We start from the raw sequence: 72,089 nt of genomic DNA on the forward strand, positions 1-72,089 counted from the left end.
AATTGTCAAAAGCTAATATAAAAAATATATATATAGTAGAATAGATTTTTAAATCAATTTTAAATTTTATGTAAATAGACACATATATGCATGAAAGCTCATAGATGTTAATTGTAATATTTTGTTGGTGTCTCTCCTGTTAACTCAAAGCGAATTGTCAGACATAATTTATACATACTTATGTTGTGTAAAATACTTTTGCAATATGTCTAACATTAGTTATATACTTTTATAGCAACTTTGATGCTACACCTAAAAGATGGTTGCGGGTTTTTTATGTTGTTTAACAAATACAATTCCAGACAACTTTCATTAGAAAATTCATAATATACTATCTAAAAATATCCTAACGAAATATTAATGTGCATAAACATCTCTAGTATATGATAAATGAATAACTTACTATTATTTGAAAAATGATATTCGTGATGCTGCTTGTTGATTTTACAGTACTGTTAAAGAGAAAAAACAAAGTAAAAAAAAAAAAAAAAAAAAATTAAACCTCTTGCACTCCTAGTCATAACTCTAACAAATCTATACTATATATAAAAACAAAATCCTAGACTTTAACTTCCCACCCAATTCCTAATAAATCTCTCTTCCTAATAAAATATATTGTTTTCTACTTTCTCGTTCGCACTATAATTTTGGATTAAAATTTTATTCTAATATTATAAAATTGTGTAATACAGTCTAGACTATATATAAAAACAAAATCCTGAACTTTAACTTCCCGCTCAATTCCTAATAAATCTCTCTTCCTAATAAAATATATTGTTTTCTACTTTCTCATTCGCACTATAATTCTGTGTTAAAATTCTATTCTAATATTATAAAATTGTATAATACAATCTATACTATATATAAAAACAAAATCCTGAACTTTACCTTCACGCCCAATTCCTAAAAAATCTCTCTTCTTAATAAAATATATTGTTTTCTACTTTCTCATTCGTACTATAATTCTGAGCTAAAATTCTATTCTAATATTATAAAATTGTGTAATACAATCTATATCTATACTGGGTGTGTTTGGTTGGTGGGTTTTGCCCATGGGAATGGGTATGAAAGTGATTGTTGTTGTTTGGTTGATAGGTTTTTAGAACACTACTATAGGTTTCGAATACCCTATCAATTGAAAAATCCATACCCAAATAATATAGGGGTTTCATTCCCTTATTCATTCTCAAGCACTACTATTAGTAACCATTCCCATTCCACCCTACTACCAAACATGTTAAATACTTTCACCACAACCCATTACCATTACCAAGTATTTGATACCCATTCCGATTCTGATTCCTATGTGCGAACCAAACACAGCCACTATATCTATACTATATATAAAAATAAAATCCTGAAATTTTAATTTCCCGCCCAATTCCTAAAAAATCTTTTTCCCTATAAAATATATTGATTTCTACTTTCCCATTCGTACAATAATTCTGCGTTAAAATTCTATTCTAATATTATAAAATAGTGTAATACAATCTATAGTATATATAAAAACAAAATCCTGAAATTTTAACTTCCCGCCCAATTCATAAAAAATCTCTCTTCCTAATAAAATATATTGATTTCTACTTTCACATTCGTACAGTAATCTATACTATATATAAACACAAAATCCTGAAATTTTAACTTCCGCCCAAATCCTAAAAAATCTCTCTTCCTATAAAATATATTGATTTCTACTTTCCCATTCGTACAATAATTCTGCGTTAAAATTTTATTCTAATATTATAAAATAGTGTAATACAATCTTACTATATATAAAAATAAAATCTTGAAATTTTAACTTCCCGCCCAATTCCTAAAAAATCTCTTTTCCTAATAAAATATATTGATTTCTACTTTCACATTCGTACAGTAATCTATACTATATATAAAAAAAAAAATCCTGAAATTTTAACTTCCCGCCCAATTCCTAAAATATCTCTCTTCCTAATAAAATATATTGATTTCTACTTTCACATTCGTACAATAATTATGCGTTAAAATTCTATTCTAATATTACAAAATAGTGTAATACAATCTATACTATATATAAAAACAAAATCCTGAAATTTTAACTTCCCGCCCAATTCCTAAAAAATCTCTCTTCCTAATAAAATATATTGATTTCTACTTTCACATTCGTACAGTAATCTAAACTATATATAAAAACAAAATCCGGAAATTTTAACTTCCGCCCAAATCCTAAAAAATCTCTCTTCCTATAACATATACTGATTTCTACTTTCCCATTCGTACAATAATTCTGCGTTAAAATTTTATTCTAATATTATAAAATAGTGTAATACAATCTTACTATATATAAAAATAAAATCTTGAAATTTTAACTTCCCACCCAATTCCTAAAAAATCTCTTTTCCTAATAAAATATATTAATTTCTACTTTCACATTCGTACAGTAATCTATACTATATATAAAAACAAAATCCTGAAATTTTAACTTCCGCCCAATTCCTAAAATATCTCACTTCCTAATAAAATATATTGATTTCTACTTTCACATTCGTACAATAATTCTACGTTAAAATTCTATTCGAATATTACAAAATAGTGTAATACAATCTATACTATATATAAAAACAAAATCCTGAAATTTTAACTTCCCGCCCAATTCCTAAAAAATCTCTCTTCCTAATAAAATATATTGATTTCTACTTTCACATTCGTACAGTAATCTATACTATATATAAAAACAAAATCCTGAAATTTTAACTTCCGCCCAAATCCTAAAAAATCTCTCTTCCTATAAAATATATTGATTTCTACTTTCCCATTCGTACAATAATTCTGCGTTAAAATTTTATTCTAATATTATAAAATAGTGTAATACAATCTTACTATATATAAAAATAAAATCTTGAAATTTTAAATTCCCGCCCAATTCTAAAAAATCTCTTTTCCTAATAAAATATATTGATTTCTACTTTCACATTCGTACAGTAATCTATACTATATATAAAAAAACAAAATCCTGAAATTTTAACTTCCCGCCCAATTCAAAAATATCTCTCTTCCTAATAAATATATTGATTTCTACTTTCACATTCGTACAATAATTCTGCGTTAAAATTCTATTCTAATATTACAAAATAGTGTAATACAATCTATACTATATATAAAAACAAAATCCTGAAATTTTAACTTCCGCCCAATTCCAAAAAAATCTCTCTTCCTAATAAAATATATTGATTTCTACTTTCACATTCGTACAATAATTCTGCGTTAAAATTCTATTCTAATATTACAAAATAGTGTAATACAATCTATACTTCTATACTATATATAAAAACAAAATCCTGAAATTTTAACTTCCCGCCCAATTCCTACAAAATCTCTCTTCCTATAAAATATATTGATTTCTACTTTCCGATTCGTAAAATAATTCTGCGTTAAAATTCTATTCAAATATTATAAAATAGTGTAATACAATCAATACAATATATAAAAAAAAAATCCTGAAATTTTAACTTTCCACCCAATTCTTAAAATATCTCTCTTGCTACTAAAATATATTGATTTCTACTTTCACATTCGTAAAATAATTCTGCGTTAAATTCTATTCTAATATTACAAAATAGTGTAATACAATCTATACTATATATAAAAACAAAATCCTGAAATTTTAACATCCCGCCCAATTCCTAAAACATCTCTTCCTAATAAAATATATTGATTTCTACTTTACCATTTGTATAGTAATTCTGCGTTAAAATTCTATTCTAATATTATAAAATAGTGTAATACAATCTATACTATATATAAAAACATAATCCTGAAATTTTAACTTCCCGCCCAATTCCTAAAAAATCTCTCTTCCTATAAAATATATTGATTTCTACTTTCCCATTCGTACAATAATTCTGCGTTAAAATTCTATTCTAATATTATAAAATAGTGTAATACAATCTATAGTATATATAAAAACAAAATCCTGAAATTTTAACTTTCCACCCAATTCCTAAAAAATCTCCTTTTCTAATAAAATATATTTATTTCTACTTTCACATTCGTACAATAATTCTGCTTTAAAATTCGATTCTAATATTACAAAATAGTGTAATACAATCAATACTATCAATACTATATATAAAAACAAAATCCTGAAATTTTAACATCCCGCCCAATTCCTAAAAAATCTCTCTTCCTAATAAAATATATTGATTTCTATTTTCACATTCGTACAATAATTCTACGTTAAAATTCTATTCTAATATTATAAAATAGTTTAATACAATCTATACTATATATAAAAACAAAATCATGAAATTTTAACTTCCCGCCCAATTCCTAAAAAATCTGTCTTACTAATAAAATATATTGATTTCTATTTTCACATCCGTACAATAATTCTGCGTTAAAATTCTATTCTAATATTATAAAATAGTGTAATACAATCTATACTATATATAAAAACAAGATCCTGAAATTTTAACTTCCCGCCCAATTCCTAAAAAATCTCTCTTCCTATAAATATATAAAAACAAAATCCTGAAATTTTAACTTCCCGCCCAATTCCTAAAAAATCTCTCTTCCTATAAAATATATTGATTTCAACTTTCCCATTCGTACAATAATTCTGCGTTAAAATTCTATTCTAATATTATAAAATAGTGTAGTACAATTTATACTATATATAAAAATAAATTCTGAAATTTTAACTTCCCGCCCAATTCCTAAAATATCTCTCTTCCTAATAAAATATATTGATTTCTACTTTCACATTCGTACAATAATTCTGCGTTAAAATTCTATTCTAATATTACAAAATAGTGTAATACAATCTATACTATATATAAAAACAAAATCCTGAAATTTTAACTTCCGCCCAATTCCAAAAAAATCTCTCTTCCTAATAAAATATATTGATTTCTACTTTCACATTCGTACAATAATTCTGCGTTAAAATTCTATTCTAATATTACAAAATAGTGTAATACAATCTATACTTCTATACTATATATAAAAACAAAATCCTGAAATTTTTACTTCCCGCCCAATTCCTACAAAATCTCTCTTCCTATAAAATATATTGATTTCTACTTTCCGATTCGTAAAATAATTCTGCGTTAAAATTCTATTCAAATATTATAAAATAGTGTAATACAATCAATACAATATATAAAAAAAAAATCCTGAAATTTTAACTTTCCACCCAATTCTTAAAATATCTCTCTTGCTACTAAAATATATTGATTTCTACTTTCACATTCGTAAAATAATTCTGCGTTAAATTCTATTCTAATATTACAAAATAGTGTAATACAATCTATACTATATATAAAAAACAAAATCCTGAAATTTTAACATCCCGCCCAATTCCTAAAACATCTCTTCCTAATAAAATATATTGATTTCTACTTTACCATTTGTATAGTAATTCTGCGTTAAAATTCTATTCTAATATTATAAAATAGTGTAATACAATCTATACTATATATAAAAACATAATCCTGAAATTTTAACTTCGCCGCCCAATTCCTAAAAAATCTCTCTTCCTATAAAATATATTGATTTCTACTTTCCCATTCGTACAATAATTCTGCGTTAAAATTATATTCTAATATTATAAAAATAGTGTAATACAATCTATAGTATATATAAAAACAAAATCCTGAAATTTTAACTTTCCACCCAATTCCTAAAAAATCTCCTTTCCTAATAAAATATATTTATTTCTACTTTCACATTCGTACAATAATTCTGCTTTAAAATTCGATTCTAATATTACAAAATAGTGTAATACAATCAATACTATCAATACTATATATAAAAACAAAATCCTGAAATTTTAACATCCCGCCCAATTCCTAAAAAATCTCTCTTCCTAATAAAATATATTGATTTCTATTTTCACATTCGTACAATAATTCTACGTTAAAATTCTATTCTAATATTATAAAATAGTTTAATACAATCTATACTATATATAAAAACAAAATCATGAAATTTTAACTTCCCGCCCAATTCCTAAAAAATCTGTCTTACTAATAAAATATATTGATTTCTATTTTTCACATCCGTACAATAATTCTGCGTTAAAATTCTATTCTAATATTATAAAATAGTGTAATACAATCTATACTATATATAAAACAAGATCCTGAAATTTTAACTTCCCGCCCATATTCCTAAAAAATCTCTCTTTCCATATAATATATAAAACAAAATCCTGAAATTTTAACTTCCCGCCAATTCTAAAAATCTCTCTTCCTATAAATATATTGATTTCAACTTTCCCATTCGTACAATAATTCTGTTATAAATTCTATTCTAATATTATTAAAATATGTGTAGTACAATTTATACTATATATATATAAAATAAATTCTGAAATTTTAACTTCCCGCCCAATTCCTAAAATATCTCTCTTCCTAATAAAATATATTGATTTCTACTTTCACATTCGTATAAAATTCTGCTTAAAATTCATTCTAATATTATAAAATAGTGTAATACAATCTATACTATATATAAAAACAAAATCCTGAAATTTTAACTTCCCGCCCAATTCCTAAAAAATCTCTCTTCCATATAAATATATAAAAACAAAATCCTGAAATTTTAACTTCCCCCCAATTCCTAAAAATCTCTCTTCCTATAAAATATAGAATTTCTATTTCTCATTCGTACAATAATTCTGCGTTAAAATTCTATTCTAATATTATAAATAGTGTAATACAATCTATAGTATATATAAAAACAAAATCCTGAAATTTTAACTTCCCGCCCAATTCCTAAAAAATCTCTCTTCCTAATAAAATATATTGATTTCTACTTTCACATTCGCTACAGTAATCTAAACTATATATAAAAACAAAATCCGGAAATTTTAACTTCCGCCAAATCCTAAAAAATCTCTCTTCCTATAAACACAATATCTATTTCTACTTTCCCATTCGTACAATAATTCTGCGTTAAAATTTTATTCTAAATATATAAAATAGTGTAATACAATCTTACTATATATAAAAATAAAATCTGAAATTTTAACTTCCCACCCAATTCCTAAAAAATTCTCTTTCCTAATAAAATATATTAATTTCTACTTTCACATTCGTACAGTAATATATACTATATATAAAAACAAAATCCTGAAATTTTAACTTCCGCCCAATACCTAAAATATCTCACTTCCTAATAAAATATATTGATTTCTACTTTCACATTCGTACAATAATTCTGCGTTAAAAATTCTATTCTAATATTACAAAATAGTGTAATACAATCTATACTATATATAAAAACAAAATCCTGAATTTTAACTTCCCGCCCAATTCTTAAAAAATCTCTCTTCCTAATAAAATATATTGATTTCTACTTTCACATTCGTACAGTAATCTATACTATATATAAAAACAAAATCCTGAAATTTTAACTTCCGCCCAAATCCTAAAAAATCTCTCTTCCTATAAAATATATTGATTTCTACTTTCACATTCGTACAATAATTCTGCGTTAAAATTCTATTCTAATATTACAAAATAGTGTAATACAATCTATACTATATATAAAAACAAAATCCTGAAATTTTAACTTCCGCCCAATTCCTAAAAAATCTCTCTTCCTAATAAAATATATTGATTTCTACTTTCACATTCGTACAATAATTCTGCGTTAAAATTCTATTCTAATATTACAAAATAGTGTAATACAATCTATACTTCTATACTATATATAAAAACAAAATCCTGAAATTTTAACTTCCCGCCCAATTCCTAAAAAATCTCTCTTCCTATAAAATATATTGATTTCTACTTTCCGATTCGTAAAATAATTCTGCGTTGAAATTCTATTCTAATATTATAAAATAGTGTAATACAATCAATACAATATATAAAAAAAAAATCCTGAAATTTTAACTTCCCGCCCAATTCCTAAAATATCTCTCTTGTTACTAAAATATATTGATTTCTACTTTCACATTCGTACAATAATTTTGCGTTAAATTCTATTCTAATATTACAAAATAGTGTAATACAATCAATACTATATATAAAAACAAAATCCTGAAATTTTAACATCCCGCCCAATTCCTAAAACATCTCTTCCTAATAAAATATATTGATTTCTACTTTACCATTTGTATAGTAATTCTGCGTTAAAATTCTATTCTAATATTATAAAATAGTGTAATACAATCTATACTATATATAAAAACATAATCCTGAAATTTTAACTTCCGCCCAAATCCTAAAAAATCTCTCTTCCTATAAAATATATTGATTTCTACTTTCCCATTCGTACAATAATTCTGCGTTAAAATTTTATTCTAATATTATAAAATAGTGTAATACAATCTTACTATATATAAAAATAAAATCTTGAAATTTTAACTTCCCGCCCAATTCCTAAAAAATCTCTTTTCCTAATAAAATATATTGATTTCTACTTTCACATTCGTACAGTAATCTATACTATATATAAAAACAAAATCCTGAAATTTTAACTTCCCGCCCAATTCCTAAAATATCTCTCTTCCTAATAAAATATATTGATTTCTACTTTCACATTCGTACAATAATTATGCGTTAAAATTCTATTCTAATATTACAAAATAGTGTAATACAATCTATACTATATATAAAACAAAATCCTGAAATTTTAACTTCCCGCCCAATTCCTAAAAAATCTCTCTTCCTAATAAAATATATTGATTTCTACTTTCACTTTCGTACAGTAATCTAAACTATATATAAAAACAAAATCCGGAAATTTTAACTTCCGCCCAAATCCTAAAAAATCTCTCTTCCTATAACATATACTGATTTCTACTTTCCCATTCGTACAATAATTCTGCGTTAAAATTTTATTCTAATATTATAAAATAGTGTAATACAATCTTACTATATATAAAAATAAAATCTTGAAATTTTAACTTCCCGCCCAATTCCTAAAAAATCTCTTTTCCTAATAAAATATATTAATTTCTACTTTCACATTCGTACAGTAATCTATACTATATATAAAAAACAAAATCCTGAAATTTTAACTTACGCCCAATTCCTAAAATATCTCACTTCCTAATAAAATATATTGATTTCTACTTTCACATTCGTACAATAATTCTACGTTAAAATTCTATTCGAATATTACAAAATAGTGTAATACAATCTATACTATATATAAAAACAAAATCCTGAAATTTTAACTTCCCGCCCAATTCCTAAAAAATCTCTCTTCCTAATAAAATATATTGATTTCTACTTTCACATTCGTACAGTAATCTATACTATATATAAAAACAAAATCCTGAAATTTTAACTTCCGCCCAAATCCTAAAAAATCTCTCTTCCTATAAAATATATTGATTTCTACTTTCCCATTCGTACAATAATTCTGCGTTAAAATTTTATTCTAATATTATAAAATAGTGTAATACAATCTTACTATATATAAAAATAAAATCTTGAAATTTTAAATTCCCGCCCAATTCTAAAAAATCTCTTTTCCTAATAAAATATATTGATTTCTACTTTCACATTCGTACAGTAATCTATACTATATATAAAAAAACAAAATCCTGAAATTTTAACTTCCCGCCCAATTCCAAAAATATCTCTCTTCCTAATAAATATATTGATTTCTACTTTCACATTCGTACAATAATTCTGTGTTAAAATTCTATTCTAATATTACAAAATAGTGTAATACAATCTATACTATATATAAAAACAAAATCCTGAAATTTTAACTTCCGCTCAATTCCAAAAAAATCTCTCTTCCTAATAAAATATATTGATTTCTACTTTCACATTCGTACAATAATTCTGCGTTAAAATTCTATTCTAATATTACAAAATAGTGTAATACAATCTATACTTCTATACTATATATAAAAACAAAATCCTGAAATTTTAACTTCCCGCCCAATTCCTAAAAAATCTCTCTTCCTATAATATATAATGATTTCTACTTTTCGATTCGTAAAATAATTCTGCGTTAAAATTCTATTCTAATATTATAAAATAGTGTAATACAATCAATACAATATATAAAAAAAAATCCTGAAATTTTAACTTTCCGCCCAATTCCTAAAATATCTCTCTTGCTACTAAAATATATTGATTTCTACTTTCACATTCGTACAATAATTCTGCGTTAAATTCTATTCTAATATTACAAAATAGTGTAATACAATCTATACTATATATAAAAACAAAATCCTGAAATTTTAACATCCCGCCCAATTCCTAAAACATCTCTTCCTAATAAAATATATTGATTTCTACTTTACCATTTGTATAGTAATTCTGCGTTAAAATTCTATTCTAATATTATAAAATAGTGTAATACAATCTATACTATATATAAAAACATAATCCTGAAATTTTAACTTCCCGCCCAATTCCTAAAAAATCTCTCTTCCTATAAAATATATTGATTTCTACTTTCCCATTCGTACAATAATTCTGCGTTAAAATTCTATTCTAATATTATAAAATAGTGTAATACAATCTATAGTATATATAAAAACAAAATCCTGAAATTTTAACTTTCCACCCAATTCCTAAAAAATCTCCTTTCCTAATAAAATATATTTATTTCTACTTTCACATTCGTACAATAATTCTGCTTTAAAATTCGATTCTAATATTACAAAATAGTGTAATACAATCAATACTATCAATACTATATATAAAAACAAAATCCTGAAATTTTAACATCCCGCCCAATTCCTAAAAAATCTCTCTTCCTAATAAAATATATTGATTTCTATTTTCACATTCGTACAATAATTCTGCGTTAAAATTCTATTCTAATATTATAAAATAGTTTAATACAATCTATACTATATATAAAAACAAAATCATGAAATTTTAACTTCCCGCCCAATTCCTAAAAAATCTGTCTTACTAATAAAATATATTGATTTCTATTTTCACATCCGTACAATAATTCTGCGTTAAAATTCTATTCTAATATTATAAAATAGTGTAATACAATCTATACTATATATAAAAACAAGATCCTGAAATTTTAACTTCCCGCCCAATTCCTAAAAAATCTCTCTTCCTATAAATATATAAAAACAAAATCCTGAAATTTTAACTTCCCGCCCAATTCCTAAAAAATCTCTTTTCCTATAAAATATATTGATTTCAACTTTCCCATTCGTACAATAATTCTGCGTTAAAATTCTATTCTAATATTATAAAATAGTGTAGTACAATTTATACTATATATAAAAATAAATTCTGAAATTTTAACTTCCCGCCCAATTCCTAAAATATCTCTCTTCCTAATAAAATATATTGATTTCTACTTTCACATTCGTATAATAATTCTGCGTTAAAATTCTATTCTAATATTATAAAATAGTGTAATACAATCTATACTATATATAAAAACAAAATCCTGAAATTTTAACTTCCCGCCCAATTCCTAAAAAATCTCTCTTCCTATAAATATATAAAAACAAAATCCTGAAATTTTAACTTCCCGCCCAATTCCTAAAAAATCTCTCTTCCTATAAAATATATTGATTTCAACTTTCCCATTCGTACAATAATTCTGCGTTAAAATTCTATTCTAATATTATAAAATAGTGTAGTACAATTTATACTATATATAAAAATAAAATCCTGAAATTTTAACTTCCCGCCCAATTCCTAAAATATCTCTTTTCCTAATAAAATATATTGATTTCTACTTTCACATTCGTACAACAATTCTGCGTTAAAATTCTATTCTAATATTACAAAATAATGTAATACAATCTATACTATATATAAAAACAAAATCCTGAAATTTTAACTTTCCGCCCAATTCCTAAAACATCTCTCTTCCTAATAAAATATATTGATTTCTACTTTCCCATTCTTACAGTAATTCTGCGTTAAAATTCTATTCTAATATTATAAAATAGTGTAATACAATCTATATCTATACTATATATAAAAACAAAATCCTGAAATTTTAACTTCCCGCCCAATTCCTAAAAAATCTCTCTTCCTATAAAATATATTGATTTCTATTTTCTCATTCGTACAATAATTCTGCGTTAAAATTCTATTCTAATATTATAAAATAGTGTAATACAATCTATAGTATATATAAAAACAAAATCCTAAAATTTTAACTTCCCGCCCAATTCCTAAAAAATCTCTCTTCCTAATAAAATATATTGATTTCTACTTTCACATTCGTACAGTAATTCTGTGTTAAAATTCTATTATAATATTATAAAATAGTGTAATACAATCTATACTATATATAAAAACAAAAATCGTGTCGCTGGCCGCGGCGAGGAAGGCCGGAATCGGCCTCCTCAGCTGCCGCCTCGCCGGCTGAACCGGCCTTTAATTTTTTATTTTTTTTTTAATTTGTAAAGTGTCAAAAGTTCGGCACGGCATAACTTTTGACTCCGTTGTCCGTTTTGGACAAATGTTTTTTTGAAATCGTGTATTTTTTCGAGATCTATCCACCGCAAACAGCCGTAGGCGGTTTGGCCCACCAATTTCTAAAAAAAATACTTTATTTAAGAGTTTCTAAGAAAAAACTATGAGAATATTATGTTTTATTAATGAATTTTTAAAATTTTTAATTAAACAATTGTCTCGTGCATTATTTAATAATCTTTCTTTATAATTGGTCAAATTATTTAATTATGGTAAATTTGGGAATAATTAATGATGGTAATAGAAATCTTAGAAGAATATAGAATTGAACAATATTTAATTATTGTTATATTATTATTGTGACTCACGGAATACAAGAGTTAATGCCATTTTTGGTCCTAGACTTATTGGGCCATTGACACTTTTCATCCTCCATAATAAAAATTGTCACTTAGTAGCCACTGTTATTGATCGTTGGACAGTTTTGATCCTCCGTCAATGACGCCTTTTGTTGACCGTGAATTAGAAGGGTTTTTCTGTCTTTTTATGTTCTAATCCTTGTATTTCTCCATCCATTGGTCACTGCTACATCCATTTCTTCAAACTGAGGTTATCCGCTTTAGTCCTTTCTAACATTAAGAAACCATCTTCACCCAACTAACAATCACGAATTTTACATTTGACATCAATCTCAAGATAATGGAAAAAAGTGCAGTTGGAATAGAAAGGGAGTTAGTCCATGCCTGTGAAAATTTTGTCGAGCATACAACATAACTAGTAAAGTCAGGAATATCACCCAACCCCTCCCTTAACCTTTCTGCATCAACTATAATAGGTATGCCCCTACTCTTTGCCTCCTGCACTACAATCAAAGCAGTCTCATGCAGCCTTCCATCTAAGTAGACAATATTTACTCCAAGCGTTGAAGACAATTTTGATTTGGGTATGTAGACCCTCAGGTATCATGGGTGGATATCCTGGAGTGAAAATGCACGTGCGAGTTTTTTTTTTTTTTTTGGTTGTCAACAATGACATGTGAATGGTGAGTTTCCTTCTTTGGACACCACCATAAAAGATGTATCAACACCATCCCTTTCAAGCTCATCAAGTATTCTTTCGTCATGCGAGTCATCAGCAACCTTAGATATGATCCTTGGATTAAGACCAAGACAAATTTTATCATCCGGGTTTTATCAAAGCATTGCCAGTGTTACCACCTCCTTGAACCTCAAAGCTGGTGCTCCGAATTTTATCATCCGGGTTGGGGAATGAAGCTACAGCAGCCAGGAAGTCAACACCGGCCATTCCAACACCTCAGACAATGCGATTTTTGGGGAGCGGCAGATTCCATATTTTCAGCTTGAAACTTCAATGAATTTCAGGTAGAATAACAGAGTTTTTGAGGTTGTGCACCAAGTAGTTGTGGTCAGAGAGAGAGAGAGAGAGATGGGAATGATATTTGTGGTCAATATGGAAGGGAGGACTTACAGGTGCAAATTCTACATCACGCCATCTACAACTACAACTGCTATTTACCATAGGAGGGTTCGCCGACCTGCTGCCCTCTCTGCTTCACCAAAACCAAAAACCACCGGTGAAGGCCCCAACCTCGCCGGATCTGTTGCTGCACCGCCAGATCTGCCTTATTGGTCCGTCGCCGGAAGGAGTTACTGCCTCGTATGCTCGCCGCCGTACCCACAACTCGCCGGAGAAGAACCTCGCTGCTACTCACTACCGACGGTTACTACTTAGCCGCCAAGTCTCGCCATCTCGCCATCTCGCCTCACAGGAGTCACAGCAGCGCTGGTCTAAACAAGATTAGAAGAATAAGACATAAAAAGACAGAAAAGCACTTCTAATTCACGGTCAACAAACGACTTCATTGACGGAGGATCAAAACTGTCCAACGACCAATAACAGTGTCTACTAAGTGGCAATTTTTATTATGGAGGATGAAAAGTGCCAATGCCTCAATAAGTCTAGGATCAAAAATGGCATTAACTCCGGAATACAATACAAGAATATTTAATTATGGTTATATTATTATTGTGCCTCACGACCATTATATACTAACAGTACTTGAAAAGAAACTAATAATAATAATAATAATAATAATAATAATAATAATAATAATAATAATAATAATAATAATAATAATAATAATAATAATAATAATAATAATAATAATAATAATAATAATAATAATATAATAATAATAATAATAATAATAATAATAATAATAATATAAGTGGTAATAATAAATCTAAAAGTAATTAAGTGTTAATAATAATAGTAAGAATATTAACGTAAGAGTTGTAACATAAAATAAATTGTAATAATTAATAACTATAGTCTAGAATTAAATTTAGAATTGTCAGGAACGATAAACGACCTCTGGTGAAATCAACTCTTAAATAATTATATATAGATTTAAATATTCTTAATATATTACAACAATTCCATTCCGTGCATCGCACGGGTGAAAATACTAGTATATATAAAAGCAAAATCCTGGACTTTAATGTCGCGCCCAATTCCTAATAAATCTCTCTTCCTAATAAAATATATTGTTTTCTACTTTCTCATTCCCATTATAATTCCGGGTTAAAATCAATTCTAATATTATAAAATTGTGTAATGCAATCTATACTATCTATACTATATATAAAAACAAAATCCTAGACTTTAACTTCCCTCCCAATTCCTAATAAATCTCTCTTCCTAATAAAATATATTGTTTTCTACTTTCTCAATCGCATTATAATTCTGGGTTAAAATCTATTCTAATATTATAAAATTGTGTAATACAATCTATACTATATATAAAAACAAAATCATTGACTTTAACTTCCCGCCCAATTCCTAATAAATCTCTCTTCCTAATAAAATATATTGTTTTCTACTTTCTCATTCGCACTATAATTCTGGGTTAAAATTCAATTCTAATATTATAAAATTGTGTAATACAATCTAGACTATATATAAAAAAAAAATCCTGACTTTAACTTCCCACCCAATTCCTAATAAATCTCTCTTCCTAATAAAATATATTATTTTCTACTTTCTCATTGTGTAATACAATCTATACTATATATAAAAATAAAATCCTGGACATTAACTTCCCGCCCAATTCCTAATAAATCTCTCTTCCTAATAAAATATATTATTTTCTACTTTCTCATTCGCACTATACTTCTGGGTTAAAATTCTATTCTAATATTATAAAATTGTGTAATACAATCTATATCTACTATATATAAAATGATATGAACCTAGTCCAAGGTTCAAATAAAATGGAATATTGTCCCAAGATTACTCTCAATGTAAAGATAGAGATGGATCAAAATACCTTAAACCTCACGAGAAACCCTTTGTCTCGAATCCTCAAAGACTTGGAAGAATCCCATTGTAGCTTCAAGTACCTCGATGATGCAATCTTCAATCAACTAGAGTCGGATCTAGTTTCCTTCGATTCAAGAACGAGATAAACCTAGGGAACCAAAGAAATCAAATTTCTAATGATAATGAGATAAACCTAGGCTCTGATACCAAATTGATATGAATCTAATCCAAGATTCAAATAAGATGAGTATTGTCCAAAGAATTACTCTCAATGTAAAGATAGAGATGGATCGAAATACCTTAAACCTCACGAGAAACCCTTTGTCTCGAATCCTCAAAGACTTGGAAGAATCCCATTGTAGCTTTAAGTACCACGATGATGCAATCTTCAATCAACTAGAGTCGGATCTAGTTTCCTTCGATTCAAGAACGAGTCCACGAACCTAAATCTAAGGTTGAAGAAAGTAAGATTGATTCGAGTCCACGAATCAATTTGCTAGTCGAGTCCACGACTAGCCACTAATTGAGTCCACAATTAGCTATAAGGTTTCTTATACAAGTGTAAAGAAAAATTTAAGAATTTTATTGAATTAAAGTCTGTCTAAAACTGATATGGATGTGCCCTATTTATAGGTATAGGGCAGCATTGTAATCTAAATACAATGGGAAAAAGAGTCCTAAACCTAATCTAGAAAACAAGTAAATAGAGTTTTATTTAGAAAAGGATTTAAGGAATCCTTTCTAAATACAACTAGTGTTTTCTCTTTTATGCTAAACAATTTAAATTAATGATGACCAAAAATAATAGGGCTGATTTGGGCCTACTTTAATCACCAAAATCAGCACTTAAACAATTATAAAAAAGCCTTGAGTTATTCTTCATATTTTACAAATGGGCTTGACTTGGATTTCCACCATCTTTGAACATCACCAATGAAGAGTTGCCTTAATTGTTTGGACTTGGGCCTTGTGATTGGCCCAATTAGTACTCTTAATGGATCTTCATATGTTGGGCCGCATCATCAAAACAAAATCCTGGACTTTAACTTCCCGCACAATTCCTAATAAATCTCTCTTCCTAATAAAATATATTGTTTTCTACTTTCTCATTCGCATTATAATTCTGGGTTAAAATCAATTCTAATATTATATAATTGTGTAATACAATCTATACTATATATAAAAACAAAATCCTGGACTTTAACTTCCTGCCCAATTCCTAATAAATCTATCTTTCTAATAAAATATATTGTTTTCTACTTTCTCATTCGTACTATAATTCTGGGTTAAAATTCTATTCTAATATTATAAAATTGTGTAATACAATCTATCTATCTATCTATACTATATATAAAAATAAAATCCTGGACTTTAACTTTCCGCCCAATTCCTAATAAATCTCTCTTCCTAATAAAATATATTGTTTTCTACTTTCTCATTCGCACTATAATTTTGGGTTAAAATTCTATTCTAATATTATAAAATTGTGTAATACAATCTATATCTACTATATATAAAAACAAAATCCTGGACTTTAACTTCTCGCCCAATTCCTAATAAATCTCTCTTCCTAATAAAATATATTGTTTTCTACTTTCTCATTCGCATTATAATTCTGGGTTAAAATCAATTCTAATATTATATAATTGTGTAATACAATCTATACTATATATAAAAACAAAATCTTGGACTTTAACTTCCCGCCCAATTCCTAATAAATCTCTCTTTCTAATAAAATATATTGTTTTCTACTTTCTCATTCATACTATAATTCTGGGTTAAAATTTTATTCTAATATTATAAAAAAGTGTAATACAATCTATCTATACTATATATAAAAACAAAATCCTGAACTTTAACTTCCCGCCCAATTCCTAATAAATCTCTCTTCCTAATAAAATATATTGTTTTCTACTTTCTCATTCACACTATAATTCTGGGTTAAAATTCAATTCTAATATTATAAAATTGTGTAATACAATCTATACTATATATAAAAATAAAATCCTGGACTTTAACTTCCCGCCCAATTCCTAATAAATCTCTCTTCCTAATAAAATATATTGTTTTCTACTTTCTCATTCGCACTATAATTCTGGGTTAAAATTCTATTCTAATATTATAAAATTGTATAATGCAATCTATACTATATATAGAAACAAAATCCTGTACTTTAACTTCCCGCCCAATTCCTAATAAATCTTTCTTCCTAATAAAATATATTATTTTCTACTTTCTCATTCGCATTATAATTCTGGGTTAAAAATTCTATTCTAATATTATAAAATTTTGTAATACAATCTATCTATACTATATATAAAAACAAAATCCTGAACTTAACTTCCCGACCAATTCCTAAAAAATCTCTCTTCCTAATAAAATATATTATTTTCTACGTTCTCATTCGTACTATAATTCTGGGTTAAAATTCTATTCTAATATTATAGAATTGTGTAATACTATTCCTATTCTAATCTATATCTATACTATATATCAGTGTTGCAAAAATCGTGTCGCTGGCCGCTTCGAGGAAGGCCGAAATCGGCCTCCTCTGAGGCCGCCTAGCCGGCTGAACCGGCGATTAATTTTTTATTTTTATTTTTAGTTGTAAAGTGTCAAAAGTTCAATAAGGCATAACTTTTGACTCAGTTGTCCGTTTTGGATAATTTTTTTTTAAATCGCATATTTTTTCGAGATCTATCCACCGCAAAAAGCCATAGGCGTTTGGCCCACCAATTTCCCCAAAAACAATGCTTCATTAAATAGTTTCTAAGTAAACACTATGAGAACCTTATGTTTTATTAATGAATTTTTAAATTTTTTAATTAAAAAATTGTCTCCTGCATTATTTAATAATTTCTCTTTCTAATTGGTCAAATTATTTAATTATGATAAATTAGGGAATTGTACTATATAATATTTGATGTTATAATTTAAATAATTGTATAACGACCCAAATATTCTTAATATATTATAACAAATTTATTCCATGCAACGCACGGGTGAAAATACTAGTTTTAAAAATAAAAAAAATAATGAGTTAATTTCATTTTTTTGTCTTAGATTTATAGGTTGCAATCCACTTTCAGTCATTTTTTTTTTTCATAACATCCCCCTTTAGTCTAAGTATTATTGTGACATAACCATTTTTTGTCTTCCATCAACAAAATTATTGTTTACATTTTGTAAAATAGAAGGACATTTAGGTTTTCAATTATGTTTTTTTTTTTTCAAAAAAGAAATAATAAAATAAAAATAGCGTGAGTCAACCCGCTTTATATATTTTAAAAAATCAAAATGTCCTTGTATTTAACGACATTTCAACGATTTTGTTGACGAAGTCCAAAAATGGTCATGCCACAATAATAGTAGGACCAAAGGGGGATGTTTAATTTTGAAAAAAAAAAAAACAAAAAAACAAAAGTGGACTATCACCTATAAATTTATAAAAGAAAATAAAATTAACTCATAAAAATTATATCTAAAGGAAATACTCATTTTTAGGTGCATGATATTAGTTGGTTTTATGACTTTTGGGTTGTCAACAGCTGGCCAACATAACCGTCAAAATAACGAGAATATAGGAGAACGCAAAGTATGGAGAGAATATAGGTGTTGTATTACTTAGAATTGTTTGTTCATGTCCTACAAAGGAGGGTCTATTTATACATATTTTGAGCCCAGAACCCTACAAGGAATAAGAATCCTATATTGCCACATATTGGAGTCCTAGCTATATTAGAAGTGTGGAACACAATATAAAGTAAGCCCAATCCTTAGTACATTAGGAGTAACATAAATAGTCCTAACTAAATTCCTTTTCTATCTCGAGTTGGGCCTCATTCTTGGCTTTTTCTCGATCCAATTGTTCTTCTTGGGCAGATCCATTTTGGTTCACTTGGTATGTTATCTATCATCCAGTTCCCCACTTTCTTGAGATTTCGCGAAGTCGATGTCTCAGGAAAGTAAATTGACCTGCAAGTTCATCAAAGAACGGGGGAAAGTGGTTTAGGAGGAATTTTGATTCCCTAGGTTGACCGCCCAACGCCTCGTGAACTTACTGGTCGGTCAGGGATCGACTGGGCGCCGAAATAGGGAATTTGAGTTTTGATTTTTTTAATAAAATATCAACCCTCCCCTTCATTTCTTTCACTTCCTCCCTCTCTCTCTATCTTTTCTCTACCCACTCACTTCCTCCATCCCTCCAAGAGCTTGTGTCATCGCCAGTTGTCGGTAAGATTCTAGCCATCTCTCTCTCTCTCTCTCTATGTGTGTGTGTGTGTGTGCACGCACGCGCGTGTGTGTGTGGAGAGAGAGAGAGTATAATTTGTTCATTGTTTCTCTCAGGTCAGTTGGTGGATCCCCTACCTTTATGACGGGCATTTCTCAGTTAGTTTTTCTTGAGCTATATTTATTTATTTGCTACTTCTTTTAGGTCAATATCATGCCCATGGTAGTTTATTCGTCTTCTGAGTCCAGTATACTTCAATTCTGACCCTTATTCGTCTTCTCCCGAGGAGTCTTCCTCTTCGGGTGCAATGTAACACCACTAAATTTTAAAACTTTTAACGCTTATGAAATAAAGGCAATTCTATTATCAAATCCCAAACAGAGCATAACTAAACATAATTGTCGGGGTGCTATGCCACATCTGAGCTGGAGAACTCAGATGCACAGGCTAAACTATCCAAACAACAGAAATCCTCAAATCAATATCTAGTACAACTTCAAGGCACGCAAGCCAATAAAAGAACTAATCTAGCTAGGTCCACGGGTCCGACTAGCGCGCTCCGGAGCTACTCATCTGTGCCTGAAAGCCAAATATATCTGTTCAGCGAATAATGCTGCTAACCCACTCCAACGCGTTAAGTACAATATAGGTATATATATATATATATATATATATATATATATATATATATATATATATATATATATATATATATATATATATATATATATATATATATATATATATATATATATATATATATATATATATATATATATATATATATATATATGTGTGTGTGTGTGTGTGTGTGTGTGTGTGTAGGTATATATATATATATATGTGTGTGTGTGTGTGTGTGTGTGTGTGTGTGTGTAGGTATATATATATATATATATATATATATATGTGTGTGTGTGTGTGTGTGTGTGTGTGTGTGTGTGTGTGTGTGTGTGTGTGTGTGTGTGTATATAATAGCCGATGGTTCTCAACCCATCCAACTGCCCATATAGCCGACCGATCGCAACCAGTCGGGTTAACACCTGATGGTTCTCAACCCATCAAATGGTCATTATAGCCAATTGATCGCAACCAATTGGGGTATCATGCACATTTAACACAGAAGCCAAGCAACATGCAACCCACATTAACACATAAGGAGGGGGAATCATCGGGGAACACTTACCCTAATATAATTCATACCTAACAAACCACATCAAACTACTCACGACACTCCTAAGGGATCATACACCTTCCTCCTAGGCCAACGGGATACCAATTCAACTAGCATGCAATACACAAGACTCTTTTATCCTAAGAACGGTACTCGATACACCAAACTAGACTCATACACGACAAACGGGGTACAACGGGACACAGCGGGACACGGGGAAAAATATCACGACTCGTGCCGAAATTCCTCCACCCGCCGGCGGCGAACCACAAGCCAGCGGGTGCCCGGCGGGCAGTCGCCTGCCCGCTGGGAAGAGAGCACGGGTAGTGGGTAGGTGGCGGGTACCCCTGCCCCCACCTACCCCCCACTGACTCCTATGTAATATTTTGGTCTTGGGATCCTTTGTGGAACCCGAAACTATGTCCATACACATTCAAACACAAACGACGACACCACGTATTCAAGTAACGGATTTAACCCAAGAATCACACCAAATACATCCTAACACGACTCCTAAACATGCCAAGACTCAACACCCGAACATGCAAAATCTCACCCAAACATACCAAGAGCTAACACAATACGAAATCCACGTTTATAACCCTAGGGCTATAGTCATAATTAAAAGACAAGATCGTTCATATAATTTATCGTAGAACCAAGAATCATCAAGACTATCACATAAGTACCAAGATCAACACATAAACCTCAAGATCATCTCATAAACACAATATAAATCTTAGGTAAAGCTTTATCAAGACTCGAGCACAGAATTAGATATCAAGGAAGCCAATGAAGAAGATATAGCAAGGAAAATAGGTTTTGTTGAGACATGGGTTACCTCTTAGCCTTAATTAGAATCCTTGGCTACTAAGGTTCTTTCTCTAAGATCTCCTCCTCGTGATTTCTCCTACGTTTGGTGACAGGGGAATTCCTGGGAATTCTTGTGTGATGGAATCTATTGTGGTGGGATTTCTAGGTGCCTCCTAGGTCCTTATATATATATATATATATATATATATATATATATATATATATATATATATATATATATATATATATATTTAAGAGTCCTAACTAAGGTTTGAGTGGTAAGGATTCACTTATTCTATTCCTTATAGGACTAAGGGTTTGGTTTAAGGATAAGGGTCCATGGTCCATGGTGGACCCTTCTTAATTAATTAAGGGGATTTAAATCTCTTTTAATGGTAAGCAATTAAAGAATTAGCCTAGGTTAGAGGTTGTAACACGGGGTGTTACATGCAAGCTCACCCCCCTTTGTGGGTGGTCTTCAAGGATCATCTGTCGTCCTAGGGGCATCAATTTCTTTGTTTGTGTCCATCTCCATAGTGTTGTCTTCTCGCTCCCATTCATCTTCTATTCTTCCTTCGGCTAGGTTGGTCTGTCCTTCTATTTCGGCTCCCTGCCGGCCGATTTTGGTCCCTCTGCCTTTGCAAACGGTTCCCCCATTGGGTGCCTATTTACCCGACTCCTCTTCATTTTCTCATTTAATGAGAGGTCCCGGTATCATTGAGGATATCGGTCCTCTTCCTTCTCGTACTTCTATTTTGAACCACACTCACTTGGAGTACATTCGTACCTTGTTCGGTCCTTCTGCTGATGTGGTCTTAGATAGGTCGTGGTTCATCTACGATCTTCTGGAGTGTGGCTATGTGGGGCTATCGTTGATGGTCGTCAGGTATGGATTTTGTATTCCTCATCACCCTTTGTTTAGTGAGATTTGTAGGTATTTTCATTTAGTGCTTGGTTAGCTGTTTCCCGACTCTTTTCGCTTTCTAGTCGGTTTCTACACTCTACGTCATTACCTTGGTATCTCGCCCACTTGGTCACTCTTCACGCAACTCTTTCATGTCGCTGTAGTAGGGACCCGGTCTCCGGGTTCCATCCAGTTCTTTCAGCGTGACAGTTTGCACTTTCACAATGGCACTACTCAGTCTACTAAGCAATGGAATGAGAGTTTTGTTTTTCATCGTCTTACTAGGGGTACCTTTGATTTCTCAACCTCTTGGTCTTCTTCATACTTTAAGCTCAACTGCCGCCTGCACCGACTAGGGTACTAGGCCAACATGTATAGGTTTTTCTCGGCCTCGGTTTGGTGCATGTGAAAATGGAAAGATACTTAACGGAAAAGAAAGAAAGAAGCAAGAAGCAAAAAGCCCAGCGGCCAGATTCTATATTCAAAAAGGCCCCGAAGGGCAGTCAGATTACATCCAAAAGAAAAGAGGGCTAATATGAGACTACTCTAAGTTCACCCCCTCTGTTGGTTTAGTGGTGGCGTTCTCCTGAGCAGCCGATGGTCCGCGTCGGCGGCGTTCAAGTCGCTCAACTAGCTCGGCTTCATCCTCCTCCTCGTCCAAGAAGTGTCGGTCATAAGTTCCCTACCAGAGCATTGGGATCATCGGATAAACCTAGTTGGCCACCTCCTCCTCCAACCGCCTGATGGTCCAGGACGGCCTCCCCTATTCAAACGCGGGGGTAGCATGGTTCGCGTTGTCTTCATACAAGGCAGCCGGGAGTCCATAGCGATATGGGTCGAAGTCTGAATATCGGCGGCCCAGGGTGGCGTAGATCTCCCTCTGAATATCCGTCGTTCCTGCCTAATAGTCTTCGGTCCCCACCTCAGCAAGATAAGTCTGGTCGGCAACAGAAGCCAGCCACTCCATGGCAATGCCCTCAACGTTGGCCCTCGCAAACTCCGCCACTTCCTTCTGAAAGTCGGGAGACTGCCTAAAAGCAACCAGGGCAGCCTCCTGGGCATTTTGCAGCTCGACCGCCAACTGGTCATTCTTCCTCTACTCGGCCTCCAAAGCGAAAGCAAACCTAACCGAGCTTCAGGTTCAAGTCGTCCACCTGAGCAGCATGAGTATCCCGGATGGCGTGTAAGTCCTTGAGCTCGGTCATCATGACCTTCTGACGGCGGCGAAGGGCGAGCTGGCACATCAAGGCCTACAACAAAAACGAATGTCAACATACAAGTATGGAAAGAAGGCAGGCAGAACCAGTTATAGAAGAGGAGTATACCTGGTAGATGCGGTGGGCGATGTCGTCCAACAACAAGTCGCGGTCCCCTTCAACGGACTCGAGGTCCTTGGGGAAGATCACCTTGTTGAGCCACTCGCCGACTGGATATCGGCCCTTGTGAATGTCTTCTGTCTCGTTTGCTTCCGGTCCGACTAGTATTCGCTTGGCGGCCGGGGCCTCCACGTGTGTCTTGCCGGGCCGTTTGATGCCAGCCTGGCGAGGGGAAGATGTAGTGTTGGGAACCAGGGTGGCAGACCTCCTCTGCCTGGTATCTGCGGCGGACCGGGCTGCAGCGGATGAGGAGCCCCCTATCACTAGAGCTCCCGGGTTGCGTGAAACCAACGGTTGGGTAGAGTCTGCCGGGGTAGCTCGGCCTTTGCCCTTCTTAGCGGCGGTCAGTCGGACCCGAGTAGAGGCTTGTATAATGGAGCGATGATCGACCATGGCCTCCGCGGGAGCTACCTCTTGGGACACTTCGACGAGCACAAGGTTGACAGCTGGGGCCATTTCCTCGTCCTCTTCTTCCTCTTCTCCCTCCTCGGACGGCTGCTCCGTGTCGTTGTTTCCTGTGTAAATAAAAAGAAAGCATATGGCTTAGCGCTCTTTGAGACCCGAGATGCAATGCAAGGGTTAGAGGAAACAAACTTGTCTGGGGCGCATCGTCGGGTAGCAAGCCAGCCTTCATCATGGCTGCCAACCGCGACCATCGCCGAGCAAAGACCATCTCACCCCCGGTGATCCGCTGGACCAGATCAACCAGGTTTTTGGGGCAAGACGGCAGCCCGTCAAGGCGAAAACACGATGACTGCCAAGAAAGGGGAAAATCGAAGGCCGGAAAGTGGTCAGCTGGGCGGACAAAGAAGAACTTTATTATAATCATTCTCTCATATATTATCTTGCATTTATATACTTTAAACAAATTCAACATTCAATTACCTATGCATGAACATCTCCTATATAATATTGCATTGGTACTTTGAAGTACTTATTTAAAAATAAATATTGTGCATTATCTCATTCGCGCAATGAGCGTAAAAAAAACTAGTTATAATGGAAATTTGAATGTAGAATTTTAGTACGAATAAGAAAGTAAGAAACAATATATTCTATTAGAAATTGTATTACACTATTTTACAATACTACGCAAACTATAGGACTGTTTTGGGTAAGAAATTAAAATCGAGGATTTTACTTTTATTAATAGTATAGAATTATAGATAAATATAAATTTGATATTTATATATGAGCCGAAGACCTATACAATTCCCACGTTATATTAGTCACTCTTGGTGTATATCTTTTTATTGGATAGGATGATGTAAGTTTTTTCACCCGTAATCTATGAAAATTAAATATGTTTCATTTATTTTTATCCGAAAGCGATTAATAGTGAATGGTAATTATAGGGGTAAAAATATTTTTTCTTTATTTAATGTGCAATATTTGATTAGTCAAGCAAATAAAAATGCGCGAAAGCAAAATGATGGCTAAAAAATTTTCGCTCCAAAATGTGAAAACATTTATTGTATATCTATCAATCTATTTATCTATATCTATATATCTATATATGTGAAAGCATTTATTGTATATATATATATATATATATATATATATATATATATATATATATATATATATATATATATATATATATATATATACCCGGACAGTGCCTAGGCGGGCACAAAAAAAACAGTGGTAGACTTGTAGTTTGACAATTTTAATGAGGTTGTTTTAACATTTAATCAAATAACACATCCAAATAAATGAATTAATGATAATTCATAAGTCATAACATCAAAACAATGATTTTCAAAAAAAAAAAAAAACACATTAAAACAATATTAAAAAATAAAATACTCAAATATGAAATACTCAAATACTTCAATCATCCAAAGATTCAAAGTATCAAACTAGTTTACGAGTGTATATATGTCATATTATATATATGTATGCGCGCGCACACACACACACACACACACACACACACACACACACACACACACACACACACACACATATATATATATATATATATATATATATATATATATATATATATATATATATATATATATATTAAAATAGGCCGAGCCGATCGGGTTAACTCGATCGAAATGGACGAGTTAACTCGACTAACTTAGACGCTAGGCGGCCAAATCGGCCGAGTTAGGCGCTAGGCGGACGCCTAGGCGGGCGCCTAGGGGGGAAATCGCCATGGTCTAGAGGCGCCTAGCGCCTAGACCAATTTTTACAATCCTGATATATATATATATATATATATATATATATATATATATATATATATATATAAGGAAAATAGAAATCAAGAATCGGTAATTTATTTATGGAAGCAAATAAAGTAATAAAGTAATTAAGTATAATGGGAAAATTCATTAGTAAAGATGAAGGATGCAAATAAATCATAATTTACACCAACTACGAGCCACAACAACATCTTTTTAAATTAGAAAGAGCTATCTTGTTTTTTAATATATGTAATTAAATACTGAATATAAATAAATAAATAAATAAATAATGAATATAAACATCAGTATATTGTTTTTATTTTATTATTAAGTATGTTAATATTTACAATTTATTATATATGTTAATATTTAAGTAACATTGGTGAGTGTTTTTTTTAGTTAAATTGATTGATTTGATTTTTTTGCATTATGATGGTTTAATTTCAATATGTTAGAGATATAAATGCTCAAACCTTCTAATGTAAATAAAATAACTCTTCAATTAGTTTACAATAATTAAACAAATATACGGAGTAGTTTACGGCTCTGTTTGGCAGAGATAAGCTAGGAGCTTATAGCTTATTTTAAGCTACTAATAAGCTATAAGCTCTGTTTGGTAATGTTCCCAAAATAAGCTCCTAGCTTAAAATAGGAGCTTATTTTGGAACGCTACCTTAGGTAGCGTTTCAAAATAAGCTCCTAGCTTCCTAACTCTTTTTTTTCCATCTTTACCCTTATTATTTTAAAGTAATGACATTTTTAACCTTATGAATTAAAACCCTTTCTCTTCCCTATCCGCAACTTTCACGTAAATCTCTTCATCTTCATTTGCATTCAGAAACTCGTCCATCTACCATTCGCATTCCGCAAAGCATTCGTCCATCCCCCATCTTCATTTGCATTCATAAACACGTCCATCTACCATTCGCATTCCGCAAAGCATTCGTCCATCCCCCATTCGCATTTCGCAAAAGCATCGTCCATCAGCCACACTCCGCAGTCGGCAACAATCCAATAGCCATAGCCCATAACATCAGTCCGTAGGTATGTATATGTTATTTTGTTGTAGTTCTTGTATATATTGCATCTTGATTCAAATAGTTTAGTCTCTGCAATTTAGTTTCTGTGTTCCGTTTCTAAATAATAAAATTTGGTATCTTCTTAGTTCTGTTCCTGTTTCTGTGTTTTGCTGGTAATACTTGTTTATTAAAATAATAATCCATTTGGTTGGTGTAGCTGCTTATTCATTCATGCAATCGTACATGCACCTATAGTTTGATAGTTTGATTCATTTTTATGTACTGTTGATTTGGTAAACGTAGTTTATTGGTATACTACATAGTGTTTTGAATAACATTGTGGATTCGTTGTTTATATGGTTATTTCTGGGTAGATTGGTTGATTGATATGACTATTATAGTATTATGTGAATTGCAACAAGTTGAATAATGTTTGTTCTGAGAAATATAAATGAATATGGAGAGAGAATATAAACAATCGATGCTTTAACTTTGTTTTGCTGAATTATGAAATGTTGAGATCGAGTGATTTTGCATAATTTAGGTATACCACCACTTAAAGTAATAATCATCCCCAATAAAATGCATATAGTTTGATAAATGGATCATAAGCATCTTTTCTGCAATACATAGGGGTTGTAGCAATAATATAAATGTTTTCATAATCTGATCTGTTCATGTGAGTAGCTGTATGCATTATTCCATTGGATCTGCTTGGTGTAGCTGCTTATTGAGAATATTATGTATCAAATGTGTCTAGGCTCTATCATATGTCTACTTGTGTTCCTATGTGGTTTGAGTACTAAGATCTTGTCCAATAAAAATGCAGATGTTTGCTATGTTAGAGGGTATTGGATAATATTAGTTGCATACTGTAAATGATAGTCTTGTGCAATGGATCATTTTGCACATTCATTTTGATGTGTTTAGGATCATTAAATTGAAACTTTAGCTTATTATTATTATTATTATTATTATTATTATTATTATTATTATTATTATTATTATTATTATTATTATAATAATAATAATAATAATTATTATTATTATTATTATTATTATTATTATTATTATTATTATTAATGGGTTATTTTTAAATTAGCAATATGACTTCAACCAATGACAATTTGGATGGAGAGAATTTTAAGTGGACCAATGAGAACGTGATGCTTTTTTTGTGAGATTTGTATCAAATATATTCGAAAGCATGGGCGTGGGTTAATGAAATGGAAGGAGATTAAAGAAGAGTTTGAAGCTACCGCCAAACGAAAAATTGCACATAGAAGTTTAAAGAATAAGTGGGATGCTATGAAAAAAGAATGGAGAACTTGGAAGCATCTGAAACGTGGTGAAACTGGTTTAGGGTGGGATCCTAGTACAAATAAGATTAGTGGCTCCGACGAGTGGTGGGAGAAAAAAATCAAGGTTTGTATTATAGTTTTTTAATATTAAAACATAATAATATTTTGGTGTTGATTGTAAACTTATTCTTTTGATTTCTTTTGTAGGAGAACTCAGAGTATAAAAAAATTCCGTAATAAATCCATTGATCCTGCAATGGAAGATTTGTGGTCTAAGTTATTTGAAGATAACTATGCAAATGGTGAGGGTTGTGTTGCACCCACTATGGATCCTCAAGTAGTGCAACCTGTGGATATTGAGGAAGAAAATATAGAAAGTGGAGAAGAGAATAGGACTAGGCAAGGATTTGAAGATTTGTTATATTCTTAGGATAACCAACATTCTTCTCAATTGCAGGATTTGGAGGTTAATGAGTCTTTCATTTTGGAACAATTTTATTAGTGAGGTGAACCGTTCTAGTGGTAGTCAGGATGTTAGTGGCACTCAAGTGCCTAGACAATCTCAAGATCATAATGCAAGAAAAAGTGCAGAAACTCAAAATATTGGTCTTAAACCCACTCAGATGAAGCGTAAGAGGAGACAATCATGAGGAACAGCTAAACTTTCTAGTCAATTAGACAGTTTGATTTCAAATTCAAATCGGGCATTGGACATTTTAATATCTGAGAGTACCGTGAATACTCAAAGTAGTACAAGTTTTAGTCTTGCTGCAGCAATAAGTGTTGTTAATCGCATGATTAGTGATGATATTATAGAAAAAGGTGGAGATTTGTGGTGTTTTTCTCTCAGCTTGCTTAAGGATGATTTGAATCGGGAAATTTTTTGCAATATTGATGATAACTCTTCTAGGAAAGCTTGGTTGAAGTATATGCAGGATACAAGCAAGTGAATGCTTATTTTATTCAATATGTTTGGTTGTAATTTCAATTTGACATTTGTGTGTTTGAATATTAATTTTTGTATGAACTAATTTTATGAATTATAAACATTTTGTTTTACTTTATATATTTTCAAATATATGTTCTTACTTTATATTTTATTAAAATATATTGGTTTCATTATTTTATATTTATTATTAGGTACATCATGGAGTTGGAACGGAAAAGAAAAAAGAGAAAGCAAGCACTTTGTACAATTATAACATCGTATGCCACAATTGCTTTAGCCAAAACATATTACTTTAAATATATTTATAAAGAACCTTGTATGACTTCACCTTTTAGAGGACAAGAATGGATGAGAGAAGTGTTGAATGGACATCCTATTCGATGTGTAAATGCATTTAGAATGGACTCCGATTTGTTTAAGCAATTATGTGAAGACTTATATTCAAAATATGAATTACAATCTACTAGGAATATGTCATATGTGGAGAAAGTTGGTATATTTATATACATACTTGCTATGGGTGCTTCCAATAGAGAGATTGGTGAGCGATTTCAACGTTCCGGTGAAACAATAAGTAGAGCATTTCATGAAGTTTTGGAAGCAATTAGTGGTAGGAGTAGCGGATACAAATGCCTTGCACGTAATATCATAAAACCAGATGATTCTACATTTCAATCTATACCGTCTTACATTACTAATGATGCACGATACATGCCATATTTCAAGGTAAAATGTGACCATTTATTATTATTATTGTTGTTGTTGTTGTTGTTATTATTATTATTATTATTATTATTATAAGATTGATTATCTAATATATATATATATATATATATATATATATATATATATATATATATATATATATATATATATATATATGATGAATAGGATTGTATTGGATGTATTGATGGTACTCATATAGCAGTGTGCATCCCTGAGGCTGATCAATTGCGATATAGAGGGAGAAAAGGAATTCCTACTTTCAATGTTATGGCAGCGTGTGACTTCGATATGTGTTTCACTTTTATATCTGTTGGATGGGAAAGATCAGCACATGATACACGTGTATTTCTTCATGCTATTAATACACCATCAATGAACTTTCCCAAGCCGCCACAAGGTATCATATTCGTATTACTTTAACTCCAATAAAAATCATATAATTTTATTCTTTATAAAAGTTTAGTGTTATATTTTTTAGGAAGATATTATTTGGTGGATAAAGGATATCCAGATAAACAAGGATATTTGGTACCTTATCCAAGAATAAGGTATCATCAATCTCAATTTGAACAAGAGCCGCGCAACTAATGCTCAAGAAGCATTTAATCGTGCACATTCTTCTCTTCGAAGTTGTATTGAGAGGTCGTTCGGAGTACTGAAGAAGAGATGGAAGATACTTGCTAAAATGCCGCAGTTTAGTGTGGAGACCCAAATTGATGTTATTATGGCCACATTTGCACTACATAATTATATTCAGAAAAATTCGCAAGATGACATGATGTTTAATGTGCTTGAGCAGTATCCAGATTACATACCACCTGATGACCTTCAAGATTCAAGTAGTAATATCTCCATCAACGAAAATTTAAGTCAGGCCTCTATGGAGATGAAGGAGATTCGCAACAATATTGCTACTTCATTATGGGATGCTAGATCATGATCATGCTAAATAGTTTTATTTTAAAAAATGTTTACTTTTTTTTGGAAGTCGAAATGTTAAATTTTAATATGTAAACAAACTAATTTAAATTTTATGAAGATGTCATTTTTAGTCTTTTTACATTTATCAGCTTATCAAAAACCTAATTTTACCAAACACTTTCAATCATAACAGCTAGCTAAACAGCTCTTCAATTTTTAGCTCCGAGCTTATAGATTTTCAGCTTTCAGCTCCTTTTCCTTTCAGCTCCTTTTCAGCTTTCAGCTCCTAGTTTATAGCTTTTCAGCTAGGTTTGCCAAACAGAGCCTACAAATAAAAGTATATGCATTTATCCCAATGTGAAGTCATTGAAAACATCAGTATACTATTTTTATTTTATTATTAAGAATGTTGTTATTTACCATTTATTATATATGTTAAGTAATGTTATTAAGTAACATTACTTAATATAAGGCATATCCGTGCATTATACGGTATAATACTAGTATTCAAATGAGTTAAATATTTTACTAAATTTACACCAGACCAGATCTCTTACCGTTATACTCAACCTGGACAAATCTCAGCCGTTAATCGTCATTGCCATTTGCCACCGACGTGTGATTGCAATCGAAGATCCTAAAAGCCGGGGCCCACCCGGCAATTCGTACCCGAACCGGAACCCAAGCTCCAATGACCCTTTCATATTCAACAGCATAAAAATCCCAATTACTCAAAGGCCGTCCTCTCTTTCTCTCTCTTCAGGCTTCTTTGTGGTTCTCTTTTGTGTGTCTCATCCTCCTGCGAGTCTCTCTCTTCCTCTCTTCTTCGATCCAGTTATCACTGTAAGTCCAATCTCAAACCCTAAATTTCCAGTCATGTTCGATGTTTTAGATCCTTAAATCTTATTAATCGATTATAGTATTCTTTTTATTTGTTAATTCACAAGAACAAAAATATTTTTTTAATCTGTTCGTACGTTTATAAATCATTCTACATTCATAAGCTGGATATATACTTCCTTTTATTGGATTTTATTTGATTTTGACTCTCGCATGTTGAGCTCCGATTTTCATTTTCATTATTTTAAAAAAATTGTTTGGATTTGTTTATTTATTTATTAAGGTTTTTACCTTTTCTGATTATTTTGATTTTCGATTAAATTTGCATGTCTGGATATGTTGATTTTGATTTGTGTGCTTGATCAGTCAGTTGATGAGCTTTCGAGTGGACAAAGGAATCTAGAGTTTGACTTTGGATTTTGTGATATAACAAGTGAGCGGAGTTGTGACTTGAATTCAGATCTTTTCCTATCATGCAGTTTAATGCAGAAGCTGTTTGTATTTTCTGAATTATTATAGAATTTAATATCTTTTACTTGTATAATGTGTTGTAGAAGACTCCCTGATAAGTAGAAGTATTGCATTTCAAAAAAACAAAATTGAAAAATAATGTGTTTTAGAAGTAATTGAATGGCATTATGGAGTGTTTGGATATGGTTTTGCGTTTTAACGTAAAGTTTTTTACTAGTGGATGCAATTTTGTGCTTATTATAAGAAATTTTTGTAGTCTGAGTTAATAGTGCATTGGAATAATTCTTTAAAAGTGTCAACTTTTTGTGTTTCTCATTTGCAAAGGCAACCATGAGCGACCAGGGAGAAAAAACCTGTCCTCTCTGTGCTGAGGAGATGGACTTGACAGATCAGCAACTGAAGCCATGCAAGTGTGGTTATGAGGTTCTAAATCTTTCATTTTTTTCCAATTGTTTTATTTGGAACAATCTGGTGTTAAGTAGCTTCTTGCACTGTTTTATTATTTGCTGGTCATAGCTATTATATTTATCACCTTTTACTGCAACTGGCAATTTTGTGAATTTGGATAAGTAAGATCCACACTTGACTACTTGAGAATATAAAGATAGAACTTTAAAAGAATGTGTGGACTTTCTCTTTACTTAAGGTTATCAGTTAAGTGTCTTGTGCTCCCAAACCCCCACATGCACACATCTGAAAACCCTCCAATCCACCCAGACACCCCAAAAAGAGAACAGAAAATACTTAACATATAGAGAGAATTCTCCATCATTTGTAAGGTTTGGATGAATTAATTTACCTTATGGTTCGATATGGCCAAAATTAAAGTTCTGGTATTTCTATGATAAGTCTGTCATTTCCTCTAACAGAATGATATTACAACCATTTGTCATTTACCCCTAATAGCCCAAAAAATATGCACCAAGTAGACTTAAGCGTTCATTATTGGATATTGCTGTTCTCTTATTTCTGTAATAAATTTATTTTTATTTGAATTTACAATTGATATTTAAAATGGTCTTTCTTTATTAAAAATCCTCTTCGGAGTTGCAGATTTGTATTTGGTGCTGGCATCACATTATGGACATGGCTGAGAAGGATGAGACGGAAGGCAGATGCCCAGCATGCCGTAATCCTTATAACAAGGAAAAGATTGTTGGCATGGCACCAAATTGTGAAAAGTATAAACTAAGAAATATATACTCTAGAGGATGAACTCGTCAACATTTGAGATTCTTCTTTTATCTGTTGTATTCATCTTTGTGATTGTCATAACAGGATTGTGGCTGAGATGAATATGGAGAAAAAGCAGAAGTCCTCCTATAAGGGGAAAAGTAAAACATCTGAGTCAAGGAAGCAACTTTGCAGCGTGCGAGTAATCCAAAGGAATCTTGTCTACATTGTGGGATTGCCGCTTAATTTGGCAGATGAAGATGTGTGTTGTTTATGAGCTTTTCAAAACAATTTTTTTTTTTCTCTAATTCTTACTCATACTTAATTACTCATACGCCTTTCCTACTCTTAAAAACAGCTGTTACAGCACAAGGAGTATTTCAGTCAGTATGGAAAGGTTTTGAAGGTGTCTATATCTCGAACAGCAGCTGGTGCTATTCAACACTTTCCAAATAATACATGTAGTGTGTAAGTTTGATCCCTGGGCACTGGGGTTGTATATTTTATTTGACTAATCTGTTTGAGGAAGGTGCTGAAATTTATGTTTTGATTTTATATTATATATGTTAGTTTATGCTTAGCTTCCTACCTTCTCCACTTATTGAAAATCTGTATGTACTTTTCTTCTGAACAATCTCCTCTGAGCAGATATATCACCTATTTGAAGGAGGAGGAAGCAGTTCGTTGTATTCAATCTGTACATGGATTTGTTTTGGAGGGCAGGCCTCTAAAGTGATTACAACATTTGATCCATGATGTACTTTATATATTTCTTTATGAAAAATTTGGTTTAATAATCATTTGAAATTCCTTGTGCAGAGCATGCTTTGGAACAACAAAATACTGTCATGCTTGGCTTAGAAATGTGGTATGCTCTTCGAATGAATTTGAAATTGACAAGAGCTTTTTACCCCAAAATTTGGGTGCTTTTTTATAATTGATATGTAACGTTTCTGACATAACATTCCATCATTTTCTTTATTTTTTTTTGTCCTGTTACAGCCTTGCACCAATCCTGATTGTTTATACTTGCATGAGATTGGGTCGCAAGAAGATAGTTTTACCAAAGATGAAATAATATCAGCTTACACAAGGTATATGATTTTTACGGCTGTCTTGTTTTCCCTCTTTAATATTTGTAATTGGTCCCTGTGTGTTTCATTAAACTTGTTGTACCTGACCCCATTGTGAGTTCAACTGTATTGGGACAGTACTATTTGGTGAACATATAATAATGCGTTAAGTACTATTTGGTGGGAATTTGGATGCCCCCGCATTATATTAGAATCATGGTAAACAGTACTTATTTTTAATATCATATTTGGTGACAATTTGTTTGGAAAATTTATGGTTTTCCTAGTTGTTTGACAGACTTCTGAATTTATCTGAAAGGGTCAGATTTGTATCAGATGTACTTCTTTTTCCCCTTGTATCAGATGTACTATAAGGAGAGTGCTCTATAGTTTAAATGAGAACTGGAAGGGGCACTGGTGGAAACTTAAAACCATACAGTTTTTTTAGTTCTTTCTTGATTATTGTGTAAAGTCCAACTGCTTCATGAAAGTAAATTATTTAAGTGCCCTAGTGTTAAATACTTTAATTCAAATCTGAAAGAGTAATTGTGATTAGGAGTACTCATGGATTCTGTGTGATAATTAATGGAATATGAAGGTAGATATTGTTTTTAAATACATATTCACATCAATTATAACTTTCTGAATATAACTTGTGTAGAAAAATTTTCAGTCTTTTACTTTGGTTTTTCTATGCTTGTCTATTTTGTGAATGATAGTGTTTAACTCGGTCTTCATTGTAATTAGTGCTTGTCTTTTTTTATTTTTTATATGTGTGGAATTATCACCTTAAGGACTATGAAGTCCACGAACCGGTGGACTTTGAGGCCACGTGTCTTCTGTGTCTTTCAATTTACAACTTGCAGGTGCTTGAAGAAAATCATTTCTGTTCTAATAAAAAAAATACGTAGGACAATTCTAGCTATGTTGTAATTTGTTTTCTATGTCCAAGCCTGGTTACAGGGACGAAGGGGCTAAACTTTTTAATTGTGTATTTGTTCATTGGAGTTGGTGCAGAGCAATTTATATTTAGGTCATCTTTGTTTTCATGATTGTCCTTTAGTATGCTACTCACTAAAATGAGCAAAGCTTCATACTGGTTTTTCTGTAAGTGGCTGGGTAATTAACATACATAGTTATTTTAAAGGAGTAGAGTACAGCAAATATCGGGTGCTACAAATAGTATGCAACGGCGTTCAGGGAGTATATTACCACCACCAGCTGACAATTATTGCAATAACAGCATTGCTTCTACAGCGAAACCTATTAGTAAAAGCACTACAACTGTAAGATTTTCTGTTATACACTCTAAATTTGTTTTTTTTTTTTTTTTGTTTAAATGGGGAAAGGACAAGAATAATTTCAAAATAAAAATGATTATATATGTGTGTGTGTGTGTTTGCATTTATATATTTATTTATATATTTAAGGGTTTGATATATTTATATATCCCGTCATATTACTTGTGGATTTATTATGTTCAACTATAATGTTGCATGGATATAATTTTAGTTATTCTTCACTATTTATGTTTCAACAGATATTGTTCTTGACCAATTTGATATGTTGATATTGATGCATGATATTACTTTTATTTCTTGCAGAGTTCTGCAACCAGTGTCAGAGTTTCTCCACCAAATAGTAGCTCTGGTAGATCTGCTGCTCTTCCTGCTGGTGCTTCATGGTATATTTTCATCTGATTTGTCTTGTAATGATTTTTCATTTTACTCCATAAGGTATTCATGCAAAAAGTATTTTATTTGCCAGGGGAACACGTGCCTCAAATAATCAACCACCACCTTCAAGTTTACCTTACTCCAATGGGACTCTCAAATCTAAACCTGAAATTAGCAACAGCGCAACATTGTTTTCTGCAGCAGTTGCAAGTACAAGTCAGTGTTCATCATTGCATGCTGATCGAGATAAGCAGCTTGCTCATGTTGATGAAAGCGGCAATAATCAAGATCGGCACAAAATTGAAACTCCAGAACCTGCTAAGCAGTATGTTGAAGCAGATGATCAAGACTATGTTCCTGAGACCCCTCCCATGCCAGTGCTACCTCTTGGTCCATCTACAAATGGCCAAATACACAGTCACCCTGCTGCTAAGGAAAAGGATTGTCATATAGCTGTACAAACAAATACTGTTAGTTCTTTTGACAGTGCTTTGATGTCTAATGGACCTGTTGCTGCAAAAGATTCAGCTGAAGTTCCAGATTATGAAATCCAACAGTTATGCTCAGAAATGTCTTCATTAAGTAATGATAGACATCAAAATGTTGATCATTCTAGTAATCCTTTGACTTCTGAGGGGAAAGCCGCAGCTTGTGCTGCTGATGAGAGTTGCATGACAAATGACGAGTCTGATTGTAGATTGGATTTGCAAATGCAGGTTGTCACTCGTGGGAATGGCTCCCATTCTTCTGATGATCTGAAAAATTGGAGTCGTGATGCTATTCCTGACAGAGGTCACACTCCATCAGAGTCGTTTAATTCTTCAACTCAGTCTCCTTTCCTTACCAACTCCATTGGGTCTGTTAATGCCAACATGCATATTGTAGATAGGAATTCTGATTCATTATTACAGCCTTCAAGTTTACAGGGTATCTCTAATGGATACCGGGAGAACATAGTTAACTGTTATGCTGATGTTGGAAGCACCGATAGAGGTTCCAGTTCGCTGTCAAATGCAGATCAGAGGAAGTATGGAAACAATGTTGAAGGTGAAACTGCAACTGCTGACTGCAATAGTGCTGTAGATATGGGAGAGAGTAGCATAATATCAAATATTTTGTCACTGGATTTTGATCCATGGGATGCACCATTAACTTCACCTCAGGACCTGGCCAAGTTGTTAGGGGATTCTGATAAACAGCCCAATCTTAGACTATCAAACTCATTAAAGTTACATACGAGCAATCAATCAAGGTTCTCTTTTGCGAGGGAGGAGAAACCTATAAATCAAGCACCTGGTTTTGAACCATCTTTCAGTCATACTCAACAAGCTTTTAATCATCCTCTAAGCCACGACTTCTCCAATAGTAGGAGCTTTCAACTTGATAACCCTGGTCCTCGTAATGGTTTCTCTCTAATCAGTAATGAGGACTACAATAGTTTGCCCTGCAATTATTCTACCTTTTCATCTAACAAGCTGTCAGGTGAGTTAATACCTTTCATATCATAATTATTGTTATTGTTATAATTGGCAGGGGGTTGGGGTGGTGGTGTTGGTTGGAACCTACAGTTTTTGGTACAGAAGACAGTTGGGGAAAGTAATTTTCCTGTTCTATGTTTTTAGTGATAATGAATAGTGGCTTTTCATAATTTACTAAGAAATCTTGATTTACATAATTCAAATAAAATATAATTCTGCTGGACTAATTGCACTTTCCCCCACTGAGCTTGCATTTCTTTTCCTTTTGGGTGTTCCTTTAGTCCTTTTTATTAATAATTCTCTTCATGAAATCCTGAAAACAGTATCAAGATCTCAGATGTCGGCCCCACCAGGATTTTCAGCACCTAACAGAGCACCACCTCCAGGTTTTGCTTCTCATGAAAGAGTGGAACAGAATTTTAGTTCTCTTTCAGGTTAGTTATTTATACTTGGATTTTTCTCTTGTCACCCCACATGAGAGAGATGTATATATACACCAAGATAGAGTATGCATATAATTAGATTTTTGGATATCTTTCATCATCTAAGTCCCACTCTTCTTTGGCAGGGAATCAATTGCTTGACACTGCAATGTTACGGAACCAGTATCAAAATCCACCTGCTGGAAATATGGCAGATAATGATGGGTTTGAGTTGATGGATCCTGCAATTTTGGCAGTTGGCAAAGAGAAGATTCCTAGTGGCCTTAACTTCTCAGGAATGGATTTGGCTCAAAGTTTTCCTCCGCAATTGAGTACTTTTGACAACGAGGCAAGACTTCAGTTATTAATGCAACGATCTCTATCTCCACATCAAAACCAGAGAATAGCTGATACAGGGGACAACTTTTCTCCCTTTCATGATGCTTATGGTATTCCTTCCAGAGCTGGTGAGCAAACACTAGCTAGCAATCTCTCCCCATTTTCACAATTCAGTCTTCCACAGTCTAGAAACCCTGTTATGTCAAATGGCCACCACTGGGACGTCTGGAATGGGGTCAATAGTGGAAATGATTTGAGTGTGGCTGAGCTCTTCCGCAATGAAAGGGTGGGACTTAATAACTTCTACTCTGGATATGATGAGTCAAAGTTCCGCACGGCGGCTAATTCTGGCAGTTTCTATAATAGAACATTTGGGATCTAAGCACATTTGTGAGACTCTTTTGGCATTCACTAGTAGTGGAACAAATGATTGAATGGAAAATGTTGACCAATAGAATTGCAAAGACGGCCTGGCTTGCTCTGGGTGTTTCAGTCACTGGAATAACTCAATCCACTGCATATGTGACACTACTTGACAGAATTGCATCCAATGATGGGAAGACTCGTTGGTGATTGTCTGAGTGAGCTACTTTCAGATTGGTGAAGGACCAAGCCTCTTCAATGGGGTGGTCAGAAACCGACAGGTCAGTCTTTTGACACTCAAATTCTTTTAATCTCAATTAGTATGTTTGACTGGTGGTGGTTATTAGAACTCTTTATTTTGTTTTTATTTTAATTTTTTTGGGTCTGGGGGAGGGACCTGACAGCTTCGTATCATTCACAATATAATGCTTCTCAGGTGAAAGAAGCAGAGATTGAGGCTCAGTACGAATTTTGACTCAGATGCGTTAGATGCTTGGGGTGACTGGTGATTCTCTGTATGTGTGCTTTTCTTTGATTGGGGTGGAGAATCGGGACATAGACCCCCACCCACACCAATTTTTATCAAATAAGAGAGTGAAGGAAAGACCAGAATAATATGGCTGGCTTGCCCATTTGTCTTGTAAGTACAAGAATTGGAAAGATGTGAATGACATTGAAAGCTGCTTTTATAGTCTGCTCTTTCCATTGCTTTTAAGACTTGTGCCTGCGTTTTGTGCCTATACTATGATAAAGGTTTGATTTGATTTGAATAGATGATTACAATGATAATAGTTAACACTTAAATATACTGTTCCTGTTCAATGCTTGCCAATGTGCTTCCAGAATTTCACAGCCGTACAACTAAAGAAAAATAGCTATATTCAATCTGTTGTGCTGACAATGTTGAAACGAGCGGGAATAGATTGCTTTTATTATGTTCATAGCTCCTACTTAAATGTGAATTTTGATAAGTTAAAGATCCATTGTTCGTCATGTCTTGCGAGCATTGATTTGTTGGGGTGCTATCTGCTATGCATCTTTTTTCTTCATATATAATTAATAACTAATGGGAAGTAATCATATTTTGAGTTCAATTAGCACCTAGTCACCTACTTCATTTTGCTTTACATTTTTAGAGGAACTCTCAAGCTTTACTTCGTTGATGACATTCCACGAATTTATTTTTCCAAACAAACATTGCAAGTTGTTGAAATATTTATGTGCCTAAATTTATACTCAAAATGTTACTACGTGTTAGTAGTGTGCAAAAGTTATCTGGTACAAGGACATGTGGGTGTTAGGTTTAGTGAGTTTGACTAATTGATAGCATTAGCCGTTTGTAGAAAAGTGTTTGGTAAATTGTCGTTATCGAAAAGTTAATTTGATTAGTTTTTTGAATTTTAACATTTTCAAGGAATAAGTTATTATAAAAAACTAATTAATTAAACATTCATCTTGATTGTTTAACCAAGTCAAACAGTTAATAATGATCAAATAAATTAAAATTGACTGATAAGTTAATTATATTACTAAAAAAGGGCCTATAATATATAGGGAGTATATTTTTACACAGTAAATATCACTTTTGGTCCATTGATTATAATTGAAGTATTTTTGGCCCTTGATTATTGCTTTTTTCAATTTAGGTGCATGACTTTCTAATTAGTATTACTTTTGGTCCTCCGATCTAATTTTCTGGTCACATATTACCAGAATTTCAACCCAAGTGTTGTAATTAGAAGGGTATTTTGATCCTTTCAAATTTATTTTATTTTCCTCTTTTATTTTTTTTATACCATGAAAATAATACCGCAGTGATTCTATCCGATTTTGTAGTTGTGTAATTGAATTCCTCTTCTTCTAGAGGTATTTGGCAAGTTTTAATTATAATTTTTAAGTGGGTTAGCATGTTTTAGTAACTATTTGACATTTGGATGAAGAAATTGCTTGCTGTGCTGACAAAGTTGCTTAGGTGTGATAACAAAGTTGAGGAAGAAGAAAAGAATGAAAAAGAGAAATGAAATAAATTTGAAAGGACCAAAATACCATTCTAATTACAACACAATATTTTTTTGGTTGAAAATTAGATCGGAAGACCAAAAGTGATACTAGTTAAAAAGTCATGCACTTAAATTAGAGAAAATAATTGTCAAGAATAAAAAATGCTTCAATTATTATCGTTAATAGACCAAAAGTAATATTTACTCTTTTTATGAATTAACAAATAATATTATTACATGATACTCCGTAATACATTGTCCTGGAAAAATAAACGAAAAGCAGGAAAATGTAACGTCAAGTGAAATTTCTGTCACTCAATGCCAACGTCATTGTTTAAGGTGTAAACAGTGATGGATCCTTGGTGTCCCATGATATTATTGGGTTTGCTATACGGTTCTACAGTGAAATTGAGATATGGTTTGTACACTGTCAAGGAATTAATGAATGATGACATGAACACAAGTCATTTCAATTCAATGCGACTTTTCTATTGTGTTGGTGGCAAAACCTCATTGAGCGCTAGTCAGGTTAGAATACTACTACATTTACATCCAACTTTGACACGAATAATCTATCGTATACTTTCATTTCATACTCTCATTTATATACTCTTATGTGGTGTCATGGTATTAAAGTAAGATTTATTAATTCAGTAGTAACTATGGTTTACCTTGTCATTCAAAAAAAAATTAAATTAATATACTCTTTTATTCTTACTATCAAACAATGACAAACTATCTTTATGATCTCACAAAAAATGTCTACATACATTAAAAATTTGATTAGTAATCTAATTGTATTTTCCGTCTACTTATTACTTAGATCTAAAACGAGACCAACCACATGTCAACCTGATGAAATATATATTAGTTAGAGATAAGAGTACTAAGTCACAATTATACTTTTGCAATAATTTGTATATAAATTGACCAATTACAATGCGAGTTAGTCCATTAGTATAGGAGAGACTTTAATGGAATATTTAGTATTTTCAACATCAAATCATAACCCTGAAATAAGCTAGCTAAATGGGGTAATATCAATAATATAACACAATTTTTGAATTTTCATTAACCAATTGTTCCTTGTCAAGAAATATATAGTCCAAGAGAGTTTAAGTTGCTTTTTAATAGCCTAGTGTAAATGATCAAAGCATTTGACTAAAAATAGGGTAGAAATAGTAAATTTTAAGTGAGTCCTTTATTGAGAATCTTATGTAATATTATCTATTGTTTGGTAGGTTTTGAATATATATATATATATATATATATATATATATATATATATATATATCATTTACGGAGAATTATTTAGTGTACAACAACAATAATAATAACAATAATAATAATAATAATAATAATAATAATAATAATACTTTGTATCATTTAGACAATTAACTTTATATAGTATACGAGTAAAGTTGACAATGACATAGCTTTAATAATAACATGTATAGCCAATGAGCTTTTGTCGTATTAGTTATGCGAGATTATCCTTAATAACATGTATAGCGAAGGAGTTTTTGTCTTATTAGTTATGGGAGATTAATCTCAAAGTCAAGATTTCAATTCCAATTTCATATATTTAAAATTGTATAGTGTATTTGTCTTATGTTGTTATTAACTTTTTTTTTTTTAATCCATTCATCAAAGTTATCTTTAAGTAGGTGAAAAGTTGACTTTTCCCTTGTTATTTTATTAATATATTAGCTAGAAAGCTCTAGGGTGGAGTCTGTGAGATTCCTTGAGAATGATACATTTATATTCGGATTCATATGGAAACCACTTTTTAGGTGAGAATGTAAGGATTGGCCCCTGGGTTTTACCAACAGCTCTGAAAAAAAATCTCTCTCTAGAATCTCTCTAGGGTTTTTGCCTCCACACTAGGGTTTCCTAGGGTTTTTGCATTGATAGCATTTTTCCGGCGACAGCCGGCGTACGACTAGCGAATGATGAGCGCGCCGACGGCGACGGTGCAGCCGGACCCGGATCAGCGTACGAGGACGGGGGAGGACGAGGTTGCTGTGGTCACCGAACAGTGGGCACAATGGTCGCTGGAGGAGGAAGAGGCGACTTTTGCGCCGGTCGGGGACAAAGTAGGGCAGGCCGACGTGGGTATGGAGGAGACGTGGAAAGTTGTAGGAAGATTCCTGACTCAGAAGATGGTGAAGTTGGAGTTTATGCGTCAGGTTTTAGCTTCCGTTTGACAACCGGTCAAAAGGGTTCAGGTTACGGAGATCCAGAGGGGTGTGTTCTTGTTCGTTTTCTTTCATAGAACGGACGTGGATTATGTCTTGGATGGAGGACCCTGGGCTTTTGAGAATAATGCCTTGGTTTGCAGGGAGGTACCGCCGAATACTCTCCCCGGGGAGATCCCGTTGAACACAATTGATATGTGGGTGCAGTTACACGATATGCCGTTGGGATATACATCTCAAACGGTGTTAGAGCAGGCTGGCAATTTCATTGGTACCTTTGTGAAACATGATGATCGGTTTGAAGGGGCCCCGTGGTTGACTTTCCACCGAATTAGGGTTTCTATTCCGGTGGATAAACCATTACGACGACGAATGAAGCTACTGAAAAGGGATAAGACCACGGCTTGGGTAACGTTTCGCTATGAACGGTTACACAGGTTTTGTTTTTACTGCGGATTAATGGGACATCTATATAATTTTTGTATTAAGGCGCGGGACTCTGGCATACCATTGGAGCGGTACCCGTATGGTCCGGATATGCGAGCTGGTGGATCCCGGAGCGCTCCTAGAGCGGTTGGGGAGAGCTGGCTTGTGCCGGTTGGCGGGAGACCACGTCCAGTAGAGGTGGATACCGGGGTGGCCGGGGCGGCAGTGGTACGGCCCAGTGGCGCTGTACCTGTGCGGGGCGGATTGGTGGCCGAAGAGCAGGTGGAAGCCACCAGGAAAAGGCGCAGGCAGGCTGAGAGAGGCCGACGAGGTACGGAGTTTGAGGGAGAGGATGTTATTATGCAAGAAGGTTCAAAAAACTTGTCCATGGCGGGAGCTGCTGCACAGCCCCGCCCGTCCCAATGAGTACGTTAAGCTGGAACTGTTGTGGCTTGGGCAATCCACAAACAGTTCGACAGATTGTGGACCTGGGGTCCCGTAAGAAGCCAGATTTTGTGTTCTTAATGGAAACCAAGGTGGCACGGATACATGCTGAGCGGATTCGTGTTAGTCTTGGGTACGAGGGGTTATTTTATGTTAACAATGATAGGATGAGTGGTGGTATGGCTCTATTGTGGAAAAAGAATAACACGGTACAATTGTTAAGTTATTCTAAGAATCATGTGGATGTGGAGGTACAGATTGAGGGGAAGCAATGGCGGATGACATGTTTTTATGGCTTTCCAAAGTGGAACGAGAAGAGGGACTCATGGAATTTGTTGCACACGTTGAAGGGTAGGTCCGCGTTGCCGTGGGTGGTGGTGGGGGATTTTAATAATCTCTTGTTCCAGCATGAGAAGAGAGGTGGAAACCCGTATCCTGATAATCTCCTACGTGGTTTTGGGGAGGCAATTGATGAATGTGGGTTGGCCCAGATGCCTATGAGGGGGCATCAATTCACATGGGAGAAAGGCAAAGGCACGCAGAATTGGATTGAGGAAAGACTTGACAAGGTGTTGACCACAACGAGTTGGAATGATATTAATCGTCATGCATGGCTGGAGAATATTCGAACTAGGGCATCGGATCACTCGATTCTTTTCCTCAACATTAATGCACCATGCATACCGAGGAGAGGAAACCCGAGGGGTTTTCGGTTCGAGATGGCCTGGCTTTTAGAAGAAGGCTGTAAAGAGGTTGTGGAGACTGCCTGGAAGGATGGTAAAATTGAGGGGCTGCTTGGGTGCCAACGATATTGTGGAGAGAAACTCATGCGATGGGGTGGTGAACGTTTTCATAAGTTTGGAAAACGTATTGACTAGCTGCGACGACGACAGGAATCTATCCGCAATCGGAGGGACCACGCGGCGCTAGCCGAATTCCGGCAGATTGATGACCAGCTGAATCTGCTGGAGGCCCAGGAGGATGTATTTTGGAGACAACGGGCAAAGCAACATTGGCTACGGGGAGCAGATGCCAATACAAAATTCTACCACAGGTATGCTTCTGCCCATAGGAAAAAGAATTTAATTATGCGTATTAAGGATAATGATGATTTGTGGGTTGAGGGGGATAAGATGAAAGCAGTGATAGTGGATTATTATACAAATATTTTTGCCTCGAATAATTCCAGTTGCTCAGATCCGTTGTTTGAGGATTTTAGTCCCCGAGTTACTCAAGAGCAGAATGCGTTGTTAATACGGCCCTATGAGGCGGATGAAGTAAAGGAGGCAGTGTATTCCATGTTCCCAGATAAGGCACCGGGACCGGATGGCCGGGATTTTACCAGCACTTTTGGGGTGTAGTGGGGGATGATGTAACTCGTTTTATAACAGGTGCGTTGAATTCATGTGTCCTCCCGGAGGGATTGAATGATACAAATATAGTGCTAATCCCTAAGAAAACACTACCTGAGACAGTAGCAGATATGAGGCCAATTGCGTTAAGCAATGTGGTTTACAGGATTATGGCGAAGATGATTGCGAATAGAATGACGCCACTGATGGGAGGAATAATCTCAGAGTCCCAGAGTGCTTTCATTCCGGGCCGTTTAATTACAGATAATATATTGGTGGCTGCGGAAGTGGGACACTATTTGCATAGGAAACAGTGTGGCAGTGCGGGGTGGAGTGCGTTAAAACTGGACATGTCAAAAGCTTATGACAGAATGGAATGGCCTTTCCTGAAGAAGATGATGACTGTTATGGGTTTTGATGAGCACTGGATCCGCCTTATTATGCTATGTGTTACCACAGTAAGATATTCGATTATGATAAATGGGGAGGTGGGTGGAAGTGTGACCCCGACTCATGGGCTGAGACAGGGAGATCCTCTTTCTCCTTATTTATTTATTATTTGTGCGGAGGGACTTTCAATGTTATTACAGAGAGCACAGATGGATGGGGCTATACATGGATGTAGGGTGGCTAGAGGGGCACCACCGGTCTCACACTTATTTTTTGCAGATGACAGTCTGTTGTTTTTCAAAGCAAATATTCAGGAAGCAGCTGTTATTAAGCAGTGCCTGGTTAGATATGAGAAATTGTCTGGCCAAATGGTGAACTATAATAAATCAAATATTTGCTTTAGTAGAAATACCCAGATGGCGCAGAGGCAGCATGTGGCGTGGTGTTTGGGGGTGGAACTGGCATCTAATTTTGGGAAATATCTGGGGCTCCCTTCCTTTATAGGAAGAAATAAAAGGGCTGTATTTGCATATATTGAGGATAAAATCAGGCAGCGAATTGGATCATGGAACAAAAAGTTACTCTCACAGGCGGGGAAGGAAGTACTCTTAAAAAGTGTGGCTCAGTCTATGCCTACATTTTCTATGAGTGTGTTTTTGTTACCTGAATCAGTGTGTTTGTCTATACAACGTACTATGAATAAATATTGGTGGGGGACAAGAGCAGATCGTGGAATACATTGGAAGGCTTGGGATAAATTATGCATCCCTAAGAAATATGGAGGATTAGGTTTTAAGGACCTTCGTGCGTTTAATCTGGCCATGCTGGGGAAACAGGCATGGAGATTTCTTACAGAACCTACCACTCTAGTAGCAAGGATCTATAAGGCTAGATATTATCCAACGACTACTTTTATTGATGCTACTATAGGAAATAATCCGAGCCACTGCTGGCGGAGTATTATGGCCACCCATGATCTAGTCTGTGCCGGGGTGCGCAGAAGGATTGGAAACGGTAGGGATACATTGATATGGGGACATCCTTGGTTGTCTGATGATCCTAGTCCTTTGGTTCAAACACACATGCCTGAAGGGTTAAGACAAGCACTAGTGAGTGGCCTTGTAGATCAAGATACGGGTACCTGGGATCCACATATTCTCAATGATTTATTTGTTCCTGAGGATGTGAGCCGAATCTCAAGAATACTAATAAGCCCAGATTATGATGACACTTGGTATTGGAAGGGGGACACACAAGGAATATACACGGTTAAGAATGCCTATAGGCATATTATGGGGGACTATTCTGATGACCCAGGTGCTTTTGATAAATGGGTTACATTATGGAAATTAAGAGTGCCACCCAAATGGAAAACCTTTTTATGGAGAGCCGTGTCTGGCATACTACCCACCACTGATAATTTAATTGTTAAACGGGTGGAGGTGGATCCTATATGTCCCATGTGCGGCAATACACAGGAAAATATTATGCATGTACTGGTTTTATGTGATTATTCTAAAATGGTTTGGAATATTTCGGGGTTACCTGTCACGAATATTCAAACTAATTTTTTCCGATCATGGTGCATAGGCATGATGGACTCGTTGTTGGAGGGGCAAGTACGCCTGGCAGTTGGGATCCTCTACTACTTATGGTTAGCAAGGAATTCGGCGCTGTGGGAGAGAGCCTTGCCGTGCACGGCCTACGGCTACAGTGAAGAAGGCGGTGCTGACCGAGGAGGCCTTCACCAGGCTGAGACGTGGGACGACACAGCCGAATGCTACGGTGATGCCGGAAACCGAACCGTATGGGCTCAGGTGCTATTTCGATGCAGGCTACAGACAACACACGGGGGAAGCAACGTTCGGAGTTGTGTTACTCAGTCACGAGGGTGTTTTTATGGCAGCCTCGGCGGGGACACTACCTGGAGCTTTTTCACCCATTATGGCAGAAGCCCTAGCATGCAAGGAAGCCCTATCGTGGCTTAAAGGGCGCGATATACAGAGGATTGATCTACTCACTGATTGCATGGAGTTGCGTAACATGATAAAATCAAGAAGTACCGGAACACGATCGTATGTTGGGGTCATTGCGGACCAGTGCAGGACAATTATGTCATCATTTAATTACTGTTCTTTACATTATATTTCCAGAACTGCTAATATGCATTCTCATACACTAGCTTCGTTAGCTTTCGATCAGGAACATCCTATGTACTGGGATGTAATCCCACCTGACTCTATTACTATGTTCATTCATTAATATACCAAAATATTTGGCTTTCAAAAAAAGGTGAGAATGTAAGGACTAATTTGAGTTTTTTATTTGTCAAGATCTTAGCTTATTACAAAGATTAATTCTTTAATTAATTCACTGATTTGTTAATTTAGTGTGTGTGGGGCAATATGAGAATGTTACGTTTTTCACTGCTGGTTGTGTCGTCGTTCGATTTGGCTCTCTCATTGATTTTTCAGCGTTTGGTTCTTGTCTGCATCATAGTTTTAGGATAGGTTTGTGTGTGTGTGTGTATATTTTCTTTTGTGCGATTCGTTTGATTGTATTGGTGGTGCTTATATGGTTGATCATTGAATTTGGTGTGTGGGTGTTGTTTTTTGAGGTTCCTTGTTTGGTGTGTGCGTTTTTTATTTGGTGGTGGCGTGTGGGTTTGCGTTAATGAAAGTTTTTGGATCGCATGACTGGGGATCGGGGACCGGGGGAGGCGGAAGGGGAAGGGGGAGGGGGAGTGTTGTGCATTGTAAGGTGTGGTGTTGTGCATCTTAAGTTGTGCATTAGTGTGAGTCCTTGATGCATTGTAAGGTGCACTGTTGTACATTGTTGTAGAGTCCTTGGTACGTCACTGTATTATGGGGTGCGCAATGGGGTTAGAGGGGGGGGGGGGGGGGGGGGTTTGTTTTTTCCTTCTTGCAGTGTGGTTCTGTGTGTTTATAATGTAGAATTTGGTGGTTGTGGCTTGTAGATGTAACATTTGTGTATCAGTGTTATAGTGACAGTGCATCGCTGTTGTAGTTTTGGTGCATTCTGGTGTTTGATGTGGTGGATTATGTTCATGTTAGATATGGTTCATGGGGTGTGCATCAATGTTTGTTTGTCGTGGATTTTTATTAGGGTTAATACCATTTGAGGTCCTCCGAGTATAGTGGTTTTGCCATGTTTAGTCCTAAACTTTCAAATTGACCATCTGTGGTCCTTCGACTTTCAAATTTAACCATTAGTGGTCCAAGTTAACCATCCATGGTCCTTCAACTATTAAATTTTAACCAACCATGGTCCTTTCAAGAGGACCACCATTGGTTAAATTTCGAAACTTGAAGGACCATGAGTGGTTAACTTGGACCATAAATGGTTAAATTTGAAAGTCGAATGACCACAAATGGTAAATTTGAAAGTTTAGGACTAAATGTGGCAAAACCACTATACTCGGAGGATCTTAGATGGTATTAACTCATTTTTATTTTTTTTTTTGACTTTTGGGCGTGTGTGTTAATATTAGTGATTAAAAATAATACTTCGTACTTTGTTTCCATCTATATTGTTAGAGAAAAAAAACATATTTGGAAAGTGTAGTGGGATTTTAGTTCCATGAAAATGGGGGAATTGCAATTCCTTTCAACCAAACAAGGGAATTTTGTGGCCTTTGGAATTATGTGGGAATTAAGTGGGAAGGGAATTTAAATTCCCTTCAACCAAAATAATGTACTTTTAATATATTAAAAAATGTACCTGATATTTAGGGTCCAGACAATAATTTGCCGTTCTCATGGGAGCCGAACCATATATTAATTATATATTTATAGATTTTGGATCAAATATAAATGCTTCTACAGGTTAAAAAAAAATGCGCACAAATGCTAATCGTAGTATACCAAATCAACCGTCCAGATTGAAATTAATTAAAAAACGCTCGGTGGCATATTTGTAATTTTGAGTAAGTAGGTCATATTGTCTTTTGTATCCGAGTGCACATTTTTCTTCTTCGAGTGCATATTTTTACTTATTCAAGTGCATATTTCTCTTCTTCGAGTGCATCATTTTTGTTTCAGTACTTAGTTTCCCCTTTGAGTGTACATATTTGTGCCTTTGAGTGTAAAAATTTTGCCTTCAAGTGCATATTTTTCTTTCTAAGAGTGCACAATTAATTTTCTTTTAGCTTTCCCTTCTAGTATCTTTTTTTTTTTTTTTTCATTTGCCTTCTAAGTGATCCTCTTTATGCTTTGAAGTGCTCAGTTTCATGCCTTCAAGTGCATGTGTGTAATACTTAGCATTCCATTGAACCTTTTTTTTTTTCCCCTTCTAGTGCATATTTGTAGCCTTCAAGTGCACGTTTTGTAGCCTTCAAGTGCATGTTTTCCTTTCTAAGAGTGCAGAATTAATTTCTTTCAAATTTTCTTTTTTTTTCTTCCTTGCCTTCTACTGATTGTCTTTATGCCTTCAAGTGCTCAATTTAATGCCTACAAGTGTATATGTCTTACTATTGTGTAAAAAAAAAAAAAAAAAAAAAACTTAGCATTCAAGTGAACCTTTTTTTTTTTTTCCTTTCAGTGCATTTTTTTGTCTTCAAGTGCATATTTTTATGCCTTCATGTGCATGATTTGTTGCCTTCAAGTGCACAATTCTGGACAGTATTTGTTATATCTTGTGCATTATTTTCAATAACATATAACTAAATTTCTAATGAAATTTGTGAGATCTACAAACGATGTGTATGGGTAATTGCTTTAATAACACTTAAGTTGAATAACCTCTCTTTTTGGTACCATAAATTGCACCAATTGCACATCTATTTGTCTTCGAGTGCAGAATTTTTGCCTTCAAGTGCATGATTTTGAGTTTTCAAGTGCACATTTCGTATATAATTTATTTTAAGATAGTCATTGATCATTAGGGAAGCTTGTCGCACCGCATTTTCGCGCGCGCGCGTGCGTGTGTGTGTGTGTTCATAATCAGGTGAGAACCATGCCCTAGGTGAAAACCTGTAGACAAAACCAAACTATTGATCTAGTAAATATAACGGTTGAAAATAAACAAAATTTTGTACTACTTCTGTCCCATTTTATGTGTCTGATTCAGTTAACGAGACTTGATTGAAGTTATTTTTAATTCAATTTTTTATAATATTAAGTATAGTATTAGTATACAAAATTTATAGATTTAGAAACTATACTAAAAATACTATTAAACACAAAAAATAAAATTCAAAAATAAGTTAAAAATACTCAAGAAAATAAACAAAGAAGAAATAATTAATTTGACCAATGAATAGTAAGTACGACAGATAAAATAGGACAGAGAGAGTAATATTTATGAAAATGACACCGCTCATTTTAAAAATTTGTAATATTTATGAAAATGAGCTCGCTCTCTTTTTACTTTTTTGAATGCTATTGACTCTATTACATTGTAGTATCTGTTCAACAAAGTCTGGGGGAGTATATGAACAGATACTACATTGTAATAGAGCCATGCATATGACAACAAAGTCTGGGGGATCAGAATGGAGGCGACATTGTAATAGAGCCATGCATATATTACTGCAAAAAGGACAACAAAGTCTGGGGGATCAGAATGGAGGCGTTATTCAGTAGGTTGAGAAAGTATATGAACAGATACTACATTGTAATAGAGCCATGCATATATTACTGCAAAAAGGACAACAAAGTCTGGAGGATCAGAATCCCAGTGTGATACTGCAAAAAGGACAACAAAGTCTAGTCTGGGGGATCAGAATCCCAGTGTGATACTACATAGACAACAAAGTCACAAAGTCTGGGGGATCAGAATCCCAGTGTGATACTGCAAAAAGGACAACAATGTCTGGGGGATCAGAATCCCAGTGTGATACTACATGGACACAGGTATCACATGGACAACAAAGTCACAAAGTCTAGTCTGGGGGATCAGAATCCTAGTGTGATACTACATGGACACAGGTATCACATGGACAACAAAGTCACAAAGTCTGGGGAATTATGGACAACAAAGTCTGGGGGATCAGAATCCCAGTGTATATTACTGCAAAAAGGGAACACTCAGTGCATATATTACTGCAAAAAGGGAACAACAAAGTCTGGGGGATCAGAATCCCAGTGTGATACTACATGGACACAGGGAACACCCTGCAAAAAGGGAACAACAAAGTCTGGGGGATCAGAATCCTAGTGTGATACTACATGGACAACAAAGTCTGGGGGATCAGAATCCCAGTGTGATACTACATTGTAATAGAGACAACAAAGTCTGGGGGATCAGAATCCTAGTGTGATACTACATGGACAACAAAGTCTGGGGGATCAGAATCCCAGTGTGATACTACATTGTAATAGAGCCATGCATATATTATTCCAAAAAGGACAACAAAGTCTGGGGGATCAGAATCCCAGTGTATATTACTGCAAAAAGGGAACACCCAGTGCATATATTACTGCAAAAAGGGAACAACAAAGTCTGGGGGATCAGAATCTCAGTGCATATATTACTGCAAAAAGGGAACAACAAAGTCTGAGGGGAGGCTTTAGAAGCTAGAGTATGGTGCTATGTGCAACATTATTTAAACGTCTAGGAATAGCGAATAATGTAAAGGAAGATAGCAAAGCTTTGCATTTGTCAACCACCACCCGTACATAGGACCTCGGAGCGGCGGACGAACCCGATAAGTGTCGTTTTAGGACCAGACAATCAGTATAAATAACCACGTCCTGAGCTGAGCGGGGCCTAAGCCAGGACAGCGCTTCCTTGCAAGCCAAGCCTTCGACCGTGAGAGCAACGGTGCACGGTGGGAGAACACCATTGGCGGCAGCGACAAATTGACCATCGGCCGAGAGGAGAGGTACCCCGTATGCAGCTACTCCCGAGTCCGGATTGAAAGCGGCGTCGAAATAGCAGCAGCGGCCTCCGGCTGGGTGATGTGGCGGGACTTGCTGCTGTAGTGACACGGCAAATGGCGGCAAATTCGATGCCTCCCAAGCAGCGTAGGCACCCATAGCTTGCGTTGCAACATACCGCGGAGGCTTCATACACGCGTCCCATACCGCGTCGTTTCTGGCACTCCAAATATGATAGAGTACTGCAACCACTTTAACAAAAACATCCAGCGTTAAAATACACATAGCATTCCGAAACCATTCTGTAAAACAGCCTCCAACCACACATGAGATCGGAAGGTGGGAAACATCCCAAACAAGACTAGCATAATGGCAATTAACAAGAGAGTGCATAACATCTTCATGATAATAACACACATTGGGCATGAGGGGGACACTTCCACCCTCCTTATAAGGAGGTTAGTGGTAGTAGGGAGGATACCACTTAAAGCTCTCCATAGGAAGGTCTTCCACTTGGGGGCGGGGGGGGGGGGGGGGTAACTTTTAATTTCCACATAGAGGTCCATTTATCAAACATGGTAGGGTCAGAGGTGAATTCACCAGTCAGGAACCTGTACCCACTTTTAACTGAGTATAAATCACTAACATCCTTGTGCCAATACCAGGAATCCACATAAGACGGGCACACAGGAACTCTCATAATTTTATTCACATCACATGGCTCAAAAATGTCTTCTAGAATAGCCAAGTCCCAAGACGGGCACAAGTATCCTGGTAAATTAAACCTGAAACTTTTGAACCAACCAGCTATTGTGGTGTGGTGGTGCTGATTACAGGGTCGGGATCAAGAAGCCACGGATGTTCCCATATTAGAGTAGTCTCACCATTCCCAATTCTTCTCCTCATCCCAGTGCAAATGCGGGCATGAGCAGCCATAATGCTCCTACAACAGTAACTGGGATTATTGCCCAACGTAGCATCAAAAAAGGTGGACCTGGGGAAATAACGCGCCTTGTAAACACGGGCCGCCAACGAATCCGGGTTTATAAGAAAACGCCACACCTGCTTACCCAACATAGCCAGATTAAAAGCCTTGAGATCCTTGAAACCCAAGCCCCCAACAGCTTTAGGCTTACTTAAACGGTCCAGGCCATCCAATGAATGCCCCTTCCTCCTACGCCATTCTTACCCCACCAGAACCTGTTCATACACCTTTCAATAGCCAAACATAAAGAGTCAGTCAATAGAAAAACACTCATAGTAAATGTAGGCATAGTTTGGGCCACACTTTTCAACAGAACCTCCTTCCCTGCTTGGGATAGCAACTTCTTATTCCAAGACCCTACCCTCTGCTGAATCTTTTCCTCAATATAAGAAAAAACCAACCTTTTGTTTCTCCCAATGAAGGAAGGGAGCCCTAGATATTTCCCAAAGTCAGGCGCCTGAGAAACCCCAAACAGATCCGCCACCTCCTGTCTATAATCATCACCGGTATTCCTGTTAAAACAGATGTTGGACTTGTGAAAATTAATAGTTTGGCCTGACAGTCGTTCATAATCTAATAAGCAACCCTTTACCACATTCGCCTCCTGCAAGTTAGGCTTAAAGAATAAAATGCTGTCGTCAGCGAAAAATAAATGTGAAATAGCAGGTGCTCCCCAAGCCACGCGGCACCCATGCAAAGATCCCTGAGCCTGTGCATTACGCAGAAGAAGCGAGAGCCCCTCCGGACAAATAATAAAGAGATACGGGGACAAAGGATCCCCCTGTCTCAGGCCACGAGAAGGAACCACACGTCCCCCATCAGCCCCATTTATTAGAAAGTTATATGAAATGGAGGTGGCACACAACATAATTAACTCCACCCATCTATCCGCAAACCCCAGAGCCACAAGCATATGACGCAGGAGGGCCCATTCCATTTTATCGTAAGCTTTTGCCATGTCAAGTTTTAAAGATCCCCACCCAACCCTTCCACATTGCGTCCTGTTCAAGTAGTGGCCAATCTCAGCCGCAATCAAGATATTATCAGTTAATTGACGACCCGGAATAAAGGCACTTTGAGACTCAAAGATAACACCATCAAGTAACGGCTTCATCCTATTAGCCAGCATCTTAGCCATTATCTTATATACCACATTGCAGGGAGCGATCGGTCTTAAATCAGTCACAAACTCAGGAGTCTTTTTCTTGGGGATCAGGACCACATTAGTTTCATTTAGGCCCTGAGGGAAGGACACAGAGTGTAAGCAATTCAGCACAAAAGAAACAACATCCCCCCCCCCCCCCCCCCTCCCCAATAACATCCCAGAAGTGTTGATAAAATCCTGGGTTCATCCCATCAGGGCCAGGGGATTTATCCGGGAACATAGAGAAAAGGGACTCCTTGACCTCCTCAGGCTCGAAAGGCCGGAGTAAAGATTCATTCTGGGACTGGGAGACTAGAGGGGTCACAGTGCTAAAGAACGGATCATCATCAATCAACACACCACTAGTCTAAAAAATATGCAAGAAATAATCCAATATCATAGCATTTATAGCATTATGTTTAACCCAGACACCATTCGAGTCTTTTATCCTAGGCAAAGTATTTTTACGTTTACGGGAAGAAGCATACCTATGGTAAAATTTGGTGTTGGCATCTGCTCCCTGCAACCAGTGTTGTTTCGCCCTCTGCCTCCAAAAGACATCCTCCTGCGCCTCAAGGTGGCACAACTCAGCCTCAACCATGTTGTAATCCGCTAGAGAAACCGGGTCATTCCGCCTACGCAAGGCTAAGAGCTTAGCACGCAGCAACTTTATCTGCTTGCCAAACATATGAAAACGATCACCCCTCCCCCCTCCCCCCCCCCCCCCCCCCCCCCCGTCTTGCAGCTGCTTACCACAACTTCTCAAGTTTCCCATAAGATCACCTCCCACCCCCTCATTCCAAACATGCTCCACCACACCACGATAACCACCATCTCGAAACGAAATCCCCTACCCCCACCACCACCTGCCCCTTGAACCCGTAAGGCCAAGAAACAGAGCCGAATGGTCAGACGTACGAGTAAGAATGTTAAGTACCTTGGCATCCTCCAACAACCCACGCCAATCACTACAAGCCACCACTCTACCCAAATTGCAGTAATGCGAACATCCTAAGTCATATTATGTGTTTCAAAGTAAATAAATTGGTCCACTCTATCTTTTTTATTTCACAGCTATGTGCATAGTTTTATTAATGCTATGTAAACTTTAGTCTTTATACTTATTAAAAGCATAGGAAAAATTTGTCTTGTCCATTTAAAGTTGTAACTAAGTGGAATGAGTTTAATCTCTGTCGTATCAAATTGTTTTTCCAAATTTATAAAGAAAAAGATCAAATAAACATCTTAAAATGATTAAATAGTGTGATGGAAGTCCCAAAAAAAAAAAAAAAAAATTATTAAAACTGTTTAAATCAATAACATGCTAAATTAAGCCATCATTTTACCTATTTGAAATGTTACCGTTGATTTGGTGCTAACTAAGGTTCCACATGTGTTATTATTTTGATGTGACAATAACTTAACATTCGATGTAGTGATAATTTGAAATAAATTATTAAAACAGAATTGTGGCTGCCCCTTATCTCATATTCGTATGATATTTGAGGAGGACTGCTCTTATCTCTTAAACAACCATGGTTTTTTATAGCAACCATGGTACCGAACAGAAACAACCACATATGTCTTTGTTTGTTTGATTTTTATTTTTAATTTTTAAATTTTTATACAAGATTATTTAATTTATAACAAATCATCACCATATCGAATGCCAAGTTATTGCTATATCAGAATAATAATACACAGTGGAATCTTAGTTTGCCCCAATTAAGTGATAACATGTTGAATAGATAAAATAAACGTTTAATTACACTTTTTATCGATTTAAAAAATTTCAATAATTTTTTTTTTTGTTAGGAGTTAAATTATACTATTTTCCTATTCTTTACTGAGGTTGTAAGACTCTGTTTGGTAACATAGTTAGTTAATCAGTCAATTCTGACTTATTTGATTACTATTAGTTATTCAACTTGGTTAAACAGTCAATATAAGTGTTTGATTAATTAGTTTTTTGTAATAGCTTATTGCTTAAAAATATTAAAATTTAAAAAGATGTTCAAAAAGTCAAAACAGTTTTTTTTATCTGCTTTTTGAGAAAATTATTTTGCATATAATCAGCTATCAGATAATAATTAATTTACTAAACATTTGTCTACAATCAACTAATGTTATCAACTATCATATAACAATTAATTTACTAAACATCTTTATACAATTAAGGGATAATAGACCCTCCAACTATATATCAAAGTGCAATTAGACCCTCAAACTAAAAAAACATCCAATTAGACCCTTAAACTTGTTAGATATGTGCAATTAGCTTATTTAATAGGTTACCAAATGGTAACTTGCAACTTTTCTTACATGACATGCATTTTTTGTGAAATCTTATTTAAAATGTTTAAAAAAATATTTTTAAAACTAATTTTAAAAAAATCTGACGAAGAAACCGAACTACGTCTTCTCACCTCAGCTCCTCTAATCATCGCCAAATTAAACCCAGGCCTTTTTATTTCATATTTTCTCCATCATAATTCAATTATTATTACATCATAGCTACCATATATATATATATATATATATATATATATATATATATATATATATATATATTTGCAGTATAAGAAACACTAACATAGCTTGTTCTAGTGGAATGAACTTGTTCAGGATCAAGCGAAGTGAAACTTGAGAGCGTGAAATCGCAAGAAGATTCGCAGATGATGATGGATTAAAGGAATCGCAAGCTCATGATATTGAACGGGGAATCGGCCAGGTGGTCGAGGATGAAGAAGCAGAAGCTTCGTCAGATGGAAAATTTATTGTCATGAGAAGTAGGGGTGTGCAAACTTCGGATATACAAAGTTCGGTTAACCGTTTTCGAACCGAACTTTTTCGATTCGGTTAATGGTTAAAGGAATTTTAAAACTTCGGTTAACGGTTAATTCGGTTCGAAAGGTCGGTTAATCGAATTAACCGAACGGTTAACCGAAGTTTTTAATATATATATAAATAATAATATAAATATAAATACTAATTTGAAGTTATGCATGTTTGGAGTTTCTAATTAATGTTTTTGTATATTTTGTTATGAATTTATTATGATATGTATTTTATTTTAATTAGATTTATTATTTTAGGTGTTATTTTTTGAATTTTGAATTTTAAATTTTAGCTTTAAAAAGTTCGGTTAATCGGTTAACCGACCGATTAACCGAAAAAAATTTCGGTTCGGTGAATTCGGTAGAGCAAACTTCGGTTCGGTTAACGGTTAAAGGAAAAAAAACTTCGGTTAATTTGTTTCGGTTAAAACGATTCGGTTAACCGATTGAACACCCCTAATGAGAAGACGTAGTTGGGATTTTTTCTTCGGATGGAAAGTTTTTTTTAAATTAGTTTTTAAAGATTAGTTTTAAAAATATATTTTTTTAAATTTTAAATAAGATTCTACAAAAGATGCATGTTATGTAAGAAAAGTTGATAAATTACCTTTTGGTAATCTGTGAAATAAGTTTTTTGCACAAATCTACCAAGTTGAAGGGTCTAATTGAATGTTTTTTTAGTTTGAGGGTCTAATTGAATTTTGGTATATAGTTGGAGGGTTTATTTGACCCTTATCCCTACAATCAATTAATGTTATCAAATAATCAAACATACTAACCCAATTAACTAACCGTTATCCACTAACACTATTTACCAAATACCCCAATATGTTTTATTATACTATTTAATTAACTTAAAAGACTTATTTAATCTTTTTTCCTGATTAAAATACAGGAAAAAAAAAAAAAAAAACGTCTTGTCCATTTAAAGTTGTGGAGGGAGGAGTTGAATTTGTTTGGCATCAAATTGTTTTCCCAAGATTTAATTAATTCAGCCACCTCGAAGAAAAAGAAAAAACATAAATAAATTTAGGAGGAGACAAAAGTGGAACATCCAAGAAGTCATGTCTACCCTCACGCCAATTGGGTGTCCTGATCAGTACCACAAGTTATAATGTTTGTTTAAGAAACAAAAAAATTCATGGGGACCCACCAACTACAACACCAAAATCCTGACTACCCAATCTCACCCGAATCAACAAAACACAGAATGGGCCCATGGGTCAATTAAACTCCAACCAAGCTGGGGCCCACCATGTGTCTCAAAGCCCTCTACATCTTGCTCTTATCTAAAACTTTTTTTTTTTTTTCTCTATATACTTAAAATATCTACGCTAACTCATAACTCATAAGATGTGAATAAAATGAAGATAATTATTTTTTCAACTTAATCATGTTTCACGTTTCAACTCTAAAAATGCAGCTCCCTAAAATTCAAAAAAAATAAAAAAATCAAGTAATGAATAATAACATTATAAAATCCAAGAAACTCTAGAATAGCTAAGGGAGTTGGATATTAATGTGGGAGACGTGAAAATAGATGCGCAACAAGTGATAAGATTTGCAGTGTGAACCTTTAGATTCTTATTTTGGTTTTATTGTTGGCATGGTTGAAAAAATCGATAGGCGCCGATAGGCGCTCGTGTAATTTTTTTTATTTGAAAAAAAAAGTTGTCTATTTAAAAAAAAAATTAAAATTTTTAAGACTTGATAATTATAAAATATATTTTTTTTTTGGAGAATATAATTATAAAATATTTAATAATTTAATAATTAATACAAAAATATTAAATATTAACCTAAAAATATCTATGATTTGAACGATTTAGAGTTATTCCCCTCAAATCGACGTCATTTTGAGTGAAATAACTCATTTAAAAAAATACAAAAAGAGATCAATAGTTAATCTTCGGATTAGTCGGCACCTAGACCACCGACTATGGTGATACGCTAGGCGACCGGCCAGCGCCTAGGCGCGATTTTCGTAACACTAATTGTTGGTGATATTAATGAAGCTGCTAGTCAATTCTTAAATATTAATTTCAATTTTATTAAAGAATCTACAAAATCATATCGTTCATTTTATTGCTCGAGAGGCTATTTTTATGTTAAATTACAATATTTGGCATGCTAATCCTTCATTATTTATTGGTGACTTGTTATCGTTTGATTTATTAAATTAATCCTTTTATCTTTAAAAAAAATATAAAATCATATTAATAGGTACAAAAATTGTAGGGAATAAGCACTATTATATTACACATGCAATCATGAGAGAGAGAGAGAGAGGTTTAAAAGAAAGGATGTTTAAGGAGGGGGGATATGAATTGGTATAGGACAAAACCCTTGAAAGAAACACAAGTGGAGCAAAAGAAAAAGTGGTATGAACAATTGTTGGGTTGTATTGTGTGGATGCATTGCACTTGCTTTGAAAAGAAAACAGTAAATAAATGAAACATACTATGCTGCTATACTCAGTACTAGGTCAAAATTATTATGTTACCTTACCTGGTACCTTTTGGTTTATTGTACCTAATACACTGCTGCTTCAAAAGCTTCCCTATTGCACCAACTCACTCAGCTGCCTGTGATCAACTCTCTCTCTCTCTCTATATATATATGGCACATTTGATTTTTTGGTAAGAAAATGTTTTTTTTTAATCCAATTTTTCACATATATAATTGATAGGGATTATACTAGTACAACCATCTCTAATGTACTAGTCAGATCCGACCAATTGACCATCACTGATCGACAAATACTTTAGCTCCCGGTCATGTCTCCCGATTCCATTTGAAACCAAGCTATCCCCTAGTATACTTGTGCAACTATGAACGCTTCCGAACCGGAGGTGACGGGGAACACTTGTCAAACCAATCCGTCATCAGGCCTTTGATCACATTACCCCAAAGGCACTTCCCAAGTAAAACAAATCTGTCACGTCACATCCTATCACCCCGCACAACCTTCACTAAACATTTGTCGCACTCTGACCGCCCAAGCCAATAATTCGGCATACTCGCCTTGCCCTACCTATAAAAGACGCATTAATTGTTGTGAAGGTGGACTTTTGGACCTTTCTTCGCACCCGGACCCCTTCGAGTTTTGACCGGTCTCGTTGTTCATTCTTGATCTACGTATCTGACCCAATTCCCTCATCCATGAGATATTTATTACATCAATTGTTTTATGTGGTCAAGTGTCACAATTGTTCATATTGATTATTTATTAGTGAGCGAATCAGTCTGGTTATAAATTATTATTATTATTATTTTCATTTTATTGTCCTCCAAATTTGAATTTATAAGGGATATATATGAACTATATGTACTTAGCATTTCCATCCTAGAGAAAAGTTGGAAATTAGGTTGTCTCCATTTTATTGTTCTCTAAATTCATTTGTTTAGATGTAAATTAAGGAATATGGCAAATAGTTTTGTACACTCCCTGAATGGTTGAACAGAAAGTAAAACTAAATTCATGTACTGAGATCAAAAGTGAAGTTTAGCCCTAGCTTACTGCAAAAAAAGAGTACTCAGCATGTATAGATTGCTGAACAAGATCATTGGACATCTTGAAGTCTGTCAAAAAGAATCCAACCAAGCTAGCTTATGTATGTGTTGTGTTATCAATAAACAACACTTTGGTTGTACAAATGAATGCAGACATTCAGTGGTATGTACCCTAATCAGGTAGGTAGGGCGAGATGAAGTTAGATTAGGGAGGTGGCCTGATATGGTAATTGTGTTGAGAGGTATTTGGGTAAGAAGCAAAGCTTAGATTCATGGATGGGAGGGATAATGCTGCTGAGTAGGGAGAACCTGCCAGGGCGGAAGTAAAGGCCGTTGTGGAATTATTGGTAGCCGGAGTTGAGAATCCTGATGATGCTGCTGCAGTAGAGAACATTGCCACTGGGGTTGAGCCATAGCGCATTTCACGCATCCAGTTTGGGGATCCTTGCGAGGAACCACCTATACCCATTCTTTTCTCACTTGCTATTTGCTGCTGCCAAATCATAACTCAACATTAGTTGTGGCTTTCAGTATGATATTTAACCAACAGCCAATGATTTAGAGATTTTAGTAACAAGAGTAGTTGTAGCTTTCAGTGCAATAATCAACCCACAGCCCAATGATTTAGAGATTCTATAGAAAAACAAATCTTGGAGTTACCTCTACAAAAGTTTAATGTGTAGATATTATCATGCAAAGTCTGTTCAGACAACTTGTAGCAAGGTTCCAAATATGGACCACATGTACATAAACTAAACTTGCTAATTGACATTTTAGGTATTGACAAGGATTTCTCTTTCCTACTTTGGCAACTGAAAAAATGCCAAGAGCATACCTCGTAATTAGGTAAGAAATGTGAGTAGAATCCATTCAACAACTGAGGTTGCTCTGATGTAAAAGGCTGTCGGTTCAGATGTGAACTCCCAATTGTTGTTTGATCACATTTATCCATCTGTAGTTGAAGACCATTAAAAATAAACTCTAGCTACAAGAAATATTGTAGGGACATTGAGATTATGTTTCATAGCAGTAAAGACATCTACATTAAAGAGCTAATAGGTTGATTCCAAAATAGATATTCTCTTAATTTCAGTTTAATAGAAACTTAACCTTAACAGAGTAATTTTGGATGAAATATAAGGAGGCTTTAGGAGTAATGTAGAATATGATGGTTTTTCTAAATCAAGAAGCATATGGTACTAGAAATTCTCTTTACTTACATTTTTATTCGGAGAAGAGCTTGTAATCCCCAAGTTCAGATCAAGATCATGTTGGCTACCTGTATTGTGGGCATGTGAAAGGTGTGTTACTGCTAAGAACTGGTGAATGCACAGTTTCATGGGTGATTACAATAGTAAAAAGAGTATGCAAATACCTTCATTGTGAGGGTCGAATGCAGTACCCCCATCATATGTACTGGGCTCAAAGTTAGTGACAGCCTCTCTTCCATTACATTTGATAGCTGCCTTATCATAAGCCCTGGTATGCAGAAAATAAACAAAAAAAATGGACATATTGGTTGGATGATGCACTATTGAGGCTGAGAATTCAGGGTAATAATTTCAAAATTAGGACCTTGCAGCTTCTACTTCACTGTCGAATAGCCCAAGATAAATATACCTGCAATTCAAGCATCGCTAAATACTGGGTGTTCCAAATGATTTCTTCTTCAAATAGGCATCTTAATACATTTGTTACCCAGTTTACTTTACACCAACTAGTTTTAAATTCTACTCTAACCAGCAATCAACTCAGTGATTAGTTGCTTACTTTTTGCCTAGGAACTGCCCCATCCGAGCCTCCCATCTCCCACATTTATGCAGTGTTACTCCTCTGTATTTGGAGCTCCCCCTTGAGAACCCAGTACTCTGGCGACGCAGCGTGTGTACAAATTCTTCTTTACTCAGGTTTTCCATCTGCGAAAAGAACCCACCCATCCGCAATAGCAGTCAATAGATGCAGCAGTAACAAGAACAGATCTATCTATCTATCTATTAGTTTAAAATCAAAATGCCAAATAATTTTTTGTTGTTCTAACCTGTTTCATATCCTCCTCATAGTCACTCAAGTGGAAATTTATGTCAGCATCAACTCCACGAAACTTAATAGCAGCTCGATCATATGCTCTGCAATATAGATAAAAAAAAAATATTCAGAAAAATATATCATCCATATTAACTTGGGAAAATACCATACAAAACCAAACGAATCAATCAATCACTTACCTAGCAGCGGCATCAGCAGTGTCAAATCCACCTGGCAAAACCCAAAACAAAGGTCAAGAAAAGAATTTACCAAAAATAGAAATAAGTCGGCAAATAATTCACTACTAAGGGCCAAAAAAGAGCACTGAAATTAACCAAAAAGGAAAGTAATTAAAAATAACAATATTCATACCCAAATATACTTGTTTCCCACAGTCCCTGCAACCAACAACATTTATATAAATAAATAATTAAATGAAAAGACGCATGTTAACAGCAGTATGAAAAATCATTTCCATAGAAACGCAACAAGTATCAGTGAGTTTCACAGTCAGAGAGCACTGACCAGATATGCGATTCCCATCTACCAGTTCTTCTGTAGAAAGTGACTCCTCTGTACTGTGAGCTCCGAGACCTCGGCCCTCTCCTGCTCTTCTTCACTTGCTGTTGCGGCTGAGGCGGCGGTTGCTGCTGCTGTTGTTGTTCTTCCATTCGCATCTCCGCTTGACGGAACGAGAGATCCATCGCCCAGTCCTGCCTCCCTGAAGTTTGACCCGTGTTCCATGCGCTCTCACACACCGGGAATAGCTGCCGAGTCACGAACTCGGGCAGAGCCGCCTGCCGGTTCTCCTCATCCCCGTCGTCGTCCTCGTTTCTGCTCCCGACTTTAAGGATATCGAAATTGAAGGGAACGACGTCCCCGGCGCGCGTGGAGCACGTGTCGTCGTCGCCGGCATTGCTGGAAGCCTCAGCATTCAGCATCGACGAGTTGGAGGTCCCGGATTCATCCGCTCCGGAACCTTCCGGACGCTTCTCGAATCTACTCTCCTCGTAGACTACACTCAGATTGAGATCCAACATCACTCCCAACTCCTCTCCTCTAGCAATCAACAATCCAAATGCATACTTCCATACACAATCCGATTCCTCCCGTCTATATATTTATCTGAACCTTATACAAGTTAGCTTCAGAGTAAAGTACCGAGCAAAGAGCTTTAAACCGGAAAACGGAATCAGCAAATCGGAGGAAAAAACTTCTGTTACAAGACGATCGGAGCGAGAAATTTCAGAAGCTCAAAGATGATCGGAGAAAGTGCACCGGAGCATATGCATATGTATATACTTGTCTTCTGTAATATATACACATATACATACAGAGCGAGAAAAGAGTGGAGATTAGACAGAGAAAGCGGGAGGAAGAGCAATGCGAACAGGAATCGCCATAGTCTCGACTCTGCGATTCCAAGGAAGCGAGAGAGGTGGGGATTGAATTTGTTATTTGTTGTAGGTGGGGAGTTAATTTCTAGAGAGAGAAAGTACAGAAAAGAATAAGATGGGACGTGTGTGAAGCAACATTTTATTTCTTTGTTGGAGGGTTCCTTATATATATACTAATGCACACATACTCCATTTTAGAAGTATATTATTTGTCCGGGAAGGAATAGTGGAGTGAGTGAATTTAAAGATCACGAATTTAATTTGAGTTTGTCAATAATTTGCAAATTATTTATATGGAAATATAATTTATTCCGTGCACAATCTCAAGTAATGAAAATAAATTTCTCTAGTCACAACAAAATAAACTATAATACTTGAATTAATAAATTAACAATTTTTTATTAAAAATCCAATCTTGTTGTTAATTAATAACTAGTAATTATCCCGTGCGATGCACGAATTATTATTAATTAAAAAAATTTACCAATCAAATTTTTGACGTTCTCTGAATTAGCAAAGAAAGTAATGGTTGTAGAAGCAGAAAAACGTACTTGAGTTCTTGAGCTCAGAATTAGTTTGATTAAAAATGTAAGTATAACTGTACAATGTAATATTTAATATTTTTAAAAGTTTAATTATGCTATTATTAGGTTGATTTTAAAGTTTATTGTTACTTGTATTCAGGGTTGCAAAAATCCCGCCTAGGCACCGAGTAATCGCCGCCTAGGCACTAGGCGCCCCTAAGCCGTGGCGATTTCCCCCCTAGGCTCCCGCCTAGGAGACCGGCCGCCTAGGCGCCCGCCTAGCGCCTAACTCGGCCGATTACGCCGAGTTTACTCGTCAATTTCTGTCGAGTTAGCCGAGTTAACCCGATCGACTTGACCTTGCTAATTTTTTTCATTTATATATATAATTTTGTTTTTCGAAAACCATAGTTTTGATGTTATGACTTATGAATTATCATTAATTCATTTATTTGGATGTGTTATTTGAATAAATGTTGAAAACAACCTCATTAAAATTGTCAAACTGCAAGTCTACCACTGTTTTTTTGGCGCCCGCCTAGCGCCGCCTAGATTCCGCCTAGGCGCCGCCTAGACCGCTTAGGCGCTAGGCGCTGCCCGGGCGCACGACTAGCGCCTAGCGCCTACTGCAACCATGCTTGTATTATTATTTGAATTTGATTTTTTTTAAAAAGGAATTTGAATAACTACTTTAATTATATAACTATCGTATTTAAACAAAACTTGTAAATAAAATAACAGGCGATATTTGTCAAAAATCTCCACAAAAAATTTATTCATTTGAAAAAGATTATTTATTTAACAACTATATTTATTTTATATCTAATTTTTTCTCTTTATATATGTGGAGTCAAATTAATTATAATTAAGGTTTAAATGTATATATACACAAATTATATTAAATATAAAACTTTACCAATAAATTTTAACACAATAAATTTTTTTCCATTCTTCATTATACTTTAATATATATAGAGATAGAGATAGAAATATAATAATAAAATATAATTTATAAAATATATATAAATACACATAATAACTTCAAAATATATATATATATATATATATATATATATATATATATATATATATATATATATATATAATCATTTAATAACTGACATAACTTATCATCATAAATTATTAAAATAAGACCAATTTAACAAGTGTAAATATTTAACACACATATATACATATGCATTGTCGCATTGATGTAATTCGAAGAGTTAGCGTAGTAAACACACGATTTGAAGTTCGAATCTCTGTGAGAGTTGTTTATCTCCTTTGCACGTTAGAATCGCAAGGCGAGTTTCAACATACATATAGTTATATACCGACTAGAGTGATAATGTAGGTTTTATGGCATATAGATGTAGGTTTTTTAGTAAATTAAATAATTAATATTTTCTAAAAGAGGTATGTGAATTTATATATGTATTTTTTAAACAAATATAAGTTGACATCATATCTTTTGTATCAAATGCAATAAACCATGGATGCTATGTTTGAATATAAAATATTATACATTTAAATATACAGAATATTATAAAAACAAGTGTTAATAATATTTTATATAAATTTAATAGTGTGTGCAGTTTGTAGCGCAATGTCACATCTCTGTTATTTTTTTAAATGGCAGGTGTTCAATAAGTTGAGAAAATTTGTATTGACAGATAATACATTGTAATAGAATCAGTATTTGTAGTTTCAAAAAATAGTGGGTAGTCATATTATATACACCAATACACCAATAACATAGAAGCATATATATATATATATATATATATATATATATATATATATATATATATATATATATATATATAGCAAATGTCAATTTTGGTCCCACAAGTATTAGCAAAATGACAATTTTGATCTACATGTTTAATTCCTATCAATTTTCATCCACGACTATTGTTTTATTACCAATTTTCATATGCGATTATTATTTTAGTGCCAAAATTCATCACGCCGGTCACCACTTCGTTTAAGACATGTCAAAATATGAAATTATGAAGGGGATTTTCGTTCTTTTCAAATTAAGATCCCAATTTGAGCATTAATAAAGGAATTTAAGCTCTACGATCAATCCCAATTCGCAGTTCTTCTCCTCAAATTAAGGTAGGATGAAGAGGAGAAATGGGAATTGAGATCAGGACTTAAATTTCTTTATTCATGCTCAAATTGGGATCTTAAGTTGAAAAGGGCGAAAATACCTTTAAATATTGTAGATTTCGGCATGTCTTAAACGGGGGTGACCGACGTGATGAATTTTGGCACTACAATAATAGTCTTGGATGAAAATTGATAGGAATTAAACATTTGGATCAAAACTATCATTTTGTTAATACTTGTGGGACCAAACTTGGCATTTGCTTTATATATATTAGTCTTGTTCCTATTTTGCCTTTAAATTTAGAAAAAGAAAAAGAAATGATATTTGTGTACAATCTTTCCGGTCTGAGGGCAACCGGAATAACCGGTCACCTCTTATTTTACCATTTACGTGAAGTCCTTTTTATTGTTACAAAAAAATGCTCAGTACGATACGGAAAAGTCAATGTGACATTAATTACGGCTAATAAATGTTCTTATCACAATATCAAGCAACTTCTATTACAATCCAAAGACATATTCATCACAGTTGCATGTTCTGTTCATTACAGAGAAATAGGAAACCTCGTTCAAAATTATGTTGCATAGGAATGAGATTGTGTAGGGTTCTTAATGTTTTGGGATGTTGTAGTGCATCTTATGCTTAGTTTGTATCCAATTCTATAAAATTAAATTATATACAATAACTAGTCTTTATACGTGGAATGCGAAAGAGGGCAAGTGTCCAATGTTAACAAATTATAATTATATTAAAATAATTCAAAATATAAATAAATAAATGAAACAAGTAATAAAATTTAAAATTATAATTTATACCCCTCACAAATATGTCAATTATCAATGTCACATCTGGATTATTAGCAATATACATGTTGTCTCTCAATTTTTAAAACGTGACATATATTGTCCCTCCCCAAATAGGAAGAAGGAGAAACATTGTTGTCGGCAGAAGGAGAACAAACGAAGAAAGAAAAATGGAGGAAAAAAAATGTGTTCTTCGAACAAGGAAAACGACAAGTAACCACATTTACATCACTAATAATTCAGAGGAAGGGGCAATATATGTCACGTTTTGAAAATTGAGGGACAGCATTTACACCACTAATAATTAATGGTGACATTGATAATTGACATAAATTACAAATTTTCCTATAATCTTACCCCAAATATTGTCCATTAAACCATTGAGCTAAGCCCGTGGGGGTATTTTTCCTATATTCTATCCATAGAGGTACTTGTCTAGATAAAATATTATAAATATTTGTTTATTTGTGATAAATTCGTTAACTTTGTTCAAGTTTATGAGTTGATCACTTATATATTATAATTGATAAATATGTAAATGATACCTCATAGTAAAATATATTTTGTTTAATATAGTATTTAATAATTAAATTATTTTGTTTAAGTAATGCGTTCAGGTAAATACAACTAGGTAATTGATATATATTAATTAATACTTAACTAACAAAATACTTAATATACAGTGGTGAAAGGACAATTAGGTCTGAAAAGATTAAAGTACAATATTTTTAACATAACGTACAACTTGACAAACATATAAAATACGAACATAATTTTAAAAATATAACATATATGGACTCTTATAAGTTTGTTAGATATGAAAAATTCGTCACAATATATAATAATGATGAGTTGAGTTGGGGACTTTAGTTGCCCATTAGTAGGCAAGCCTAAACTAGCCAACACTATCGGGGCACAGGTTTTGATAGAATGATTATACTTTATTGAACTTATATAAACATGTAATTTTTAACGAGTTAATACCCAAAATCGTCCTCGACTATAGTGGTTTTTCTCAATTTCGTCCTAAATGACTTTGGTGACCTAATATCGTCCCAAACTTTTGTGTTTCGCTCAATTTAGTCCTCCATTTGTTATTCCGTCAAATTGGTGTTAAATAAAGGGACAATTTAGTAATGTCAATATTGATCTCTCTTTACTTTCAACTTGTGAAGTGCGAAATTTCCCTTTCTTGTACGAATTACACCCAGAATTACTCCCGAACCTGCAAATCAAATTTTATATTCACAGTTTTAGGAGTAATTCTAGGGGTAATTCGTAAAAAAAAAAAAAAGATTTTGCAGTTCACATGTCTATGAGTAAAGAGATGCCAATATTAAAATTACTGAATTGTCTATTTATTTAACACCAAATGGACAGAATAACAAATGAGGGACTAAATTGAGCAAAAACACAAAAGTCTGAGACTAAATTGAGCGGAACACAAAAGTTTGGGACGATATTAGATCACCAAAATCGTTTAGGACGAAATTGAGAAAAACCACTATAGTTGAGGACGATTTTGGGTATTAACTCAATTTTTAACTGACATAGATAAGATATAGTGTTATGAACTAATGCATATGGAGATTCTAAATTAAATATTAACTTTTTAAATTATTAAGATAGTTGGGTCGATATTTTTTTGTCCCCTTTTCTAACTCTAAATAAGTATTGTTTACTTAAATAATCTAGAAGCTTTGTTAAAAAAAAATTATTTGTATTTCAGCATCATTTTTGTTTTGTTTTGTTTTGTTTTGTTTTGTTTTTTTTTTTTGTGTGTGTGTGTGTGTGTGTAAATCGATCTTTTTCTTGAGAATTATAACATAATTAAATAGAAAATATTCTCAAAATGTATAACCTTTTTTTTTTTTTTTGAAGTATGGTATATGTTTGGTAAAAGTTGGTCAAATTTTGATAGTCAAGCAACATTTAAACTAAGGATCATGGCTCATTGGCATCTTCAACTAGTATAGGTATATAAAGTAACTTGATATATAAAGTACCACATTAAAGAAAGAAAAAGAATTTAAAGTTCAATGGCCGTGTTATAAATTTGGCTGCTAGTGACTTAGTAATGTTACATATGCTATTAATTATATGGGAAAAGTGAATTGCCCCCCTAAGTCACATGGATAGTGCAATTGGGTCCCCTAAATAAAAAAAAGTTCCATTGAAGTCCTCTAAACTGATAAAATAGTTCAATTAAATCCAAGTTGACTTGTTTATCAGGTTAAAGCCATGTGGTATTGACACGTGTCTTTTTATTTATTTTTAAAATAATTTTTTATTTATTAAAAATAAAATATATTGTTTATAATTTTTTTTTTTTAAAAAAAAAGAGAAACAACCACCGGCTGTCCGGCGAGGACAACCACACCTGTCTAAGGAAGACGGCCATGGTCGAAGAAGGCAGACGACCATGGCCGTTTTCTAGATCTGGAATGTGGGCGACGGCCATGGCCGCCGCCCTCGTTCCAGAGTCGTTTCCGTCTGGAACGAGGCCGGCGTCCATGACCGACGCCCACATTCCAGATCTATAAAACGGTCATGGCCACCTGCCTTAGACAGTCGCGGCTGTCCGTGAAGAAGACAGCCACCGGCTGTCCGGCGCGGGCAGCCGGTGGTTGGTTTTTTTTTTTTTTTTTTTTTTTTTAAAAATATATTTTTATAATTATAAAAAAATATTTTAATGTTAATAAATAAAAAATTATTTTAAAAATAAATAAAAAGGCACGTATCAACTTCATCACATGGCTTTAACCTGATAAACAAGTCAACTTGAACTTAATTGAACTATTTTACCGGTTTAGATGATATTAATAGAGCTTTTTTTATTTAGGGGATCCGGTGCACTATCAATGCGACTTAGAGGACCAATTTGACACTTTTCCCTAATTATATTACAACCAATTGTAAATACTATAGAATAAAATGTTAAAGTAAGATCTACCTTACAACGCGGACATCAAATATGGCATAACTATTGTAATAATTGCCCTCGGAACTAGCATAGTTGTTGATCACCTAGTCTCGAATCATGGTTGAAAGTGTCAGGATAGGGATTTGAACCCTACCTCAAACATTGTTTTGAGTTGGGCTCTCCAATTTCTAGGAATGGGCTCCCCGCTCCCCAGTTTAAAGTAGAGAGTGAGTGGAGTTTCTTGTGCGCAAAATAAAGTGAAAAACTGACTCAGATTTACATGCTCGGAAAAGTCTTGTCTATTAAAAATAAAGATGATTGTATTGATTGTTGCGTACAAATTGGACGGGACGGGAGCACTTTTGTAGACAATTTCTCCACGTGACTCACACTATTTGGCATCTTTAACAATTAACAGTACTCCTTACAAGTTTAATTTAATTTCATTTATTGCATCGCAATTTGAATAACTGTTCAATTGTACCAGGGGGATTTGGTTCAAATCTAAGGATCAAAATTACAATGACCAGGGGAGAGTGGATCGTTGGTTTCCAGCAGAACTTGGGAGAATGCTCGGCCGACGTTGCGAAAGCCCGTGCAGTCTTAGCTGGTCTCAAGATGGCTTGGAGTATGACTTTTACTAATATTGTGATTCAAAGTGACTCCGTTGATGTGTTCAACCAAATTAATGACTCTCTTTTTAAGGCTAAAGGGTGGAACTCTTAGCAATATTATTTTTGAGTGCACAGCTTGGATCAAGGCTTTGTTTCGCAGAGCTTATTTAAGGAGCTTATAACTTATTTTAAGCTACTAATAAGTTATAAGTTCTGTTTGGTAATGTTCCCAAAATAAGCTCTAGCTTAAAATAAGAGCTTATTTTAAAACGCTACCTTAAGTAGCGTTTCAAAATAAGCTCATAACTTTCTAACTTTTTTTCCATCTTTATCCTTATTATTTTAAAGAAAGGACATAATTTACCCTTCCCAATTAAAACCCTTTTCTCTTCTCCTTTATTCGCAATTTTCACCGCA

General features: G+C 34.1%; 4 protein-coding genes across 7 annotated transcripts; 3 read left to right on the forward strand and 1 right to left on the reverse strand.

Moving 5' to 3' along the window:
• Positions 1-32,010: 32,010 nt before the first annotated feature.
• Positions 32,011-39,964, forward strand: LOC109163295. Of its 2 annotated transcripts, XM_019312044.1 has the most exons (15): positions 32,047-32,150; positions 32,514-32,580; positions 32,943-33,041; positions 33,672-33,799; positions 33,897-34,053; positions 34,147-34,259; positions 34,440-34,523; positions 34,611-34,659; positions 34,794-34,885; positions 36,012-36,150; positions 36,469-36,548; positions 36,632-38,022; positions 38,342-38,452; positions 38,587-39,423; positions 39,579-39,964. In XM_019312044.1, the coding sequence occupies exons 3-14, from the start codon at positions 32,949-32,951 to the stop codon at positions 39,159-39,161; spliced, it is 3,012 nt and encodes a 1,003-aa protein (XP_019167589.1). In that variant the 5' UTR covers positions 32,047-32,150; positions 32,514-32,580; positions 32,943-32,948; the 3' UTR covers positions 39,162-39,423; positions 39,579-39,964. The 2 variants fall into 2 exon arrangements, with proteins under 2 accessions (XP_019167590.1, XP_019167589.1); XM_019312045.1 differs by lacking the exon at positions 32,514-32,580 and having other exon boundaries at positions 32,011-32,150; positions 34,150-34,259.
• A 4,224-nt stretch (positions 39,965-44,188) lies between these two features.
• Positions 44,189-45,088, forward strand: LOC109163257. The gene has a single exon (XM_019312010.1). The coding sequence runs from the start codon at positions 44,189-44,191 to the stop codon at positions 45,086-45,088; it is 900 nt and encodes a 299-aa protein (XP_019167555.1).
• A 605-nt stretch (positions 45,089-45,693) lies between these two features.
• Positions 45,694-47,940, forward strand: LOC109163258. The gene has a single exon (XM_019312011.1). It carries the CDS (start codon positions 45,694-45,696, stop codon positions 47,938-47,940), a length of 2,247 nt encoding a protein of 748 aa, XP_019167556.1.
• Positions 47,941-61,213: 13,273 nt separating this feature from the next.
• LOC109163305 (AP2-like ethylene-responsive transcription factor TOE3) lies at positions 61,214-64,840 on the reverse strand. 3 transcript variants are annotated; one of them, XM_019312060.1, is made up of 10 exons: positions 63,821-64,840; positions 63,668-63,693; positions 63,496-63,526; positions 63,309-63,396; positions 63,041-63,186; positions 62,846-62,890; positions 62,646-62,749; positions 62,491-62,549; positions 62,106-62,222; positions 61,214-61,760 (listed from the first exon to the last, which is right to left on the reverse strand). In XM_019312060.1, the coding sequence occupies exons 1-10, from the start codon at positions 64,333-64,335 to the stop codon at positions 61,476-61,478; spliced, it is 1,416 nt and encodes a 471-aa protein (XP_019167605.1). In that variant the 5' UTR covers positions 64,336-64,840; the 3' UTR covers positions 61,214-61,475. The 3 variants fall into 3 exon arrangements, with proteins under 3 accessions (XP_019167605.1, XP_019167603.1, XP_019167606.1); XM_019312058.1 differs by having other exon boundaries at positions 61,214-61,763; XM_019312061.1 differs by lacking the exon at positions 62,846-62,890 and having other exon boundaries at positions 61,214-61,763; positions 63,821-64,839.
• Between the last annotated feature and the right edge of the window lie 7,249 nt (positions 64,841-72,089).

The sequence above is a fragment of the Ipomoea nil genome, unplaced genomic scaffold (genome assembly GCF_001879475.1).
Source record: "Ipomoea nil cultivar Tokyo-kokei standard unplaced genomic scaffold, Asagao_1.1 scaffold3016, whole genome shotgun sequence".
Taxonomy (NCBI): Eukaryota; Viridiplantae; Streptophyta; class Magnoliopsida; order Solanales; family Convolvulaceae; genus Ipomoea; species Ipomoea nil.

Coding starts and splice junctions, on each gene's coding strand:
- LOC109163295 (XM_019312044.1), top strand. CDS start 32,949: ATGAGCGACCAGGGAGAAAAAACCTGTCCTCTCTGTGCTGAGGAGATG. Junction 38,023..38,341: donor TTCATCTAACAAGCTGTCAG/GTGAGTTAATAC, acceptor TCCTGAAAACAG/TATCAAGATCTCAGATGTCG. Junction 38,453..38,586: donor GAATTTTAGTTCTCTTTCAG/GTTAGTTATTTA, acceptor CTTCTTTGGCAG/GGAATCAATTGCTTGACACT.
- LOC109163257 (XM_019312010.1), top strand. CDS start 44,189: ATGAGTACGTTAAGCTGGAACTGTTGTGGCTTGGGCAATCCACAAACA.
- LOC109163258 (XM_019312011.1), top strand. CDS start 45,694: ATGAGGCCAATTGCGTTAAGCAATGTGGTTTACAGGATTATGGCGAAG.
- LOC109163305 (XM_019312058.1), bottom strand. CDS start 64,335: ATGTTGGATCTCAATCTGAGTGTAGTCTACGAGGAGAGTAGATTCGAG. Junction 63,397..63,495: donor ACTGCTGATGCCGCTGCTAG/GTAAGTGATTGA, acceptor TCTATATTGCAG/AGCATATGATCGAGCTGCTA. Junction 62,223..62,490: donor GCTCTTCTCCGAATAAAAAT/GTAAGTAAAGAG, acceptor CTTCAACTACAG/ATGGATAAATGTGATCAAAC.